Raw genomic sequence first — 72,089 nt, forward strand, 5'->3', positions numbered from 1 at the left:
TCTTCTTTTGCAGTTTAGTACAAATAATATGCAGAGTTTTTATATTTGTAGATCAATTTTAACAAGATGAATATTTTTTTATTGGTAAACAATGTTTCGAAAATAAAAATCGAATTGCAAATAATAGAAGTTTTGTACCAATATAACTCTGATAATGGTGAGATTACAATATAATGAGATAATTTTACAAACTAGAATTTAATTATTTTGAGCTTCTGTTTTCCTGTTTGATTTATTTCAATCGAAGCCGACAAATGAACTTCGTGCTACAAACATTTGCTACCTACATTTATATTTTGTGGAAATATTCTGAGCGATTTTTAAATCCGGCCACAAAAAAAACATATCTCTAGAGCATGGGTGGCCAACAATTTTAACAGGTGGTTCAAATTTTAGAAATGAGATTGGCTGGCGGGCCACAAAAACAAATTGTTCTGGAGTTTAAAAAAAAATTATAACAGATTTTTGACAACGCTATAGACAAAACATTTGCCTACGTCACATCGAGTATAGATTAATTTTAACAAGTCATTTTTGTTACTTGCAAATTTTTACAAATTTCGCTCCATTTGAAAAAAAAAATGATAGATCATTTTCCAAAGTTTTCAAGTTCACCGCTCTCCTTAGAAAAAATTGATAGACAATTTAGGAAAATTTGCAGAATGGTTTTGTTGAAAAACAAGTAGCATTCACGAGCTTTTGACATTTAAAAGAATAATTATTTCAACGAACTTATTTAGTTACCGTCAACTGGGGAAACATGCAACACTTTTCAATTTCAATGGCTTCTAAAATCTTAATGCCTACAGATAATCATACCTCTTGTACATTAAAAGTTTTAAGGTTGATGGGATACCAAATTGATGTAGTAAGAAAAATTATTGGTTTTACCAGTTATTTTTAAATTTAAAAAAAACACGCGATTTTCACTTACTAAGAAAAAGGGGTAAGCTGCACTGCAACAAACTCTGTTATTAATGAAAAATCACATGAAAAAGTTTGAAAATTTATAGTTTTTGATACGTTTGTGATGTCATAACGCATAAAGCACCGATTGGAGTAATGTTTGGTTTGCTTCGAATTAAATTTTACATTTTTCTATCAAAAATGTTTTTAAGGGAAAAGTGTAAACTTGCTGCATACATTTAGGGGTAAAAATAATACTACAAATATTCTATTAGGTTAAATCATGAAGGAAAAACCTAGAATGGATGAAATTTGAATATTAACAAACGCATAATGCAAAACCATCATATCCCAGCATATGGAATCAAGATTTATAAGGTTTAGTTCTGATTTTGATTTTGATGCATTTTGCCCCAGACAGGCACGTGAATTATAGAAATATTTATTTTAAAAAAAATTGGTGACTGTCCGAAAAATATTTTCACACCAACAGTGTATCATTAAGCCAATCCTTCATACTGGGTAGAGTTTTCTACGGCATCGAAAAAAATAAAAATTTGGACATCTGTTGCTCGATTTTTAATTTTTTTTTTATGAGAATAAAAAACTTTTAAAAACTCTTTCACGATGTTAAAACTACGTCATCATCAATTTGTTATCATTCAATGATTACTTTATTACAGTATATTGAAATAAAAATATCTCGATTTGGCAAGTGTTTTATGATCATTGCACCATCTTTAAGTAAATATTTTGCCTAAAAAAAGTTGTTCTTCTAAGAGATTTGTCTGTCAAACCAGTTCTAGTTTAATTTTACTACCCAACTGTAAAATCTGTCTAGTTTTGATGGTTGATGTACACAATTACAAAGCACGTTGCCAATTAAAATATATTTGGATTTGGTTTAATTTAAAAAATATACCCTTTCCTGGAAAGCTGATCAAAAATTAAAAAAATGGAAAAAATTACGGAACAAACTTTGGATATGTAACACAATTTGCAAAAGTTATTAAATTTTTATGGATAAACAAAGGTTTTGGAATAGAATTGAAGTTACGAATGGTTGAAGTTGTTGTGAAAGTATAATTTCAATTGAAATTTGAACTTGAAACTTTGAAAAATGTGTGACAGAATTTAAAGATAATGTGTCAAATACCGTACAATTTTGATAAATTAAAAGTTGTAATTGAAATCGTTCTTTTTTCTCAGTGACCATAACCTAAGCTTGCCAGATTGCCCGGTTTTATCCGGGTTTGCCCGGATATTTGATGCAAAATTTTGAGAAAGTCCGGTCCGGCCCGGTTGCCCGGATATAGTGAAAAAAGTCCGGATATTGCCCGGATTTTTTCACAATTTTCTCAAAGAAACCAAAAAAAAAAATCAAAGTTTTTGATTAAGTTCAGCAAAATCAATTAACGGTATGGACATTTTCAACGGTTGTTTGAATTAATTTAGCTGATTTACTTTATAAACCTTTAAATATTTAAGTGTTCCAAAAAGTTTTTGGAAGTCTGCAATAACATTAATAAAATATTTATTTAATTTTTTTTGCATTTTTTCTTTGCTTCTATATACAATAACACCTAAATTTTTCCCGGTTTTTGCCAGGTTTTTGGATTTAAAAAATTGAAATCCATGCCCGGATTTTGCCAGGTTTTTTTGAAAAAATGCCCGGAATTGCTAGGCCCGGATGGGAGTGGAAAAAATTCTGGCAACCTTACCATAACCTTTTTTGAAAAATTATATTGGACCCTTAGAGCCAAAAGTTATCGATTATGACTACTTAAATAATGTCATGTCATGTTTCATATTATGTTTGGTGATTTTTAAATTCTAATGGGATTCTTTTACATTCGACAGAAAATTGCAAATGTTCGAAAAATGTATGGAAAATGGCCAAACATAACTATTTAAAAGCGTGATTTCACGAAATTAGTTTTAATACACTTTTATTCCTTTGGTGTTTATCATTTCAAAGAAATTTTCAGTTCTTTGTTTTGAATTTAGCTAGTGTTGATTGAGATATATTTATCCAAATGATATATGAAAAATAGGAAAAAACGTTCAGTTCTTAGAACATGACTTACCCAAAATGAGATTCTCGGGCCACATGTGGCCCGAGGGCCATGGTTTGGCCACCCACGCTTTAGAGGGTTAATTTCCCCTGTGGTAATGCAACTTTTGAAAAAAAAATTGCTGGAAAATATTTCCTAACGAAGAATTTTCCGTAGAACAAAAGTTGTTTGTAATCCTAAAAATAAACTTTTGTGAATTTTTCTAGCGGAAAAATACAATTTTCCCTAAATGTTATTGTTTTGCCGAAAAAAATCAAAGGTTACTAAATGGGTAGAGGCCATAATTTTGCAATTATTGAAATTTTACATGGTTGAATTATCTTTTATGTAAAACTTTTTCCATTGAAAATTATCCCAAACTGGCCTTGTCTATAAATCTAGCGCGTAGTTAACCTTCCTGTCCTGTTGTTGTCAATTCATGACCCGAAACGCACATTCAAATCATCTCAATCATCATTCAAGTATACTGAGAACTGAGATTTTTGAGAGACCAAGTATGTTCTATGGAAATGCTTATTCAACTAACATAAAATCTAAAATTTGAGTATAAAAAATTGGTTCATTGAGTAATATGTTATAGCAAAGAAAAGTTAAAATTGGATGTCAATTTTTCAAGCAAGATTTTTTTTCTTCCAGAAAATCCGGAATAACGGTCAAAACTGTCATGGGACCCCCACATATTGCTTAGATTTATTCTAGACAGTTCCAAGAATCAATAAAACACTTAAATAAAGCCAAGCTGTCAGAAATTATAAATAATTTGAACATACATTTCTTTTGACTTTAAACGAATAATTTGTGAACAACTTTGGAGGATTAAGAAATAAGCGTGGTAAAAAGACATACAATTTCTGGCTTTATATTTAAAGATCTAATTAGCCCAACATTGCAATGCTTTAAAACGCCATGAACTTGATTTCGAGATAATGGAGTTGAAAGTTTACAGCGCTACCAATTGGTACCATTTCTAAGATATCTTATTTGATCATTTTATCAATAAATTTAGACTCTGTTCAAGGCATTGAGGCTATGCTGGTTGTTTAATGATACTTTGTTTAGAAGCAAATTGGATTTTAATAACGATATGTTTGCACTCAGTTCCCTCTGGTCGAACCAAAATATTGAATAATCTGCCGTGCTATATAGGTATTATTTGACAGGACATTTTTTTCTTAACTTAGTAGCCTACTGATAGGCGCCTTATAGGCAGCACCCAACAAGTATGACTACCTACCTACCTACCTAAGGGTCCAGCGCCGATTGACCGGCGCATAGGGCTGAGATAAAAGATCTCCACTGCTGGCGATCCGGAGCCAGCGTCTTCACTTGCTGCCAGCCAAGGTTCTCGTCAACTGTGCGGATTTCAGCGGCTAGACTTCGCCGCCACGAGCTTTTGGGCCTGCCTCTTCTTCGATGCCCATCTGGATTCCAGTCAAGCGCCTCTCTGCAAATCTCGTTTTCATCTCTTCGCAGCGTGTGCCCAATCCATCTCCACTTACGTTCCCGAATCTCGATTTCTAGCGCCTTTTGATGACACCGGCGATGAAGTTCAACGTTTGAGATCCAGTTGCCAGGCCACCAAGCGCGGATGATGTTCCGCAGGCACCGATTCACAAAAACTTGCAGTTTTCGCGTCGTCACCGCATATGTGCACCAAGTCTCACACCCGTACAGCAATACGGATTTGACGTTTGAGTTGAAGATTCGGATCTTAGTTCGTAGAGAGATCTGGCGTGACCGCCAGATGTTTCGGAGACTCGCAAACGCAAATCGGGCTTTTCTGATCCGGGTTTCGATGTCCTTCTTGGTACCACCATCAGGCGTAATCTGGCTACCAAGATACTGGAAGCACTCCACTGTCTCAACCTGTTGTCCAGCTACCACGAAATTGGAACGATTTTCTGTATTGATTTCCATCGACTTGGTCTTTCCGACATTGATTTTGAGACCTGCTGCCTTGGAGCTTTCGGTGAGGTCGTCGAGTTTGCTCTGCATGTCTTGTTGTGTTTGGGCGAGCAAAACAATATCGTCTGCCAGGTCAAGGTCGTTCAGTTGCTCCATGGTTGAAGGATTCCACGGCAATCCTCGGTTTGGTCTACAGTCAATCGATCCAGTCAAGATCTCATCCATTACGATGAGAAAAAGCAGCGGTGACAAAATACATCCTTGTCTCACTCCAGCAGTTACCGGGATTGGTTCTGACAAGACACCGTCGTGTAAGACCTTGCACGAAAATGCCTCGTACTGTGCTTCGATGAGATGGACTAGTTTCTCTGGGACCCCTCGTCGTCTAAGAGCAGCCCAGATGTTTTCGTGGTTCAGTCGGTCAAATGCTTTTTCGAAATCAACGAACACCAGCAGAAGAGAGTCCTGGAATTCGTTGATTTGTTCCAGTATTATTCGTAGCGTTGTGATGTGGTCCACACATGATCGTCCGGATCGGAATCCAGCTTGTTGCCGTCGGAGTGTAGCGTCGATTTTCTCCTGGATCCTGTTCAGGATCACTTTGCAGAGTACTTTAAGGGTTGTACAGATCAAAGTTATGCCACGCCAGTTACCGCACTCTGTTAGGTCTCCTTTCTTTGGGACCTTTACGAGGATACCCTGCATCCAGTCGGCCGGGAATGTTGCAGTATCCCAAATGTCAGCGAAAAGACGGTGCAACATTTGTGCTGACAAGGCAGGGTCGGCTTTGAGCATTTCAGCAGGAATGCAATCGATTCCAGGCGCTTTGTTGGATTTCATGTCCTTGATTGCCGCTTCTATTTCAGCCAGCGTGGGCGCTTCCGAGTTGACGCCATTAATGCGACTTACTGTGGGCGCCTCGAGCTGCGGGTTCTGTTGGCCATTGCTATTTGTAACTCGGAAAAGTTGATCAAAATGCTCAGTCCAACGCTTGAGCTGATCTGTTCGATCTGTCAGCAGCTGACCTGCTCGGTTTTTCAGCGGCATTCTTGCATTAGTCCTTGCACCACTAAGGCGGCGAGAAATATCATATAATAATCGGATATCTCCAATGGCGGCGGCTCTTTCTCCCTCTTCGGCTAGGGAGTTTGTCCAGGCTCTCTTGTCTCGTCTACAAGCTCGTTTAACTGCCTTTTCCAGCTCCGCATATCGTAAGCGGGCGGCTGCTTTGGCTGACCCGGTACATGCCTGCTCAATTCCGACTTTCGCCTTTCTCCGATCATCGATCATCCTCCAGGTTTCATCCGACATCCATTCACTTCGTCTTCCACAAACTTTACCGAGAGTACCATGGCTCGTCGTGATAAAGGCATTCTTGATTCCACACCACTGTTCTTCGACTGTTCCGTCTGTCGGCAGTTCCGAGGCTCGGGATTCTAGTATGACTGATGCTCGAAAAATTGCATTTTTCGTTGAGCCAGAGTAAACCGAGCCATACAAATTTTTCACTTTCTAAATGAGAAACATTTTTGATTTTAACATACCGGTTGTGTTCTTAACGATGGTAGGCAATGAAAATAAGCTCGTTTTTATCATTAAAAGTAAAAAATCCACCAATCCATTAGGAGAAATGGAAAATAATATTCAAAAGGCTCAGTTCAGTCTGGCTGGCTGAACGAAAGTTTATACAAATGCTGACGATCCGCAACATGAAGTTTTTAGCAACGAGAGCGTAATTAATTATTTAAATAATCAGTTTTCAGTTCTCACCGAGCCGAAGAACAGTTTTGAATCGGAAAACTGAACAAACTGCACATTAGTCCGTAAAAACATTATTCTTGAGCAAAACGTGCTCCTAATTTTCACCTTTAAGGTGGCTCTCAGTTCACTTTGGCGCAACGCATTTTAGCCATTCCAACTGCCTGCAACATTGATTTTTTTTTCTCAATAAAATCTTTAAAAATTGGAAAAAAGTCCTGATCTTCATAAAGGAGGTAGTTTAACATGTTTTGCATCCGCTGCAACTCATTGGGTCTTTATAACTTTTTTTCATAATTTCACCTGTTTTGCAGGCATCAGTTTCTTTAAATTGGATTGTTTATTGAACTAGGTTGGTATGTTGCACTTCTGATTTATCCAGATATCCTTCTTATCTTATCTTAGTTCGGAGAAAAAGGTTAAGCCTTTGATTATGTACAAAGAGTGTAGCGAATGAACTCTAGCAGCTTAGCGCAACTAATGAAAGTATTACAATAACTGAACTCAACTTACTCCCTAACAGATTGAAGCGATTCCGAACAGAATATATAACATTAAAGAACACAAAAAGACACAACAAAATAACACAAATTGAGTGTGACATTTTTTTTTCTCATCGGAAAAAAGTGAATGATGGCACGAACATATAGATATGGGGTTTGATGGTGAGTAAAAAAAAGCCTAGTGAAAAAAAAGATACAACTGAGATGAACGAAAACAAGCGATTGACGTGAGTAACGTAAAGTAATATGTATAATTTGACAGAATTTTGGCGTATCACAGCTAGCTTCCCAATAGATAAAAACCAATCACGACACGGCACAATAGAAGGTTTGTTCATTGAAGGTTGGCAGCGACAGGTAAGATTTTTTTTAAACAGCTTTACACACAGGACGTTTGCAAAGTGAGTGTCGGTGAGGAAAGAGCGAGCGTCATAGTACAGTTTGTTGAGGTTTTTTTTTGTTTTTTGCTAAAAATAACACTACTCTCTTAAAAATAACGGTGTCAAAATAACAGGACGTGGCAACGGAACGTAGAACACTGCACCTGCAATTATCATCATGCAGATAGTGAATACCTTCTCGTTGTCCGTCTCGGCGGCCACATTGCCGAACCCAACCTAGAACGAGAGAAGGGTGAGAAAGAGAAGAAGGAAAAACCGTTTAATATTTGAAGGATTTGCTATTGTAGGTATCTGAACTGTTAATCAAATCTGGGAAGAGCCCCGACAGAAAAAAGTCATAACATAACTCAGTTCAAATTTAAATATGTTTCCGCATGGTGTATTACACTCGTTATGTGCTCTTGAACCTTCACCCACCCCATTCCCTTTGTTCCTACAGCCATCCTTCTCAGGTTGACTTTCGAGCTATCAATCAAATTTAATCAAATCTTAGTTTGAAAATCAATTCAATATTGCAACGTTTAAATATCAAACTCATAATGTTTTCACAATAAAACGGAATGGGTGCTTATGAAAGAGCACATTTTCGCGTAGATCGACATTGACGATGGTAAGCGCGATTTTTAACTGGAGAGAACCTCCTCGAGGGTACATTTTAGCCTGCGCTTCGAAGCACGTGACCCAACAATCGTTCTTGATTACGACTGTGATTAATGTGTGACATTCTTTCAAATAAAACGTATGTTCTCAAGCTGTTTTAAAAACAGTTGGCAAATTGCGCGAATGGAAGTTGATGCTAAGTTACACAATCATTAACTTAATTAAATTTTCATACAAGCAAAAAAAACAATACTGCAATACTAAAAAAATGCGTTTTCAATTTTTCCTTTAAATAAAAATCACCAGTTGGGAGCTCTGACGTACACATTGCAACATATGATTTACGAGGTGTAACGACCAGATGGACCACCTCGCCCAGCTTGACAGATGCTTTAAAGTTTAAAATTTAATTTGGATCCCATGTTACTGAGCATCCTCTCCGGTGAATTGATAACTCGTTTAGGAACGTGTTGAGTGGTCGGGCTCAATTTTGAAAGCGGCATCTCCGCTCCCCCTTTTCTCAGGATTATCGCCATGCAGCGGGGGCGGATAGAGAAAATTGGATCAATATTTTAATTAGCTTACCGATGTCATACATGTCATCGTGAAGTAGAGTGCCGTAACGTACATCGTTTTACGGGACGGTCCATTGACCAATTCAGGTGCATTTGATTCGTTGGACCAGACGTACGAATACGGACTTTGGGTTACATTCGCCAGTTTCCACAACCAGCTATATTGTACCTGGAGAGAAGGAAAGGACGAGAAAGAAACAGAAAAACCATTAAGTACATTTAGTGAATTAAAATTTGATACAAATCAATTTCGGCCGCATGAATGAGCAATAGGGTGGTCCTTATTTCCCGAAGTCATTGAAACTCAGCTCCCATCCCCCAATGTTGATCCAATCAATGATTTCAGAATTCTGGAATAGTTCTAGCTCATTTGAATAAGTCTAAGGCGAACTGAAAAGACTTTCAAACTTGTATGGAAATTGGATCGAATTTGTATGAAAGATAAAAGAAAATGTAGTTATCTTGATAAAAAGAACAATATATATTAGGGGGTGGGATTCACTGCTCCTCTTGGTTTCTTAAATCTTCCATGTAGCTAAGGGCCACCCTAACGACCAATCCAAACTGCATGCTTCTATACCCCATTGTCTGCGTCGCTTCGGCCGATCGAGTACCAGATGCAGGCCAACCAGTGGGCCACCAGCATGTAGAAGCACAGCAACAGAATCAACATTGCCGCTCCGTACTCCAGGTATCGATCCAATTTCCGCACGACTCGGCCAAGTCGAAGTAATCGCACCACTTTCAGTGCACTAAAAAGTGATCCGATGCCCTGAATAATACAAAAAAAGATATATTTTTTAATCTTCCTTTGATAAGAATCCAGGAATCAAGATTGATGATGGTGAAGTTTGGAATGCAGAATATGATCATGTTGTTGTATACTACTGTTGTATAAAGGGTGATACGGTCAAAATTTGGTCTAGGGAAAACGCGTGTTAATCGGTGAAATCTTTTATTTAAAAAATCAAATTAAACTTCTTTTTCAATTAGTATAAAATTCAGGAAAAATATGCATTTAGGCTTCCGCTTTTCCAAATCCGAATTGCCGGGCCTTACGCTCCACCTTCTTCGCCGCAGAACGCCAGTTTGCCTTGAACTGCTGCTCGTCCTTGGCAGTTTTTTTGTCTTCTTTAGGCGTTGTTGGCGGCGTTCCACTCCATGGCCTGTTTACCGTAATGGCAAGATGCCAAATCCGGCCAACCGTGTTTCTTCAGGAAAGGCAGCAGACGTTTATTCAAACTTTCACGTAAATTTCTTGGTTGACAGTCCCGGAAGCTATGAAACAGCTGCTTTTCAAGTCACAGGTACAGATGGCTTGCCAAACCAGACATTTCTTCGCGAACATTGACAGTTTCCCCTTCCTTTTGCCGTATAAAACTCCTGTCCCGGAAGCTGCTTGTAGTCGGCTTTGGCGTAGGTTTCGTCGTCCATTACCACGCAGTCAAACTTCGGCAGCATCGTCGTGTACAGCCTTCGGGATCGCGCTTTGGCCGTCGTACTTTGTTTATCATCGCGATTTGGAGTCACTACCTTCTTGTAAGTCGATAGTCCGGCTCGTTTTATGGCTCGATGCACGGTTGTAGACGATACACCCAGCTACCCCTTGATGTAGTATCATATGGTGAAACCAAGGGGCACATCTGGCACACGAAGCCCAAGATGGTTTTAGTGGGACGAACCCACTCACGGCAGCAAACACCCGGCTGTTATGGTTTGAAGTCAAATTTCCATCTTGTAAAAAAAAAACACCCAGCTTATTTGCGGCATCTCGGAGAGAGAGGTTAGGGTTTCGCTTGAAACTATCGGCAACTCTCTTTGTCGTCTCAGCGGCTTCCGGTTTTCGATTTCCCCCCGATCCAGACTTCCTGGCTGTCGACAAACGTTCCCCAAACACTTTAATTACATTTGTAACGGTTGATTTGGCCACTTGGACGGCATATTGACAACTGAAGAGTGAATTCCAAAATCAAAATATTTATATATAAAATAAATATTAATCACACACACACACACACACACACACACACACACACACACACACACACACACACACACACACACACACACACACACACACACACACACACACACACACACACACACACACACACACACACACACACACACACACACACACACACACACACACACACACACACACACACACACACACACACACACACACACACACACACACACACACACACACACACACACACACACACACACACACACCTTCAAAATGAGGGGTGTTCAGGTTTTTTAAATGCAAAATTGAAAGAAATACGCCGAGTTGATATTGACCTAATTTTGACCGTATCACCCTTTACTAAATTTTAAAAAGATAAAAAAAACACAGCATAAGACGTCAAGAATCCAATTAAAAAAAACTGTGTAGATACAGTTTAAACTAATTTTTTTTTAATAGATACGTTTAACATCGATTTATCGATGGGATGAAGAGATACTTGAAATCGAAATCTCAATTGGTGAATCAATAAAAAGACAAACATGTAAACTTATTATTCAGACAAAAAACCGAAACAATTTTGTTATGGGCCAATTCAAATAAGTAGCTGAAAGAGTTACAAACATTCTGGTTTGTTTTTTGAGAAATAAAAGATTCTAAGTTAGGTAGAAGTGTTGAAGTCCAGTCCATAGGCGGGGTTGGGAAAAACGACCTCAAATCGACAATTTTTACAATATGTAACTGTATGAATATAGCTATGAAGCAGTCTTAATACGCTTGTACAAACGTAGGATTCCGATATTAGTGTCCCACAAATTGGCTCCAAAAAGGCTATCGAATTCCGGGTAAGCAGCAGACAACTTCGGTCATCAACCACCAGCGATGGCAGGGCAGAACGAAGGCCAGACACTTAGCGATATTGCTTGAACGGAAACACATTCATTCACGCGAATAGGTTTTAAAAAGTGTTTTTATTGTTGCAAATGAATATTTAACATGTAATTTAAATTATAGCGTTTCACATCACGCAACGCCTTTTCGTCAGGATTTTTCTCACCAATTATTCTATATTTTGAATGTACAGTAGACCGCTGCAACTTTTGTATGGAAATTTGAAGTTTATAAATTTTTGCACCACCCATGACTTTTATTGGTTGTTTTGACTGCTGAAAATAGCAATTTTAATTATAGCGGATATTTCGTGTTTAAATACATTTTTTTCTATCGTCATCAATGAATTGAAGTTTTAATCTTATTAAACGCATTGAAAAATATATGGAAAGTCGGTCAAAGTGGCCTTAAGACACTTTAACTTCTTTGACTTTAAAAGACATATTTTTATCAGATTTACGGGCTGACCCGGTTTGCTTTGCAACACCTGTTAAAAAGTGAAATTTTTATCAGTAGGTACCTCAAATTAAAATTTTAAAATTGTTTTTTTAAATTGTTTTTCAAAATGGAAGCTGCAGTTTCAGCTTCGAACTGTAATACTAAGAAGATGAATTCTAATTTTCGTGTATGATTTTTTTTATGTTGTAAAAATCTTTTCTTAAGTATGTTTTTCAAATCATTGATTAAATTCTCAAATTAGTACTCTGCCTTTATTTGCTTCAACAGAACTTAAGTTATGCAAAAATGTGTGTTTCTCGTGTATGGAATCATCCTCCTCTTCCCCGTCCGATATAAAGCAGGTTTTAAATTAACATAGAAACGTTTTTTGTAAATACATAGCATCACAAGCATAATTTTGAATTATTTGCTTCATTGGCTTTCAAGTTCTGCAAACAAATATGTTGTCTATTAGCGTTATTCTTAATGTTGATTGTATTTGGTAGAATATGGGAGGAATCTGTCGCAGCCCGTGGCATAGAGGAGAGCCTTCAAGTCTTCTAAGCCAACGGTCATGAGATTGAATCCCTGTCACGGTATACATTCTACACAATCTGTGGGTTGGTGGTTTTAGCATTTGTATGATGCCTATCCATCATATCCTCGAAAGATGTACACTTCGAGGAAACATCAAGTTTAATTGAGATTCTGCATGTGTTTGTATTCGTTAAAAAAAGTAATTTTTAAATAAAATAAAATCTTTATTACAAAAATACAATAAATTATCTGATCAAATGAGAAAGAAGTCGAAGGAGTCTTTCAATAAAGTAGTTGCTCCACTAAGAAAAAAAAGGTAACAAACTTTAAAAAAGACACAAACAAATTTGTTTTTGTTGATAGCATGTATGTTACATTACACCACTGCAAAAAATTACTTTTTGATCCCATATTTTGTATGGAACTTTGTATGGAAGAAGAATTTTCAAATAGAATCAAATAGACTTGAAATGATGTTGGTCTTTGATTTTCGGTTTTGACTATTTTTAAGCTTCATTTTTTGCTAATGTGACAACAGCTAAACATTTCATGAAAAAAGTTATAACCTTTTAAAAATAAAAAAAATCAGAATCCATGGGAAAGTAATTAAAAATGGCAGACTTTGCTTGCTAGAGCTTTTAATAGTTTCATGAAACGTTTTTGCAAAGATTATATAAATCAATAAGTTCCCTAGCTATGCAAAGCAATTTTTTAAGATTTTGTATTCTCATCCTACGGTTTCACAGCTTTCAAATAAGCAGTTAAAAATGCTAAAATTAAAAAAATATATGAAAACAAAAATTTTATATATCATTGAATATCTTTTATGGGGTACAAGTTAGATAAGTGCTTTGTTCACATGAAATGTACTGCAAAAATCAAAGAATATTTTTCAACCAAAGGTATATTTTTTGAAAAAAAAAATTGTTTTTCCATACAAATTTCCATACAAAATTAAAACTCGTTGCGCTAAATAATTCAGGACTGGATGAATCGATTCCAAAACTTTTATTGCTATTTCTGGCAGCAAAAACAACCAAGAAAAGTTATGGGAGGTGTTAAAATTGCTTACAGCTTGCAGCGGTCTGATGTTACAATTATATAATATGAGAGCTCTTTTTAATTGAAATGGGTAGAGTCTTTCAATACAACGTATCATTTAATTTCAGCAAAACGTGTTTTGTTTGCCATATCAATAAATCATCTCATGAGAACAAAACGCTTATGTTTATTATTTTTTATTATCATTTTTATCAAAAACTGTTCGAATTTATCATATTTCAATTTATTTTGTAAAGGTGCCCCCTGAATAAAAACGATTAGATAATACTTTAAATAATTTCATGACACAAAAAAATTACATTTTGAGCAAAATTTGATCGGAATCGTTTGAAAATCTTTCGAGTTCTGTAACATTTTATAATGAATTTGTAAAGCACCCCCCGCCTTTTTCCAACAAAGAGATATTTCAATACAATTTCTGCCAAGATGCCAAGTTTCACGATGATCGGTTCAGTAGTTTCCGAGTCTTTAGGGAACAGACAGACAGACAAACATTCATTTTTATATATGTATATATAGAACTGAAGTCTCCGACCATTAACTCAATATTTTATGCAAAGAATCTAAAGATTTTTCAGCAAAACCACTGCATTGCTTCCAAATTTTCCAGATGATTTGTTGCATCTTCACGACGATTCCTGAAGAACTGTATTTCAGCAGATTTGAATTTCTGAGAACATTTCACATAAGATATGCAGTATTTCAGGACCTTTAAACTGCAGCTTCGATTTTTTTGGAGCTTAGTGTCCAAATCTTTCCACTATGCAATGTTTTGACAGTATTTTCATCAAAATCGAGGGGTTGATATTGATGAAAATATTGTCAAATCATCATAGTAAGAAAATTAGGAACCAAAATCCCAAAACAAAAAAATAAAAGCCGCAGGTTCTAAGACCTGAAATACCATAGGGGAGAATGAGGATACTTGATCCCTGGGGATACTTGATTCCTTAGCTATATCTCGAAACTGGAATGTCTTACAAAGATCAAATGTTCTAGAACAATGTGCCAAAATGAGCAAAATAACAATACTTGTAGTTTAAAAAATTTTAACAAAATAATTGTAATTGTGTAATTGAACTTTGTTTGAAAAATTTCACAAAATGTATCTTGAAGATCTTTTTTCATCACTTTAAAATGTTCCTTACATGGGAAAATTATGAAAAGAATATTTGTTCCAATGTATCAATCGTTCGAGCGTAAAATGAACTTCAGAATGCCATATTTTCAAAGCAATGGAAAACTCTCAATTTTTTTTCAGAAAAAGTTTTCTAAAATATTGATTATGGGTACAATTGATCCTCTAGAGTTGGGTACAATTGATCCCCCTTCCAAACGGCATATTCTTCTTCTGAATTGATCGTTATGATTGCTGATTACGAAATTACTAATATTTATCCAAAAACTAATATTTATCAAACAAATGCCTGAAGAAAAGAGCAAAAAAAAATTAATTTTCTCTTAATTATAAAAAATAGCGCCTTTAAGTATGCAATGTTATTAGCGTTGAGACAAAGTTATAGAATTTTCTTCTTGTGTCTGCTATAAATTGTTAAATGAGAACAAACATGACCAAAATAGTCAATGAACATTCTATCTTGGGGTTTTGTTTGATTTTTATACAAGGATTAGGGCTTCCTGAATAAAAGATCAAGTCTCCTTCAATAGGGGATCAAGTCTCCCCTAACTTCAGAAAAATCGCAATTTTTTTACTCCCACGAAAATGCTTCTAGTTCATCAACGGGTTCAAGTATTGTTCTAATTTTTGGAGCATAGAAAATTGAAGTTACAAGCTGTCAGAAAATGTCAAAGACGGCGAGTTGCTAAATTTTTCCAAAAAGATATGATGAAAATAAGAAAAGGGGATCAATTATCCCCACTCTCCCCTATATTTTATGTGAAATTTTCCCAGAAATTCAAATCTGCTGAGGTGTTAAACCTGAGAATTCTGAGGGAAGTGTTCATTTTATATCATTATTTCGTGAAGCTTAATTTAATCAAAAAAAAATTATTCAGCAGAAAATTTGTTCGGAAACATTTCGATGTGATGTGATTGTTTCATGAAGATTGATGAAATGCTACAGTAATTACATTCATTACAAATCCGATCTTCATGAAAAATATATTTTAATCAATTAACTTTCAGAAAGGATAAATTCTTTTACAAAACTGCAAATCTTGAACGGCCTGAATCTTTGGGCATTGTAGAGTGCATTCTTTGACTTCAAATTAACATTCATTATATTATGTGAAAATTTACCAACAACATCCAAGTGAGACATAGAGCAATTATTTTATAAAACGACATCTTCTTCATAAGCGTCAAGGGGGGGCAAAAAAGATCACATCCTATTATCTTTTCATCCGTAAATAGTTCTTTCAAAAGTATACAAAGCGTTAAAGAATCCTTTAGTTCGTTTTATGGATTTTCATTGAATTAAAATTTTATGTTGCTAGGATATATAAAGAAAGAAAGTTATAACTGAGTAAATTAGGTCAAATCCGACGGCACATTTGAATTTCGGAGAAAGTTTCACGCAAGATATGTTTAATATTATTATAAGGCTCTCAAACCGGCGATTTTTTTGGTATTTTGGGTCAACATTTTCCCATAGTGGAATCGTTTGAAAATCGTTCGAGTTCTGTAACATTTTACAGTGAATTTGCAAAGCAGAAGTTTTCATAATAAGCTGTCGTTCCACATATCAACTCCCTAGACCACATTGTGGCTGAGCCTTTGGAAGGCTTTTAAGATGTACAACCATTGGGAAAAAATTTTTATTACAAATTTAGGCACGACATCAAATTTGCCTATTTGGCACAGACAACCTATTTTAAATGATTTTTTAAATTTTTATGTCACTTTTTTTAGACATGAACTAAACCTGACCAATCCTGTAAAAGTACAATCGATAACAAAAATCGAGCGAATTTGGTTCAAATGACTAAAATACTGCATTAAAACCAAAATCATGTGCTTTGCTGTGCGACGATTGGCAAATCACCCTACCAGCATTTCAATGGACTAAATGAAATTGGAAAAGATTATGAGAACTGAAGATATCGCCAATAACTATATCACATAATGTGAACTCGTCTTGAATACATCTGTAAAATTGTTAAAATCATTCCAATTTTGTTATAGTGTGTTTGGGTTTTGTTTGAATCCTTTGACGTTTACGCTATTTTGGGGTTGTGTAAGAGTAAGTTTTGGTTGTTACGCAGGGTTTTGGGTGTCGTATCAACTTCCAGATTGAATTTTGAAGTGTAGGTCCGTTACTTGGTAAGTGGGGTGCATTATTGAATGTTGATCGGGTGGTTTTTGACTGTAAGCCTCCTTGAATTGAGTCTCTAGACGGGACAGAAACAAGCATCGACAGGGTCTCCGGTTTCTGAAAATGGCGCTTAAGCTAGGCTTGCCAGATACTTTCAGAAAAAAGCGGGACATTTCTCGAAAAAAAGCGGGACACAGCCGAAAAAAGCGGGACATTTTAGAAAATCTTGAAAAAGCTAAATTGTGTAGCCCAACTTATACGTTAAGTATCAGCCAAAGTTGTTCATAGAAAGTACACTAAGGTTTTATTTAACGCAGAATGATTTTGCTCAGTTTTTCTTACATGACTTCTATTTACACGGTTCTTTGCTATATGCACCGTTATTTTCCACAGCAAATTAACACGTTATTTGAGAGAAAATATTTCAAGCGTACATGTGAACTTCGGATTTGATACCGCGTAAAAATCTTATGTGTAAATTGAATAAAAATGAGTTTGTTTGGTAGTTTGTTTGAAAATTTGAAAGAAACTTCCATATTTCTATACTTTGGACAATTGGGTCGAAAAAGGTGGTGGCATCACATGTATATAAGGCAATAGAGTATTTCCTGAGACAGATTGTGGTAGGGTAACGTTTTGTTTTTGTTTTGAAAAATGTAAACATCAACTGGTCGCCATTTTGATCTTTGAAGATAAGCACTGTTCAATGCGTTCTTTCAAAAACTTTTTTAATTAAAATCATCAACATACCTTCATTTCTCAACTTGTTATGAATTTACAATTAATTAAATAATGAATTTATATTCTCACCAAGGTGCGCTTGCAAAATCACTTCAATTGCATTGCTTATTTTATTTCGTTACTATCTGGTCATTGAACATGCGTAATGTTGTTGTTATTTTTACCCTACCACGATATGCCGAGAAAATGTAAACATGAGAAATCAGCTGTTCGCTTGACAAGTGGGGAAATAGCTTATTTAACTAAGATTCCGGCAAAAAAAATAATCGTTATAATTCTATCATCTATATATATTTGGAGTCAACCTAAACAATTTTTTTTTTCATAGATTGGTTGAAAGTGCTCAAAGAACACTTAACTGAATCAGAATCTTACTGTAATGCTAAGAGCTTCAGATTTATTCAGTATTGTCTTATATAAACTATGAAAATGCTGCTTATTTTGAAGAAAAGACTATTTGAAATATTTTCTATTCGTCACAGAATTCAAATTGAAGCTGAAGTTTTTTTTCCAGAGTTAGTCAGTTAACTTTGTAAAAGTTTTCCAAGTAAAAAAAGCGGGACATTTTGAGGAAAAAGCGGGACAGCGGGACATTCAACAAAAAAGCGGGACATGTCCCGCTTTTGCGGGACGGATAGCAACCCTAGCTTAAGCTGTTGACAGCTCGGGCTCTATTGTAATTAGTGGTGTGCTTATTCGCTCAGATGTTTGAATCTTCTGTACATCGGAAAAGATTTGAATGCATGTACAAAAACTGCATTCATTACAGGAAGTTGTTGTCAAAATCATTAAACACTAAAACTGATAAAACCAATAAAACCAATAATAATAAAATAAAACTATATTTTAAAAGTTAATTTTGTTTTTTAACCATCAATTTTTTAATAGAGGCAAAATAAAGAATAAAATCCAATTTATACTCACATCTTCATCATGATCGAACGCATTGAAGACGTCGTAGGGCAGACAGCTGAGCAGATCGATGATGAACCAGGATTTGAGATAGTTCATCCGGATAACTTTCGGATCGCTGACAACCTCACCACCAGGACCGACAAACGTGGTGTGGAAATTTAATACTGCAATTAGAAAGAAAGCGAACAACAAGAAGAGAATCAGCGCCATTTATGAGTAATCAGTTTTCCACAACAACGACCGACGCGACGGTGCCTGTTCAGGAAAAAGCGCGTTTCGACGCCCGCCACCGGAACCACACGACGACGACGACGCCGACCCGACTTTGATGGACAGGAGGAAATTTGTAATTCTGATCGCCGCATGAAACATTCCTGCCATCAACAACGGGCATTATTTCGAACGGAAGGAATGTTGAAGCGTGGGCTGAGCATAAAAACAGCGGTGGCGAGGGGAAAACTTTGCTATATCTCGTTAAATAATTTTCTCCAGGCCAGGAATGGAAAGCGGAATGGAATTCAAAAATTCAAAACTCCTGGTCCACTCGTGAAGGTCACGTGGGATGGCTATCAACTGACAAGAGCGTTCAACTTTCATCGCTGCGAGTGCCTGCTCCCGTCAAATTATATTCATAACAATAACGTGCAATAACAAACATGGAAATGCCTTCACCGTCCTATTCGAACGCTCATTGTTGTGGACTGTTTGTTTCTAATGATTGTTAAATTATTCATACAGATTATACAAGTTTGTTCAAGCAACTGATTCGAGCTTACTCAATCAGAGAATCAGGCAATAAAAAAGCTTCTGAAATATGTAAACTCTCATTGATCAATAATCCCGTGTACTTACCAATATCTATGAAAAATATAACATCTACAATCGAGTCAACCACTAATAGTGACACATCCTCAGATGTTTTATTCTTGAAGGCTACATTGTATGGTACCTGTGCCGGAAGCAAAAAAAAAACATATTAAATTATTATTTGGTTGGAAAAGATTGTTTGATATAGGTGAATATTTAATTCAAATTTTGTTTTGTCGAAATGTGAGGAATTTTTTACGGAATGATTTTCAATCAACAACATTTTTTTTTCTGTAGGGGAGAATGAGGATACTTGATTCCTTCGCTTTATCTCGAAACAGCAATGTCTCACAAATATCAAATGTTCTAGAAACATGTGTCAAATAGAACAAAAAAAACAATGCTGTTATCTCAACAAATTTTAAAAATGTTTTTTTTTGAGTTTTTTAACTTTGCTTAAAAAATTTTTACAAAATATGATTTAAAGATCAATTACATGAAAATGTTTCTCTAATGAAAAAATTATAATTAAAAATACTTATTCCAATGTGTTAATCGACAATGCAATATTTTCAAGGCAAAAATGAACACTACAAATTTTTTAAGAAGAAGTTTTCCAAAATGTATGTTATGGGTATAATTGATCCCTAGAATCCGAAAAGACATATTTTTTCTGGACGGATCGTGATCATTGGTTATCATGAAATTACTTATATCTGTCTAATAACTAATGTTTATCCAGTAATTATCTGTTGAAAAGGACTCAAAATACTGTATTTAAGAAAAAAAAACCCAGAAAATTGCGCCATTAAGTATGCAATGACTTTAGGGTAGTAAACAAACTTTTAGAATTCTCTTTGTCTTTCTGTTACAAACGGTGAAATGAGAACTAAAATGGCAAAAAATAGTAAACGGACCTTTTATATCTGGATTTTAATTGTTTTTTGCATAGAGTCAGGGAACTCAAAATTAAGGATCAAGTCTCCATTAGTGAAGGATCAAGTCTTCTGTAAATTAAAAAAACATCACAATTTTTTAAGTCTCACGAAAATGTTTCTAGTTCATCTACGAGTTCACGTATCGTTCTAGCTTTTGGAGCATACAAACTTGAAATTACACGATGCAAATGCTTGCTGTGGGGTAGCGGCATCAGAATACTACACCGGGGTCACTGACCCATGCCGTAAGAGGCGACTAAATTCAGCAATGCTCCTCCCACTAATTGACCTACGCAAACGAACTCGGACTATGGACTCGGAATAGATTGGAACCATCCCCCCTTCTAATGATAACACATGCAACGGAAATGGACTATGAAAACGGAACTGAAACCCATCTTATAAAGACAAATGCAATGGATATGGACTACGTAAACGGAACTGACGGAACCCCTCTTTAGATGAAGAAATACGCAATGAACTCGGACTTTTCTATTGAAACTTATTGGATACAACGACCCAAGGTTGCCCAAGTGTGCCGCTCATGGGAGTGTGAAAACGTCTCTATGCGAAAGACCGTGCTGATGAGGTGGAAGGATGGCGGGTCGAAAATGTGTCAGTCGCAAACAGTAACCTGTGGGGCACCAGGACGCACCCCACAGTAATGAAGTCCTTACTGCGCTAAAGCAGGGCACTGGCGCAGTGGACCGTATATTTCCCTAGCTACTCGTGGGACTAAACATGAACCAAAACAACAACAACACCAAAAACAGAAGGAATTTCGAGATAACTGACGCTAGCTCGGACGAAGGAGGAGAAGGTAGAAGAACGCAGACAGAGGTCTTTGCAAAGAGAGGACTCCTTAGGTCTCCTCTACTAAGCAAAGTAGTAAAAAAGCTAGGAAAGGAGATTGGCAGGGAGGTTGTCAAGGAAGCGGGGAGAAGTCCGGCCGCAGATGGGTCCACTGAAAACCTCAGTAGTTCCCAGCAAGAGGAGTAGGTCCCAGTCGCAGGAAGAGGTGCACCAAGGAGCATCAAAAAATGTGGCCTTTTGGAGGCAGCCGACATGGTCGACAAGATGCAGGAGTTTGTGCGAAGTGCCAACAACGTGCACACGCACATCAAGACCTGGGTGTCGAAATTGGTGGTGCTTCTGCAGAGCCATCAAGGAACGAACAGAGCTGGTGCGGAAAGCCGAGGCTGCGGAGAATGGATTGGAGGAAGTAAAATTAGTTGCTTCTCAGGATCTTCGAAGGAGTCCAAGCCGAGAAGAACCGCGAAAAGAGATCGCGACTCCCCCGTCGTAAACGATTCCTCCAAAAAAAAAAGGATGGGTGCAGACGGAGAAAGTAGTGCGAAGGCTGGCGAATGGTTCGTAATAGGAAGGAGAGCACAAAAAGAAAGGTCGTCATGAAGCCACCCCCAAAACCAAAACCTCAACGGGTGTTGTCCAGGGGTGATGCCCTTATCGTGGAAGCGAAAGAAGGCACAACGTACCTGGTATGAGCAACGAATCAGTAGCTACAAAACTGAGAAAGACGTATGGTGGAATGCAGATTGCGACGATTCGTCTCTCGCCAACAGCGGCCAACATTCTACTAACGGCAGGGAGTGAAGAAGTTGGATGGTCAGTGGGGCACTTTAGAACCGCATGGACGATCGGGGAGTTCAACACAATGTTGGATGAACTCACTCACGAACTGACAGGAAGGGCCCCTGTAGTGATAGCAGGAGACTTCAACGCTTGGGCGGTTAACTGGGGTAGTAGGGGCAACAATCTTAGGGGCACAGTCTGCTAGATTCCTTCGCGAGACTGGAGGTTGAGCTTTGCAACACTGAATCTACCAGCACCTATCGCAAGCATGGAATGCCAGATATCATCTTTGCGAGCCCATCACTAAAAACTGACATAAATTGGACAGCGACCACCAGGCGATACGTTATAGCGTAGGAGACCGAAATCCGGTGTCAGTAAGGCAACTGCCAATCCATGAGCGGAGATGGAAGACCAAAGTTTTCGATAAGGAAGTGTGCACCGAAGGTATCAACATTCAGGAAGCATCGCAGGTCCGTAATGCTGAGCAGCTGACGAAAATGATGGTAGCGGTGTGCGACATGACCATTAGACTGAGTCGATTTGGGGTCATTTTTGAATTTCTCAAACCCTGGGGTCTAAAAGCTTCGTCTTGATCTAAAACTCATCCATGATTTTTTGCAGAATTTTTAAGTAACGTTTACATGAGTAAGATTAAGCTTTTAGGTTTGTATGGGAAAATTTAATATTTTGTACTGAAAAATCAACATCATTTTTGTTTCTTCTATGGAACCGAGCCAGCTGATGGTTTTTGTGCCAATTTATAAATTTCCTAAAGGAAATTTCCCGCTGAACAACTTTGAAGAACACCGTAACTTCGTATCTTATTAGACAAAAAAGTTATTAGCTGTTTGACAGAGGTATGTCTTTTTGCATTGATAAACAATAAATTCAATTGACATCACTGCTGGAGCCTCGCGAAGTATTGCAAGAAAAGTAGTCATGATAGGCCTCGCTAGGCACCCTGCAGGATGTCAATTGAATTTATTGTTTATCAATGCGAAAAGACATACCCCTATTAAACAGCTAATAACTTTTTTGCCTAATAAGATAGGAAGTTAGTGTCTCCAACAAAGTTGTTCAGCGGGAAATTTCCTTTAGGAAATTTATAAATTGGCACAAAAACCATCAGCTGGCTCGGTTCCAAAGAAGAAACAAAAATAATGTTGATTTTTCAGTACAAAATATTAAATTTGCCCATACAAACCTAAAAGTTCAAATTTACTCATGAACACGTTACTTAAAAATTCTGCAAAAAATCATGGATGAGTTTTAGATCAAGACGAAGCTTTTTAGACCTCAGGGTTTGAGAAATTCAAGAATGACCCCAAATCGACTCAGTCTAATGACCATGCCCAGAAGGAATACACCGAAGTGGTGGCGACGACCAGCTTACTGGTGGACCTCAGAAAAAACTGAGCTTCGTACTAGCTGTCTAAAAGCCAGGCGACGAGCTCAACGGGCGAGAAACGAAGCCGATAGAGAAACGAGAGGTGCCGTTTACCGATCTGCCAGGGTGGAACTTAAGCGAGCTATTAAAACAAGCAAAGAAAACTGCTACAGACCCGATCAGGAGAGCATATCAAAATAATAACTCAAACGTATCTCACCAAGATATTTACATCTGATTCAGTTATAATTAAGTACACCAAATTTTCGATTTTAAGTTTCTGGGGTTGGGCTCATATTCAATGATCAAGATTTTTTTTCGGATTGTCCTAAAATAAAATGATTATATCGTATTTTGATATACGTACAGCTTTTTCTGAAACACGGACATCGAAGTCAACGGCTCAAACCTTACATTAACGAGTTTCGCTCAACAGATTTATAAATTTGAATCAAATTTTTGGGAAACTAAAAATGGGGCATGGTTTTATCAAATAATGTAATTTATTGACCTTCCACTAGAAAGTTTTCTCGAAGCACTCATATCTTGATAAGTAATAATTTTTAAAGGTTTTGTTCTGTCCAATATCAAACTATGCTATCTGAACCAGATATAATCTTGATAGGAGCATATCAAAAACTGATATAATTTAACTATGATCGTATAGATTTTTTGATATAATTTGAGATATTTTAACATCCTACGAGTACTGAATTATAACTCATTTAGATAGAAAAAAATAAGTATCAAAATATCTCATTTTGATATAATTTTGTTTTTCCCTCCTGATCGGGGAGCGTTATGCCAGAGCGTAGATGATAACCCATGGGGCCAAGCCTATAGAGTTGCACTGGCGAGATTCGGTGGCCCAAGGTCGCCGACCGAAAAGTGTCCTGAAAAACTGAGAGAGATCGTTGCACATCTTTTCCCGCCGCATGGCCCGACGCAGTGGCCACTTACCCCGTACGACGCGGGTGCCCACGACATCGAGCCAGTAACGAACGAAGAACTTGTGGCTATCGCTAAGAAACTTCCGGTGAATAAGGCCCCTGGTCCGGACGGAATCCCAAATGCAGTGCTGAAGGTGGCGGTACAGACCAAAGTGGTGCTACAAAAGGGTCTCAACGAGGGATCTTTTCCCAATTCGTGGAAAACGGCGAAGTTGGTGCTACTACTGAAACCTGGGAAACCCCCAGGGCATCCATCATCATATAGACCCATTTGTCTGCTGGACACCCTTGGTAAGCTACTTGAGAGGATAATATTAAACAGACTTATTATCTACACAGAAGGCGTAAGTGGACTGTCGGACAGACAGTTCGGTTTTCGGAAAGGGAGATCTACGGTGGACGCCATCCGTATGGTGACAGAGTACGCGAAGCGCGCATATAAAAAGAAGCGGACAGGTGTTCGTCACTGCGCCATTGTGACGATCGACATTAAGAATGCCTTCAACAATGCCAGCTGGGAAGCGATTGCCAAAGCGCTTCACAGGATGCTTGTTCCCAATACTCTCTGCAGGATAATAGGAAGCTTCTTCGAAAATCGAATCCTTACGTACGAAACCGAAACTGGGTTACGATCTACTGCTCTAACAGCGGGTGTTCCACAGGGTTCCAAACTCGGACCTGTGCTTTGGAATGCCATGTACAATGAGGTGTTAACCCTGAAACTACCAGCAGGCGTGCAGATAGTCAGATTTGCTGACGATATCGTGCTCATGATCACTGACGAAACAATTGAGGAGGTAGAAGACCTTGCAACGGTGTCCGTAGAAAGGGTTGGCATCTGGATGGAGGGAGTTAAGCTTCAGATAGCTCACCATAAAACTGAAGTTCTGCTCGTGACCAACAAAAGAGTTTTTCCGCACATGGAGATTACAGTTGAAGGGCACACGACATCTTCGGAACAGCAGCATACCTTGGAGTAATAGTCGACCATCGCTTAAGTTTTCGTGCGCATGTGAAATACTGTTGTGAAAGTGCTTCGAAAGTCATAGATTCATTGGCCTGATTATGCCGAACTGCCATGGTTCAATGAGTAGCAAGAGACGTCTCCTTGCGAGCGTAGCACTGTCGAAACTACGATACGGAGGAGCGGCCTGGAGCTCCGCGATAGAGGTAAAGCGCAACAGATCCAAATTACGGAGCACACATCGGTTGATAGCCATGCGAGTTTCCTATGCGTACAGGACCATATCAGCAGATGCAGCTTTTGTCATCGCGGGCATGATTCCCATCGACATAATTCTGGCGGAGGATATGGAATGTTACAAAGCAAGAGCTGTTAGAGGAGTGCGTAAAATTCAACGAACAGCGTCAATGCTCAAGTGGCAGGAGCAATGGGACGCATCGAACAACGCAAGATGGACGCATTGGCTAATCCCGAGACTTTCAGACTGGGTAAATCGGAAGTATAGAGATGTCAACTTCTACCTAACGCAGTTTCTTTCGGGTCATGGGTGCTTTAAGCAATACCTTCATCGGTTTAAGCTTATCAGCTCGTCTTATTGCCCGGAATGCGTAGAGACGGAGGAATCGGCAGAACATGCTATCTTTGTCTGCCCCAGGTTCAATTCAAGGCGTCAACAACTTCAGAATTTGAACGCTGAACACATAGTGAGTGAAATGTGTCGGGACGAACAGCCGTGGCGTGCTATAGTCGACGAAATCTCGCAAATCATGCGCGATCTGATAAGAATCAGGAAAGATGATGAACGGAGAGAGCGAGATAGTCAACCAAATTTGACAAGCTAATGACACTTTAATTCAAAAGCAACGCGATCTTAGGGCGCGGTATAACCCTAATCTGGACTCATACGTGTGGTGGGACTTAAAAGGTCTCACGTACTCAGCTACGATCTTTCCTGCAGCAAAAGGAAGCGGAGATACCATTCGGGGTGGTCGTGTCGGGATTCTAGCTTGGTAGTTTCTCAATCGGCCATGCCTTAGTGGTTAGAAATCCTGCGGAAGTGGTTGCTGTGACGGGCACGAGTTACTTTGAAAGCGTTACCTTACCGACACACGTTTCGAGGTTCCCGGGATAGTGGATGCTGTGACGGGCGTGAGCTATTATGAAAACGTTACCTAACCGGCACACGTTTCGGGGTCTTCCGTGAAGTTGGCGATAGAGGAAAAGGAGAAGGAGAAAAAGGATTGAGCAGAACGATGATCAAGGAGAAATTGAGGAAAAATTGAGAAAGAGGAAAAGGGTGAGATGTATAAGTGCATGAGCACAGCCTACCCCTTGATGTAGTATCATAGGATGAAACCAAGGGGCACATCTGGCACACGAAGCCCAAGGTGGTTTTAGTGGTACGAACCCACTCACGGCAGCAAACACCCGGCTGTTATGGTTTGAGGTCAAATTTCCATCTTGTAAAAAAAACACGATACAAATGCTGTCAGAAAAAGCAAGTTGCTAAATTTCTCAAAAAGATATGTTGAAAACAAAAAAAAGGGTATCAAGTATCCTCATTCTCCCCTACCTATTTTTAAACTTAAATTTGGAACACTGATTTGTGGATTGCTTAACATATAAACAACCACAATGTTTTGATCGTGAGAGTCAAACAGAAAGTGAAACGAAACCTGAATTTACGAAAGCTTATTTTTTGTATTCTAACGGATTTGAATGGTAGATTGCATAATTGAAGGCGTATTTTTTACTTACCATAATTGCTGTATAAAATGTTAAACACAATATCACCCAATCCCAGATTGCTTTAAATGCACAATAATGCAATAGTATATGCGGCGGTGTTTTTGGCGCTTCTTGACGATATTGTGGCATAACATCGGCACTTAATGACATCATCTGTAGTGAGTTCAAGTCGTCCGGGTTGAGATGTTTCCATGTGAGGCGTAGCGAGCAGCATGAAGTTATGTTAGGTTTCCCGGATTTTCGATCCGTGGTAAGGCGGAGAACCAAGTAGAACGTAAAACAAGAATTAGTTACATGGTAGGAGAAGGAAAATAAAAGAAAATAAGGATCATAAACGGGGACGAGAGGGTGTCGGAGGATAAAATGTTATTCAAAATTCAAACCGGGATGTACGACGACGACTATAATAACAGCTGAATAATAGATGCTGGTTGAAGGGCTTTTAACATCATTGGTGAAAATCTCCGGGCCAGAGAGCGCCAAAATAAATGTATGGGACCAGCTTGGCCCACTGCTCGACAAAACTTTCATTAGAGGAGAAGCTTGATGAGGGCATTAATTTAGATGAGATGTTTATACCGATTTAAGCTTCCTTTAAATTTAACACTTTTTGCAAGGAGAGTATCAGAGCACATTATTCAACAATGTTAAACTAGTTACAGGTTTGGTGTACGAACTGGTTAAAAGTTAAAAACAAAACAAAATTAAACTTTGTTGCCAAAAGGTAGGGGGGCGGGCAGTTTTATGACATTTTTAATATCTTGCTCATGAAACTAGCAACGTATTTCAAAAAATAAATTCTGATAAAAGATTTATTAAACTTGTACTTACATGAGCTAGATTTGATTGCTTTGTAGGATCTTTAAGCGCAGGCAGATGAGCGCTGAATTGACGGCTTCTGGTTACGGATCGGGCCAGCTTGGCAAATTTCGACAGACCTTTACCATCGATGATGGGCAACGACAAAAGAATAAAAATGGAGAAGAACCGGAAAAGAAAATGACGATTAGAATCTTAAAGGCACCCGAAAAGGCAAAAAGAACGTTGGAATTCAAAATAAAGTTGAAGCATTTTACAAATGGCTAGGATTATCTTTGTGTTGTTTTCTTTACTTAAATCTACAAGCAAGCACGAATGGTGGCGATGATAATTAAAATGGTCCCAGCAGTTACCGCGATAAAAGACTTCTGAAGGAAATTTGCTCGACCGTTCCAGAATTTTGGACCGGAATTGTTTGCAATTTCCTCCTGACGGGACTACGTACTATTACCTACACTTTTGATAGACAATTTCGAATGTTATTCCCAACCCGCCAATCATGAGAAAATCTGTAAAATTGATTTGAAAACTCCTTAAAATACCAAGCAAGCTGAACATATTTAGATCGATATCTTAAATCCTCTACCCGGAATTATCCGCACTACATTTCTTTAAACAGATGATTCTCATCATTTGGGTTAGGAAGAATCATGACCGGCCAGTGACCCGCCATGAACCAATTTTATTGCTCCCGCCCAGATGACGGCAACATTAAAGATTCATCATCGATGCTCGCCCATAAAACCCCGGTAGTCATCATGTTATCCTACTGTTCATCGAAAGATGCAGCACGACATTTGGTGCGATCTATTTACAGTTGAAAGGTTAGTTTTCCGATAAATTGGAATTCAATTATTTCAGTCCATCTGGGAAAACCATTTCGCAACTTCGAGAACAAAAACATCGTCATGGCTCTGGGGACTTGCAACATTGATTTGATCGTTGAAAGTAGGTAGGTATTTGTGGAAAATTTCTACCGCCTTTAGCAGTTTAATCTGAATAAACTGTTTTTCAAAATCTTGCGACCCACAAACGAGATATTTTGTTTGACTGATATGTTTCACGTTGCCTTTTTCATCAAAATGATTTTATTCTGAAGATACGATAAATTATGGCTTCAATATAACAGTAGGGGAGAATGAGGATACTTGATCCCTGGGGATACTTGATTTCTTAGCTATATCTCGAAACTGGAATGTCTTACAAACATCAAATGTTCTGGAAAAATGTGCCAAAAAGAGCAAAATAACAATGCTTGCAAAATAATTGAACTATATTTGAAAAATTTCACAAAATGTAACTTGAAGATCTCTTTTCATCACTTTAAAATGTTGCTTACATAGTGAAATTATATTTGTTCCAATTGATCGAGCATAATATAAACTTCATAATGCCATACATTCAAAGCAATGGAAAACTCTCAACTTTTTTTCAGAAAAAGGTTTTCTAAAATGTTGATTATGAGTCCAATTGATTCCTAGAGTTAAAAACGGCATATTCTTCTTCTGAATTGATAGTTATCATTGCTGATTACGAGATTACTAATATTTCTCCAAAAACTAATATTTATCCAACAGCTGTCTGGAGAAAAGGGCTAAAATAATTAATTTTCTCTTAATTATAAAAAATAGCGCCTTTAAGTATGCAATGTCATTTGCGTTGAGACAAAGTTATAGAATTTTCTTCTTCTGTCAGCTATGAATTGTGAAATGAGAACAAAAATGACCAAAATAGTCAATTAACATCCTATCTTGGGGTTTTGTTTGATTTTTATACAAGGATTAGGGTTTCCTGAACGAAATATCAAATCTTTTTTAATAGGGGATCAAGTTTCCCCTAACTTCAGAATAACCGCAATTTTTTTACTCCCACGAAAATGCTTCTAGTTCATCTACGGGTTCAGGGGTCGGGGAACTTTTTGAATCATTACCCCAAAACATTTTTATTTGTGTTGATATTACCCCATGACGAAGAACAAAAAAAACGAAATTCTATTTTTCATCTTCATATTATGCCCTCCATAACCCCCCATATGCACTTTTCACTCTCAAAATATTCACGGTTACCCCCAAGAATTTAACTTTTACCCCATTTGGGGTAATTTACCACGGTTCCGACCGCTGGGTTAAACAATCGTTTTAATTTTTGGAGCATAGAAACTTGAAGTTACAAGCTGTCAGAAAATGTTAAAAACGGCGAGTTGCTAAATTTTTCCAGAAAGATATGGTAAAAATAAGAAAAGGGGATCAAGTATCCCCACTCTCCCCTAAAAGCGGGTGGGGTGGGAGGTGATGAATGAGGATTCTTGATTCCTTCTCTATATCTCGAAACCGGATTTTCTTACAAATGTCAAATGTTCTAAAAAATGTACCAAACAGAACAAAAAAACAAAGTTGTAATCTTTACAAATTTTAGAAATTTTTGTTTTCGAGTTATTGAACTTTGTTTGAAAATTTATACAAAATGTGATATGAAGATCTTTTTTATCACTTTTGAATGTTTTTCACATGAAAAAATTATAATTAAAAACATTTATTCCAATATGTCAATCATTAGAGTATAATATGATCTTCATAATGCCATATTTTCAAACAATAGTAAACTCTCAATTTTTTTAAGAAGAAGTCTTCCAAAATGTATGTAATGGGTATAATTGATCCCTAGAGTCCAAAAAGATGAATTTTTCATCTGAATTCATCGTAATCATTGGTTATCATGAAATTACTAATGTATGACCAAGTTAATGTTTATCGAATAATTATCTGTTAAAAAGGGCAAAGAATACTGTATTTATCTAAAAACTAGAAAATTGCGCCTGAGAGTATGCAGTTACTCTAGGGTAGAAGACAAAGTTTTATAATTCTCTTTGTCCGATACTTACAAACTGTGAAATTAAAACTAATGTGGCAAGAAATAGTCAACGGACCCTTTATCTTCGAAATTTATTAGATTTTTGTCTAGGCACAGGGCATTCTGTATAACGGATCAAGTTTCCGTTAGTGAAGGATCAAGTCCCCTGTAACTTTAAAAATATCATAATTTTTTCATTCCCACGGAAATGCTTCGAGCTCATGTACGAATTCATATTTTGGAGCATATTAACTTGAAATTACAAGCTGTCAGAAAATGCAAAAGACGGCGAGTTGCTAAATTTTCTCAAAAATATATGATGAAAATAAGAAAAGGGGATCAAGTATCCTCATACTCCCCTACACATTCGTCCTGTAAATTTACGGTAAATGTTCTGCTCCTTTTTTTACAGGATATTTGCCGTAATTTTACACCTTTTATTTGTTGCTGTGTATGGTTTTTGCTTACCCGACTCTTCCCTAATTAAAAGTATTTTCAATGAACTATTATAATTGAAATTACGGAAGGTTTAAGCTTTTTACTGTATGCAAAATCACTTCAAGATTTTAGGAAAGAATAATTTGGAATTAATACTTAACTTGGTAACTTTGAGCAGAAAATGAAAAATTAAGGGTTCAAAAAAAAATTTTAAAGAATTTTCTGGATACATTTCAATTTTTTATAACTTCCCCGAAACATCATACATTAATTTTGGTAACGCAGCGTTCCAAATCTGGGATGTACATACGTACAGAGCTAGTCAATTCCTGGAACACAAACCACTCATGAGCATAATGCTCTACTTAAGTCAATATAATTTGCACAAATTGATAAGGACAGAATTGCGGCTGAAAATCATCATTAAATAATCAGCACATTTCAACACGTCGGGAAAACAAACCGTTTTCAGCACGAGATGACAGGGAAAAAAAACTACAAATCAAACAAAAAAGCGGAAGCAGTTTGCATGCTCCGTGACAAACATGGTCGATATTGAGTGGAACGGAACGAAAGCCATCATCAGACAGCCTGCAGGAGCAACAGATAGGGAAGATTCAAACATCAACACGGGAAATGGCAAGCGGCTTCTGCTTCATTCATCCGCTCTCTATAGAGCCTTGTTTTGTGTTATATGTATAAACAAATATCCACAAGCATCGTACGGACGAATTTACTATTTTGCGCTACCCGAAACTCAACCCGAATTTCTCCCTCCACATCCTAGGGCTTCTGAATTGGGGAACCCGAAACCGATCCAGTTTGGGAGCTCGTGGAAGCAGCTGCTTCAAGTCTAGCCTAGGGTTACCATATACCGCGACACCAAAAAGAGTACATTGAGATCATTTATCCAGAAGTCAGGAGAAACGTTGAACAGTAGAACCCCGTTCAGCCGAACTCCAGTTTTCTGAGCTCCCGCGTTATCCCAGCCATCAGGTTGACACAAGATCCATATATTCACCGAGCTGTGCACTCGGATGGTATGCAAAAGGTTTTACAGTGGAACCTCGCTTACCCCAAGGAATATTTAAAGGAGGTAGTGCCGAGGCAGCCTTGCTTTAGTATTAGTACCGCCTGTGACGTCACTGTTGCCAGTAATCTGTTGATTTATATGGAAAGTTTTCCTTTTTTGTTAGCAATTGAAAAAATTTGAAGATTTTTTCAACTTTGAAGGCACACAATTCTAGAAATATTATTGTTCTTCAAGACTGATACTAAAAAAGTTGAATGTAGTAGTTGTTTTGCTTTAATTCAGACGATTGAAGTTGCTGTGGTATCCTAACTCCAATTGACAAAACTTGATAATTAGTTCAAAATTTTGCTTATAAATGTTGAAATCAGTTAGGATTGAATCGTTGGTAAAATAAAATAACCAAAATTAGTATTTTTCGAATCCAACCACAATCTTTTATTGGAATTTAGTAAACCAAGGTTGCAATGGTTTTATTGGGGTTAATTGTTCTATATTAGAAATTCATATGGTACACCATGTTAGATTCAAATCATGACGATGAGGTGCACTGCCATAAACTACCAATAAGACCTTTTGAAAGGGGAAAATTATTATTTTTGCTTGTTTCACATAGAGCATGACTGTGCATTCAATTACAAATTCAAGAATAATACACACTGCAGTCTATTAAACACAAAGAAACCTCATAGCACAATCAACTATTGGCCTTACAACATAATCCGAATCAAATTGGATTTTAATTTAGTTCTTTAATGTGTTTAACTTTGAAATTTGAGTTTTACCAGTATAAACCTTCGACAGCTTGGCAACAGTGACGTCACGAAAAAAATCCAATATGGCTCTCGGCACTACCTTCTTTCAATATTCCTTGGCTTACCCGAGGTAATGAGGGGAGGGACCATCCCGGATAAGTGAAACCTCGGATTAAACGAAATACATTGATAAACCCAATCCTTTTGCTCTTGTTTTGCATATCATTCAGGCGCATAGCTCGGTTCTTAAATATGTACATAGATTTTATTTTATTATTTTCCTGGCGTTTCTGGCAAGTTCAGATTTTAAACTGGCCTAAAATGTCAATTTTACCGTTCAAACCGTTTTTTTAAGGAATTTAACCCATTAAGAAAATTATTCCTCAAAATTTAATACTTTAACAATATATCACGATGATAAAACACATTTTTACATGGATTTTGAATGAACATAATAGCTCGGATAAGCAGGGTTCTACGGTATGTATTTCGTGCTATCAGAGGCATCGAGACATTTCAATTCAATCAAAATTGTTAATGTCTTGGAAGTGATGTGACTTACATGACAATTATATATTTTCTTTTAAAATATTCCTGTACTATACCTAAATTTTGTGCATATTGATTACTGCTTGCATACTCAAAGGCGCTTATTGCGCTCACTGTTTATAACGACTTAAAATGCATGATTAATTATTAGAACAAAATGTTAAAGTAATTTGCTGTAAGCTGTATTGGTTTCGTAGTTTTTGAATCAGTTGTAAAACACCTTCATAAAATGGAAGAAAAACGTCGGTTTTTCTGATCAAATGTCTTTCAACAAAAAAAGAGTACATTTGGTAAAATTTCACAAAAAGAAGAGTACGCCCATTTTTCGATCGAAAAAGAGTACATGTACTCTTAAAAGAGTACGTATGGTAACCCTAGTCTAGCCACCACCGGAATGAATAGACAGGTGGGTAAGTAGCCATATTGAGGCCTTCCCAAAATCTTTATCAACGTACGGGCTCTGCTCTACTTACGTTACGATTTTTCCGATGTGCATGTTTTTTATCTGTTGAAGGTACATATACATAAATATATCTTCTACCTGTGCCTAAACGACGACGTCAAACAGAAGCAACACTTGTTGCGTTTCTATTTTATAACCTACAATCGACGCTTTCGTCATTCAACCAGGAACAATTTGTTGACATTAGTCCAAAAACTTTCAGGAAGGAAACTTTTAAAACGCACCTCTTAAGTTGAAAATAAAGATTGAAGAATTTTGTGGTGAATGCTTCTTTAAACAGCAAAAGAATTGTAAAAGTATACGGAATCTAGAACACGAGTGATCTATTTTCTCACAAGTGTAATTTATAAGAGATCAAATTTTCCACTCCTTTTGATGTAATTTTAGTCTTTTTTTTTTTTCAAAAAGCGAAAAGAAATAAATCTTTTTTCTGTTTGATGCAAAAATCTAAAGACCCCTGAAATTTATATCACAAACAGTGTATCTGTTTGATTTAAAATTAAACGAAATTGTTTGAATGGGGCCATTTACTGCCAGTCGAGTCAATGTTCGGAAACCGAATATCTTCGTTCCAAGACGCAGCTCCAGCATCTTAATAGTTTTCTAAAGTAAAATTGAAACCTAAACGAGTTAAATATGTTTTTAAAATTGATTAATTTTTTTTACGATTAGGGTAAAATACCTATATTTCGACAGTTTTTGCTTGTTTTGTCAGAAAAACCATGTCAATATATTAATTGACTCAAGTTTTTCATCTCAAATATGATTAGTTCTATGAATCAGACTTTTTTCTTCATTCTCTACCATTTTTATTGATCGAAAGTTTAAAGAAAAAGTTTTTATTATCCTTTTACTAAAACCTTTCGATGATCTAGTTTTCGACATTCAATTTTAGTTTTCGACACAAAAGTTTTAGTTTTCGACAAGAACATTTTCACCTCCTTAGTTAGCACAGGAATACGAAATTTTGCATATTGGATTGCTTGTCTACTTCACGGCGTTTTTTCACACCATGGAAACAGTATAAACATACCCAGGTAGATGGGTGTCGAAAAATGGATTATTAGGTGAATTTTCTGTGCTAGTTTTCGACAGCTCAAAAAACAGTTGAAATTTCTTAAAATGTTAGCAAAAATATGAAATAAATTACCAAGAAGATTGATTTCAGAACCTTATCTATCTATTGATTCATTTTATGTTGCTTTCATTCGAATAAAAGGGGAGTTTTTTCATGATTTAAAACAATCTTATTTGGTCGATAGCATTGAATTTCACAGGTGTTTTAGATTGTTACTTTTCAATTATTGATTTACTACTATTAAACAGCTTATTTATAATAATTTTTATATTCAACGTATACTAAACTGGGAGAACAAAAATAAAAAAAAATATGTACATAGATAGCTTGAGCCACCAAATAGAAAGATAAGCCTTTCATTAAAAATTTGTCGAAAACTAGCTCCTGTCGAAATCTAGAGTATCTACCTACCCTACAACGAAGGCAGATTTATGCAATGACTTGTGGATCCGGACAATGATAGTTCGAAACGGAACGGAATTTCCTTTGGTCCCCTTGTTATGGTGACTGTAGTAAATGAGGTAAAGAATAGTAATGAACAACTTAGTCAAATGTAACTTTACCGGTGAATAACATTAGAAATAGAAGAGAACTTTATTTAGTGTTTTAGCGCAAACGCTTCGGAAACTGTTAGAATGAAATGGTATATTGTCGAGAATTGAGAATTAATAAAGAGTAAAAGAGAGGCGAATATATAAATCGGTTGGATGAGGGTGCCGAAAATATACGAGAGCATTCTATCTGTGATTGTTGCTAGAGGTAGACGTGCAGAAATTGAAGATTTTAAACGCGATAAAATTCGTCACGACACAGGATACGACAATGGCGTAGCAGCTTCCGCAACCGCTCGGTAAATTGATGGTTATAGTGAAATCAGTGAAACGGGAGTTTTCACAGTGCTTTTAAGTTTCCTAAGATCAAGAAAACAAATATTTAAGCAAGGCCACGCGGTTAAAGAAACTAATAAATTTATGAGAAAAGAACAGAGCGAGAGCACTCTGAGATAGAGCGAGAGAACTCTATACAAGAAATAATGGGAGTTTTCTCTGATTGAAATTCTCGGTTTGAAGCCTGAGGAAAGTAAGTCACTTGCAGAAAACAGTAAAACAGAGCGAGAGTACTCTGAGTCAGAGCGAGAGATCTCTGTTTGAAAAAATGAATAAATAAAATGTTAGAGCGAGAGACTCTGGTATGTCAAATGATCCGATTATTGGCCATGCTATCTATTTGTTCCTTCTTTTTCTTATAATTCAAAAATCTCGGTTTGAAGCCTGAGATTGGAAAAAAATACATTGCTAAAGTATGAAAATTCTTCGGTTTATGACCTGAAGCAATTTTTTTTATCTTTTAGCAAACGATAATGGGCAAATGGAACAAAACAAACTAAAATTGGGTTCGGATTGTGCAGGTGAAAAAAAAAGTTTTTGATGATCAGAATCGTAAAATTGTTTGAAAACAGTACAGAGCGAGAGATCTCTGTGTCATAAGCAAAACAATGTTATGAGCGAGTGACTTTTTTAATGACTAAAAATAGAACGTATTAAAGGCAATGAGGCGAGTTTATCGATGTCAACATATCAAAATATCTAGGTTCTTGGTTGAAATCCTAAGATTCCAAGATGTGGAGATAAAACAATACAAAAGAATAGAAAATCTGTTGATCCTAAGGACAAGGTCAAAGATTTCTGAGATACTTAAAATACGATTGTTCAAAGGTTAAGAGTAGGAAATTCATTTGATAATGTCGAAAAGTTGGAATAAAAAAAAAAAATCATGAAAGGTTATGTATTTTATGTTTTTGTTGATTCTGCAATTTGGAATTATCTGAATGTTTCAGATTTTCAGTAAAAAAAAAAAAAGATTTTCTATCAAAATTGTTTCTTGAAAATCTAAGCATTTCCGGCAAGCTTTCAAAAGTTAAAATTGTTCGTTAATAATATGCAAAAATCAGCTATGAAGAGAATGATTAGACCGATGTCCATTTTGCATAAATACTCCAAACTAGAGCGAGGAAACTCAATAGGGTTTCTTAAATGGCTTTTTGATGTGTCTTATAGTTGAAAGAGGATATGCTTGCATGAGTGCGAGAAGGATGCAGCAAAAATCTCCCCAACATTTTGGACAGATCTCAAGGGATTTTTTTTCTTCAAGAGAGAAAGAATTACTTTTTGCTCCCATTGTGCGGGCATGTTATTTCATTGGACTGATGCTTTTCCATGTGCGCGAGTAAAGGCTGCCACACAATACAGCGTCGATCGTCGCGTCGCGTTGACATTTAATTTTGAGGATGCCATTTTCCGTTTGAGTCGCCACAATGGTGCGTCGCGTCAGCGAAGGCATTGTACTAAAACGCAAAACTTGTTCTAAACGGCAGCGTTTTCGAGCGTCGACGTTTTGGTTTTGAAAAATATCAAAATTTAAGCGCGTCAGCATGGGTTTGAACTAATCGTATTTGATATTTTTCGTCAAAGATTGACACAAACAGATTCAAAAATCATATCATCGTCATTTTATCTCTTCGATGATACACATTTGTTGAAAAACGTCATTGAAATTTATTTTTAACATTATAATGATAATGATGAAATGATGAAATTACATATAAAGCGTTTTTTAGAAATATTAACTTGATTTGTAGGTTTCCGTTTTTTTTTAAATAAAAATAAATGAAACATTTTGCGTTGGAGTTTGCGAGTTTTCTCTCAATATTTCCCTGTCAGCCCTCCCAGCAAACATAACATCGCATTAGAAATGTCAGCTCAACTCGTTAACAATGTTAATGCGAATCGTAATTCTTACCAAACCAAGTAAATGATCGTAAAAATGGTTAGTTAAAGTCTACCGACTCGTATATGACAAAATTGCGCCATGTTTGCAAATTTGTCTCCCGCGTGTGGGATTCAAGTGAGAAAACAACCTTGTTGTTCTCTCTGCGATTAGCAGTGCAACCAGATTTCTAAAAATCAGAGGGTCCGTTTGGTTAAACTGTCCAATGAGAGAAGCAGCAAATATTGTCGCTGGCAACGGTTTGCATGCATTGAGAGCAAAACTTGCGCTCTCTCGCATGCTGTCAGGATGTACGGTAAAAGGTGTTGTATATCGTCCAATTTTTGCAACACTTATCGCATAAGCCAGAAGTTAAAAATATTTATGTATATTGCCTCCACTTTAGTACGTAAATGCTGTTTTTTCGAGTTATATAAGATGATTTTATAATGTATATGAAGCGTATAGCAAAGTTGGTTGAGAAATGTACCTACAAAAATGTTTGCTGGGCTGTCAGTGGACGCTATATTGTGGTGCGAAAATTGTAGAGTGCGTCGCGTCAGCGTTTTAGTACACAACGACGGCGTTGACAGCTGACGTGACGCGACGGACGACGCGGTATTGTGTGGCTGCCTTAAGATCTAGCAAAAATAGGCGTGTTCAAGAGTGCTGCATATTAATTTTATGCCTATTTTCACCTGATATGTAACAACTGTTTACTCATTTCTATTTTGAAAAGAAATAAAGGTTTACATTTCCTTGACGTGCTGTGAAATGTGTCATATCTGAGAAGGCAGTATTAAACTATGAAAATTTTTCTCGATTAAAGTATGTGAATAAATAATCGTTTCCAATTCGCACGTAATAAGATTCAAGGAATTAGATCAAGGAGACTACGAAATTGATTTTGAAGTTATAAAAAAAAAAATAAATAAAATAACAGCATGTGGTAAAAAGTCTGCTCATTTTTTTCAAGAGTACTTACAAATCGGAAAAAGTGCTTTGAATAAAAAAAAAAGTTTTTGTTTTGAGCTATGTCAATTTATAAGCTCTCTGCAATATTACTCAATTGATATTTCAGTTTAGTAAGTTAAAGGAAATATCATAGCATGATAAAATCAAGCATTTCTTTGATATTAATTTTAAATCAAGAGAATTTAATTGTTGAGTAGCAATGATACCGATTATTATAAGATTTTTGTTTATCAATTCAATAAACATTTTAAGAATGAGTTTTGTGAGTTTCATAGATAAATTTTTAGAAATGTTCATGATTTTTGAATACTACTGTATAAATTTATATATTGAGTAAATAAAATTTTGAATAAAATCAGAATAGAGAAGAAGGATAATGTAGTAAATGATCCTACCGACTGCGCCATTGTCGTATCCTGTGTCGTGACGAATTTTATCGCGTTTAAAATCTTCAATTTCTGCACGTCTACCTCTAGCAACAATCACAGATAGAATGCTCTCGTATATTTTCGGCACCCTCATCCAACCGATTTATATATTCGCCTCTCTTTTACACTTTATTAATTCTCAATTCTCGACAATATACCATTTCATTCTAACAGTTTCCGAAGCGTTTGCGCTAAAACACTAAATAAAGTTCTCTTCTATTTCTAATGTTATTCACCGGTAAAGTTACATTTGACTAAGTTGTTCATTACTATTCTTTACCTCATTTACTACAGTGACCACTTTGGGTATCATCGGAATGCGATATCTTCATGTTCAAAAGTTTCCCAGTCTGGCGATGCTCGTAAATTTTTTCTTTACTTTTGGTGTTTGTTTTGAAAATAAATATATTGTAATAGTGACTATAGTTTGTTTTTTTATTCTTTTCGAAAGACTCATAATATCTGTATCCTGAATATTCTTCTAATACCTGTTTTTAATTCTGTTCCCTTTTCGTGCATCGTTTTTGGTCTAAGTTTACTTGCCACGTTGTAACGATTATGTAATTTTAAATAAAAAACGAAGACAAGAATGGAAATTGACTTATTAAAACGCCTGCATTTATACTTCTGAATTCATCTCATCGTTTTTTAATAGAAATCGCGCAGAATAGCGCACAAACTTTCAAATTTGACAGACTGTCGTTTCTTTCAAAATTGATGTTTTTGAATTGAAACTTGTACTCTTAAACTAAAAAAGTGAAAAAAAACAAAATAAATTAAAAAATAAAATAAAAATATTTTTATTATTACCAAACAATATTATCAACAATGCTTGTTATCAACAAATAGTCGTTGATATTTTTAGTGCAGATAAACTGTTTTATTTTTGAATTATTATGAATTCATCTCTTTTTCTTACACAGGTCCTATTAACTAAATTCGGTTGACAAGAAATAAGATGGGTCTAATCAACACTACTTGATGGTAGTTTTTAGGAACTCAATTAGTATCAGTCAGTGTTGTTTATTTCATAAAACATTCATTTTATAAAGAATTTGAGCAAAATGGTTGTGCTATTTTTTCTTGGTTACTAAGTTTTATCGCTGACTGTATGTTTAATATTAATGTTTTAACGTTCTCTAGTTCGCAGATGGACTTTTTTCACTCTCAACATGCTTTCAATTTATATAAATTTTAATTTTATGATGTTCTAAGATGAAATTGATAGTAAAGCTTTTGTAGTTTTTTCTATCTATGGATGTATGGAATCATACATTCGTTTATACCAGTGGTTTTCAAAGTGGTCCCTACCGCCCCCTTGGGGGCGTTGAGAGCTTCCAGGGGGGCGGTGAGCTCAATTTTGAAATTTGGGGGGCATTGAAAGGGCTCAGGGGGGCGTTGAGATCATAATTCACATTTTCACAAATTACGACACAACGTAGATTAGAAATAATAACGAATAAGTTCGATGCAAAACAATGAAATTACGTTACAGAACTAAAAGGTTCAAGATTCAAATAAATTTTCTCTAAAAATGTATCTAAAAGATTTTTTCTTAAATTGTCTCGGATTTTTCTCTATATGTTGATCTTGTTTTGTAAGATTATTTTGGTATATACTCAAAAAGATTAAATTGCTTGATAATCTTTCAAATGTATTATCTCAAAAAATCCGCAAAAAAAATTCGAAAAAATCTGTGTAAAAAGGCGTTATTTGTGATTAAGTGGTAGATTTTTTGAAAAGAAAATATGAAAGATTTTTTTTGCTGCATAATTTTTAACAGGACTCAAATTCAGATATCAAGAAAAAATACTATTTTTTTCGTTATTTCCCCGACTTGATAATAAGTTAGTATTAAATAATGCTAATAAATTGGTGAAGGACTTGGTAGGCTGTGGCCGAGTGAGGAGGACGCTTTTTTCTGTCATCGAAAAATTGAAGAGAATATCAAAGTCCAGAAAATTGAACTAACCAATCAAGCAATGGAAACGGAATTTTCGGAAAAACCCACCTATTTCCCCCAAAGATTGGAGCAGCTGTTTTGGCGGACCACGGACTCCTCTACATCTATAGATTCTATAGGATTGAAAATTGATTTAGCATTTTTGGTGAGCCCGTTCCTTTATTTTACCTCATTTATATTTTATACTTTTTATATATACTTTAGTCATAGCTTTGCCGTGTAGATCCGATTGAGTATTTTTTCTATTTTACTTTTTTTTTGCGGTCGTTATTAAAAATACAAATACATACCTGCTGATGTGAACTTTTTGGCAAAAACTTGACGTAACTTTTTTAAACGTTTGATTACATGTCATGAAAATGAGGCTGCTTTTAAAAAACGACGATGGCTGTTATTTATCTTAAATGTCTTAACAAACGATAGATTATCCTCTAGATTCAATGCAGGTTCAATGTGGCCAGCGTATAGGGACTAAAATACTAGAAATCTTTTGTCATACGGTGGCAACCTTGAATGTTTTTTATGTTATGCTCAAGTGATCGATAATCACAATTTTGGTTGTTGTTTGTAACCGGATTGAGCTAGGAATTTTTTTTTATAGATAATCTTTGAGTGGTGCTTCAGGAAAGCTTTAAATTTCATAAAATATTTCAAATTGTTGCGGTGAAGTTTCTTTATGACTTAAAATAGTAGCGGACTTGAAAAAACGATAAAGTAATGTAATGTGAAAGTTAGCCATAGGTTGAAAACAGTTCCCTCTGTTACATTAAAAAAACAAAATTTTTGTACAAATGTTGAAAATTTCATTTATCTTTAAAGTGCTCCAAAATGTTGAAGATAATAGCGATGAGTTCTTATATTCAAACGATGCGTTCAAATCTTTTCTAAGTTAATTTGTTAGAAGTGATTTTAGTTGTAGGTAAAGTATAAAGAAAATGAGTTTATAGCTTGCAATTTACACAAGCAGTAGGAGTGCAGGAAAATATATGGCTTATTCATTAAGATCACAACACAGTCAAAAGTGTCACCAGATCATATCCTGTTCCCCAATCTCCTTAACTAAATTATTTGCTAGGATGCAGAGGTGACCTCGGTCCTAAAGCGCAAATTTATGTCTTTCATCCCTTTCTCTTTTTTCCTAACTATCCATTGACGTGGCCGGCGCCGTTATTGATGTTCAAAGAGAGAGCATCAGTTTTGGACATTGAGAATGGGCTAATTCCAAGTACCATTCTTTTGACCCTTGTACAAAATTGATGGCCTCGGTCAATCACGGAGTAGCAACAATTGGCGATGTGGAATTCGTTCTACTGAGCCACACCAGCGATCGTGGATTTCAAAATGCTATATATAATTTATTGTTCTTTGAATATTACCGTTTTGCCTTAATTGAAAACTCAACTCAACTAAACATGTAAAGTTTCAACAAATCTAAAGTTTATTTTCTCATACAAACATCTTTATAGTAGAACAGCATTTCGGATTTTACGATTTAAGGTGGATGTGAGTAGTCAATCAAGCTAAGCTAAGCTAAGCTAATAATGCTAATAAATTGGTGAAAATAGAATTTTGTTTACCAAAATTCAAGATATATATTTTTATATCAAAACAAAGCTTATGTAATTGTCCAGGAAACTTTACATAGAATTGAGTTATAACTGGATGTTATGCAATAATAAGCACAGATGAAGTATAAGTGCAAAAACGCTAATTTTAAGAAAACAAGCATTCTAGTTGTTATGTTTGGTCATTTTTTCAAAAAAAAAACTTTTTCTTCCGAAAGAAATAGTATGTAAATAAAATCTGAAAAATTTCGGGATAAAGTTTGAAATATAAAGAATCGTTCGACATTATTAAATCAAAATCGACCATTTTTACACTTATAATACTCCTACTCAGCTCTGAGGGCTTCAAATAAATTTCAATGAATTTTGAATTAGTCTTACAACAAAACAAAGCCAAAAGCTAATGGATTTTAACGATCCAGATTATCATTTTTTTTAAGATTTTCTAAAAATTTGCCCAGGGGGGCGTTGACCTCGAGTATTTTACAAAAGGGGGCGGTTAGTGGAAAAAGTTTGAAAACCACTGGTTTATACGAATGAAATCATCTGTTACCCCGAAATCAACCTTACATTCAAACCGTTTCAATTTGTGATCGCGTTAATCGATTTTGACAAAATTAGTCCAGATACTAAAATCTATTTTTTTTCATTAGCTCATCAAATTTTGATATGAAAACGTGAAATTCGACAAAGTTACAGCTTGTTTTGTGAGTAAAGTTCAATTTTCCCTATTTATAAAGCTTTGATCATATAGAATCCGGGCACTTTATTTCAGTAATAGCTACGTTATTAGCGTTAATTTAGCAGCTTTGTGTTGGTTATAAAAAGCACTGTCTTTCCTATTTTTTCAGATTTTTAAATTACGTGTTTCTGATATATTTCCGATGTATAAAGACATGATAAAAATAATTCTGCACAATCGCCTTTGAAATTCTTGATTTAAAAACTCATGAACTGATCATTTTTTCTGAAATTTTTCTTGGCTTAAATGGTTTAGAAGTATAAGAAGCCACTCTAGGATGCTCACGAAGTTCATTGTAGTAGAACCGTTGATCTTATCTATGGTAAAAAGTCTATATTTATTGGGGAAAACTTAATGCAGACCCCTTAAATATGCAGTAAATCCGCTTCCGACAGGCAAAAAGTGTTGCCTGTCTAGTAGACACCAAGCAAATAACTTAAAATGAATAGTTCTATGGATCGCAATCTGTGCAACCGGTTTTTACGCAATGTGACAGATGTGTTCTGAAGGGCCAGGAAATTTATGTTAAAACCGAATTTAAGCGGTCAAATTCTTCGAGATGCCTACTCATAAATAGGTTCCAACCAGATTTCAATTGGTTTTTATAGGTGAATTTGTGAAAAATATCATGATTTTGTGGTAAAAATAATAGATCAATACATGACTGAAAAAAGTGTGCAAAGATAAAAAAAGAGATTTTATGATAAAGTAAGAGTATTTCTTGAAATCAATAGAAAATTATTTTTTTATATTTTTAGTTCAAATATCATATCAACACCTTTATTTCCTCCATAAAAAGTTTTTCGATAAAATGAATAGTTTTTAAAATACACACGTTTGTAACTGCCAGGATTCTAAATGATCATAGCCTTACTAAAATTTTGTGCGCTGCTCTGCACGATTTCAATCTTTCAAATGTGATCAAAGTTTCCCAAATCATTTGGATTCGAAAAAAGGAAATAATGAACTTATAGAATCAACCTAAAACATAATAAAAATTGAACTTTGATGAGTCCAAATTAAAACTTAGTGCTTACTTTTCGGCCACAGACTCCTGCTAAAGAATAGTCAGGCGTTTCACAATTATGTATTTATGTAATAAAATAATTTTTATGTGAGATTGACATAGAAGAAGTACTAAGCTCTGTTTATTTATAAGAGAAGGATAATTTTGTCTGCCGTGAACAACTAGCTTATGATTTTTATTTATCATAAGCTAGTTCTCATTTAAATCTTTCGAATAAATTTATAAATATAAATTAATTTCCTACATGATCTAAAGTTATACATATGATTTATTGGAAATGATTGTGAATAAACTACTGTAAATTTTCAAATAAAATGAATTATCGAATTTTATTACAAGCAGAATGTGATTATCATCTTACAAAATTAAAACTTGTCTTTGAAAGTCGAACGAAAAAGATTCAAAAATTGAAACAAGCGGAAAAATTGTAAGGAAGCCAACTCTAGAGAAGTGATTAGTAAAGTTTAGAGTGAGTGAAAGAAAATAAATAATATTTGAAATAGACTCGAGGCGGTAAAGAAACTCGTCCCTTTGGCCACTTACCAAGAACTGTAAAGGATTAGAAGTTAGAATATAGTGAAGCCAAGCAGCGAAAAGTAGATTGACAAAATTAAAAAACAAGTAAAACGATATTCTGTGGGATAAAAATGTCTCCATAATAGGATGGCTTCAATTAGCCGTTAGTCTAATACGATTTGCATAGTTATTACCCCTGGGAGGCTGAGGGAAGTTATGCAGATGCGAATTAACAACTCATATTTGAGGATGTGCCTTCAGCACGAGACGACGCGCTTTCTGCAAAACTAATGCACTGCACGGATTCTGCGAAATGAGATTCGCCAACCCACCCCCACCTCTCCCTAGCGGAAAACTCTTACCTCCCTTCGTATCCTCGCTGTCAATCGGCTGCTTGAGCGCTGTGATGTCTCGGAACGTGAGCAAAAATAGCACAACCAAATCTCGCTCATTTCGAATGGGCGCCACTTGAAGCAAAAGCCACAATGGCGTTTCTGAAAAACAAGAAGAATAGAAAAAAAACGAAAGAAACAGTATCCATTAGGAAACGTTGGCATGTTGTTGATTCTTTTCATCTGTGTGGTGCCTGTTGACTGGTTGATAAAATTATTGATCCATTAAATATTTAGCTGAGCGTGTTTTCTGTTGCCAAAAGCTTTCCTCGAAATTTGATGGGACGGTTATGGTCTTTTCCCTACATACATGCAAACAAAACGTTCATACACACTCACATACACATACAAACATACACTTGAACGTCCATGATTTTGGTTAATAAAACGGGCTGACGTTTTATTAATGACACTTTGATAAACTTTCCCGCCGAACATTGCCACCAGCAGCATCATCATGTAGATACATATTTGCATGTATGATATGATGGGTATCAACATCATCAGCATTGGGAAGCAAGAAATCCCTTTTCAATCCTTTATGCTCTCTCCATCACGTAAGAGCACCAGCAGCATCAGGATATTTATTAGATGTCGGTGTCAGCTGGATCCCTTACCAACAAAGGTGTGCTGCATCACCCGTGCCAAAGGCCGAGAGATCACAATCATTCACTCGTCCCTGAGCTGCCAGAATAAGGCTCAAGAAGTGAAAAGCGACGTTAATGCTATAGAAGATACATCCAACGTCGACTAACAGACTAACACTAAACACGTGTGGAATAAAAATCTGGGAAAGATTTCTCAAGAAAATACCATCAAGAGATCAACCCGTCCTACAACAACATGGACTTTTGAAAACCAACTCACCTCTTGGTGCTGTTTTAAGAGATTATACCTCCTGTAATACTTAAATCCAAAGCATCAATGCAACGTTGTGGGCAGCTCAATCGGATAATTTAAATTGTGATGATTAAGTAGGTAAAATCAAATTTGTTGTTTGTAGGTCATAAATTTTTACATAGTCTAGGATTATTTGAAAAGCTTACGTTTAAATTACAAATAGCTAAATTTAGCTCATGAGTTTCCATCAATCAAATTCCTCTGTTCGAATTATTGACGAGGATAATCCCGAAACTTTCGTTAATGGTAATTCCTCAGAGTACCTGTCACAGGGATCTGTAAATTGTAGCGATCAAACGAAACACTTGTTAACCAAGCAATTACCGAAACATTTCACATGTGATTATCTGCTGGTAGTTCATTAGAGATCAGGCAATTTAAAACGCCTTTGAGTATGCAACTCAAGATTGTGGATTTCACAAGGCAAATAAAATTCACAGTCACAAGTTGCAAAAAAAAATCAGAGCTAACATTGAATAATTTAAGGGCGCTGATTACAAATATGTAATATTGGTTTTTTAATATCAGCTCTATTTCTGGAAATAAGTTATGAAAATACTTTATATTTAAAAAAAAGAAGGTTTGCAGAACCTCTTGGCTGAGTGGAACTATGATTTCAAAGATAGTCGGTTGATTCTTTTGAATTCAGCTACAGCCCAAGAAAAATGAAAATTGATAAAAATTCATTTGTAAAAGTGTGCACATTTTTGGCAAAACTATATAACATTACAAAGATGTTGAAAAAAAATGTTCAATTCAATGATCAACTTTCCCAAAAACTGTGAGTTATTTTGAATACTGAGATAAAGAAAAGAATAGAGTTTCCGTCCATTTTCCGGCCATTTTTACGGTCCCGGTATTTGGGAAATCTGATCATCCTGTTCCCGGGAACTCCCAGGATCCCGGGAAAAATAGAAATAGGAGATTATAACCCCTTCCTACTGCATATGTACGAAATCATAGAAAATAATATGTGGTATTCTGTACATACCTACTTTTTTAGCCTTATTCTGTATTGTAAAATATATAAAACTATTTAAATATCTCAAAAATTCAATAAGCAATTATTGAACAAAAAAAAACAATTTTTACAAAATTGTTACTATTTATTTAACTTTAAACTTTATTCATCAAATAAAACTGTTTTAAAGAGTTTCGTCTTCGTTTGCATAAATTTCTTAGTAAGAGGTGAACAAAGTAATTTCCACCAACTAAAACATTGTTTTACTTCTGTCATAATTCATGCAGCAGACGGTTAAAACAATAATGATTTTATATAAATCACTATGAAATGAATTTGCGACTTTATCGGTGAGGGTTAAAGAGTTGAAAATGAAAGACGGATAGAAGATCAGAAGAAAATTCTAAGGTGGTGAAAAGAGCGAAGAGCATTTGAAATAGAAGCTTGACCACAAATGCTCTTCGCTCTTTTCACCACCTTAGAATTTTCTTCTGATCTTCTATCCGTCTTTCATTTTCAACTTTTTAACCTTCACCGATAAAGCCGCAAATTCATTTCATAAAACAAATTCACGGTGATTTCTCCTCTTAAATAATAAATCACTATTTTCGAAAAAACTTCATGAAATGAATCAAAATATTTGCATAAAATTAATTTCTTGGCAAAATTATGGTAGTTTTAAGCAATAAAATAAAGCATAATTTTTTGTACATGTTTTAAATTGATTTTGATTCATTTAAAATTTATAAATTAAAATTAATAAAAAGTGATAAAATTTTTTTTTTTCAATGTTGCCAAAAACGGATTCGCATGAACAGTCGTATAAAACTTCGATTGGCGAAATTGCAGTCGTTCGGAATTGTAACATCTTCTCTTTCGGGATTGTGGTGCTTCCTGACTTATATTTTCAAAAAAAAATTAGTTCTCCCAACGACTCTGACTACGAAATCTCTTAAATATTATAATGAATATAACGAATTATTATGTGTTCCAAATTTCAAAGAGCTAAATATTGAAAAAGATTCAAAGAATCTTTTTTTCAAAGTTGGGATTTAATAAGGAGTTTACTATTTTGTAAGTATAATTCTCATTTTATAACATTGAAGTTGATCCAAGCTTCGCGGGCCACAAATTAGCGTTCACGGGCCAAATGATATCAGTGTTAAACAGAAGACATTTACAAAATAGTGGTAGTGGTTTAGACAACTTTTGTATGAGCAAATTGTAAACGTAGTCTACAACTGATTGACGAAATAAATAAATAAACAAATGTGGCCCGCGGGCCTCGCTTTTGCCATCCATGCTGTAGATTATCTGGTCGCGATTCGACCAGACCGAACTGAACGCCAATTTGAAAAAAAAATGAGTTATCTATTGCAGCGGATGAGAAACATGATAAACTACCTATCCAATGAAAATCAGAACATTTTCCCTATTTTTACTGATTTCATAAGAAAATTTCAATGTTGCAGACAGTGGAAATGGCAAAAATGCGTTGCGCCAAAGTGAACTGAGAGCCAGCTTTGAGGTGAAGATGAAAAGCATGTTTTGGTCCTGAAACTGATTTTGTGCGAAATAAGCTTATATGTGATGGTTTTTTCAATTCAAACCAGTTCTTCGGCTTGTCAAGAACTAATATCTAATAAATTAAATGATAAGAAACGTTCCCGTGGCTAAAAACTTTATGTTGCGGATTGTTAACATTTATTAAAATCTCGTTCAGCCAGACTGAACCGAATCCCTTGATTTTTGTTTTCCAATTTACTTAAGGGAATGTTAGGATTTTTGACATTTAACGATAACAGATGCTTTATTTTATTGCTTACTGTCGTTCAGAATGCAACCGGTAAGTTAAAACCACAGATATTCCGCTTTACAAAAGTGCGAAATTTGTATGGCTCGGTTCACTCTGGCTCAACGAAAAAAACCATTTTTTAAGCATCAGCCATACTCGTTGGGTGCTGCTCGTAAAGCGCCTATGAGTAGGCTCCTACGTTTAGAACAAATTGCCCAGTCAAATCATAGTGCATGACAATTTTTTAAACATTTTTGTTCGACCAGAGTGAACTGGGTGCAAACATAATGCTATTAAAGTTCAGTTTTCTGCTTAATGTGTAATCAGAAATCGACCAGTATAACCTCGATGGCTTTGTAAGAGTCTAAATGTGATGGTAAAATGATTAAATAAGATATCTGATGAAATGGTATCAATTGGTAGGGCTGTGAACTTCGAACTCGATTTTCTCGAAATAAAGTTTATGGCGTTCAGTTCGGTCTGGTCGAATCACGACCAACGGAATGCTAATGTTTTTTACATATCAAGTGTCCAAGAAAGCTGATGTTAGAAGCTATACGTCGTAAAAAAGGATACATTTCTTGGAAATTTTTTACGATCAAGACCACAAGAAATGTAAAAAAGTGGTGTAAACCCGTACTTTTCAATCAATAAATCGTCAACATTGTTTAAGTCATCCCAGATAAATTTTGAAAAAAGGATTGGAAAGTTGACGTAATTTTGCACATCTTCGCATCTTTAGATTTTCAAAATACGAAACACATAGTTTTTGACGAATCATCTAAGTTTTTTTTTTGCAAGTGTTTTGATTTTCAAGTAGGTATTTAAAAAGAAGAACTTGATAAATAAAATAAAAAATATCCTAAATTGTGATTTTCAATAAGGATGGAACGATAAATAGCTGTTCACACCATGATACAAACAACATACTTTGTTCAGCAAAGATTAAGTGCACAAAAATCCGCATATTTTGATGGCATTGATATTGAAAAATCCAACGATAGGTACACATTTTGCTCAGTTGTTCTCAGTTTTTTCTGGAAAATAACTTGCTGATTTTTAATTTTGATACAAATTTGTTTCATTTTTTATTTCTTACGTGTAGTATTCAATTAAAACAAAATTTTAAAAAATATAAAATATATAAATTTTGTAAAAATATTTGGACCCAGAATGATGAACATATTTTTGGTTAGTTGGCCCCATACAAAAGTTTGTTCTTTATATTCCAATCTACCATTTGAAGCGTGAGCCCCCAGATTCCCAGACATTATGCAACTTTGGGGAACCCTAGTAATTATATTAACGCAGCGATGCTTTACAAAAATATGAAAAATAAAAATGTGAAATTCATAAGTTAGTAGGTTCGTATCAGTTGAGTATTTTGGCGTTGAACTTGCCTACACTCATTTCTATCTGCGCCAAAAAACACTGAACCTTCCTAACTTTGTCTAATTTCGATACCTTGACGGGTAAGCGAAAACAGACAAAAACGCAAGCGTCCGCATAAATTTTCGGGATTTACTTTTGATTTTTTATCATTTGTGTAAAATGTTGCAGTGCTAATGTTATTACACCACCAGAATCGGTATCAAGTTTCTGGTCAATATAAATGGCGAAAATCTTGCGTGATTATACTCAAAATCCAGTGCAAAGTTGAATTTGAGTGCAAGAAAATCTGAGAAATGGCAAATTAACAAAAAGTTAAAAAAAAACAGCTACCGTCAAACTGTAATAAAGTTATCATCGAATGATAACAAATTGATGATGACATAGTTTTTAACATCGTGAAAGAGTTTTTAAAAGTTTTTGATGCTCATACAAAATTTAAAAAATCGAGCAATAGATGTTCAAATTTTTACATTTTTTGATGCCTTAAAAAACTTTTCCTAGTATGACGGATTGGCTTAATGATATCACCTACAAACTTCATATTGCTTTCATCATCCTAAACCAACACTTATGGTATGTATGTATGTAGATTATCCACCATGGGTGCACGGATTCACCGCAGTTTCGCCAACGTATGCGCCAAATTGCATTCTTTAGATTATAAGTTCGGCCAGTCTTCAATGCAAATTACCACATACCCGACACCATGGCTTCGTGTGAACTGTCATGTAATGAATGTATCTCGTGTATGTGTATGTCTTATTTGTAGAACGAGCAACCAGTTTCGCAACCGTATAAAATTCATAACATTCTCAGTGTTATGAATCTACGACAGGTATTCCGCATGCGTGTAGATACCTGCCCAGCTGGCAACTGATTGAACGTTCTCATATAATATAATCAATAAATGAAATAGTTTAACAACATAATAGCCTTACCTTTATACCCAACTTACCTCAAGGCACACTAAGCTTACCTTTAGCTGTAACCGACCTTATTCTGTATCATAAACATATTGTCTATTTTCGATTTAAAATAACTTACTTTTTGTATAATTTCCACACTTCAAAAAAATCCATCAAATATCAACCCCACCCACAGCCAAACACTCGCGGCTCGCACAAGTCTTATTTCCATCGGATCCATCTGCAGATAATGGAACTTATACCCAAAATCTATTACCTATACCTAATCCAAACGCAATCTGCCAGATTGTTCTTCTTTCTTTTTCTTTTTATTTTCATTACTTTCTCAATTTGAAACGATTTTCTTTGACACAACCCACACATAACACACTTATGCGCTTTTTGCTCTACAATTTTTTTATCACAACTTTCACTAAGTCGCTCAGTCTTAATTATCACCCAATGTGTTCTTTTATTTTATCGCTGAATGAAAATGAACAACCACCTAAACCACACGAACATCGGAATGCTGCTCTTCCATATTTTAATTTTGAATTTTAACTCTCCCCTTTTTATTCACTTAAGCCTAATTTGATTCTTCGACCTTTGTAGTTATAACATATTTTCTTCTTTCTGTAATGTCAGCCACTTTTTCATTGTACCAAATCTGCTAGGTTCTAGTTGTTTCATCATCGCCTCAGAATTATCGATATTCCCTTTTCACGAGCCCATCGAAGCAAGCGATGACTTTTCCTCGACATACAACCTAAACCGTTGCCCTAGCAACCTGTGCGCGCTCGCGTCACCGTACTAGCCGTCTGTTTCAGACGCCATAAACCCACGCTTGCGTTCTGAACTTCGCGTAATGGCCGTATCCATAAACTTCCTTCCCCAAGCTATTTCACCTCACGAGTCCCATCACCGTATTAGACACCCCTGCATTAGACACTACAGCAGAAAATGAAACTACCATCCTCGTGGGTCGTGTTGAATTTTCTTCACTCGTTCAATTGCGCTTCATACATTCCGAGATGCATGCAACTCTTTCGGAGTTTATCGGAATGCATCTCTTTAAGTATCTTCAGCATCTCACCGGCTCACCGACATCAAACCCACAGACCACGTTTCCAAGCAGCTATTCACCACTGAACAAATCAAATCCTTCGGAATTTCAAAGTTTTTACCTCCTAAACCAACACTTATGGTGTATAAATATTTTTCGGACAATCACCAATTTTTTTTTTAAATAAATATTTGAATAATTCATTTACCTGTCTGAGGCAAAATGCACCAAAATGCAAATCAGAACTAAATCTCATAAACCGCGTTTTTATATGCTGGGATATGATTGTTTTGCATTATGCGTTTGTTAACATTGAAATGTCATCCATCCTAAGATTTATTTACATGATTTAAGATAATAGAATATCTTGCAGTGTTTTTTACCCCTAAATGTATGCAGCAGATTAACATTTTTTTTCTTAAAAACATTTTTGATAGAAAAAATGTAAAATTCATTTCGAACAAAACCAAAAATTACTGCAGTTGGTGCTTTATGCGTCATGACATCACAAATGTATCAAAAACTATAAATTTTCAAACGTTTTCATTTGAATTTTCATTATTTACAGAGTTTGTTGTAACTTACCCCTTTTTCTTAGTAGGGTGAAAATCGCATGTTTTTGTAAATTTAAAAATAACTGGTAAACCCATAATTTTTATGACTACGACAATTTGGTGTCCCATCAACCTTAAAACTTTTGATGTACAGGAGGTATGATTATCTGTAAGCATTAAGATTTTAGAAGCCATTGAAGTTGAAAATTGTTGCATGTTGCCCCAGTTGACGGTACCTTTGAAAATTCATCCACAATTTTTTGTTTCGTATTTTGAAAATCTAAAGATGCGAAAATGTTCCAAGTTAAAGGGTGATATGGTCAAAATTTGGTCAAGGGAAAACGCATGTAAATCGGTGAAATCGGTGAAATCAAATTAAATTTCTTTTTCAAGTTTAATTAGTATAAAATTCAGGAAGAATATTCAGTTAGGCTTCCGCTTTTTCCAAATCCGAATTGCCGGGCCTTACGCTTAACCCCTGCCATCAGATTTTGTACAGCCACCTTGTCCAACTTTTTCGCCGCAGAAAGCCAGTTTGCCTTGAACTGCTGCTCGTCCTTAGCAGTTTTTTTTTGTCTTTTTTAGGTTCCGCTTGACAATAGCCCAGTATTTCTCAATTGGACGGAGCTCTGGCGTGTTGGGAGGGTTCTTGTCCTTGGGAACCACCTGCACGTTGTTGGCGGCGTACCACTCCATGGCCTTTTTACCGTAATGGCAAGATGCCAAATTCGGCCAAAACAGTACGGAACAACCGTGTTTCTTCAGGAAAGGCAGCAGACGTTTATTCAAACACTCTTTCACGTAAATTTCTTGGTTGACAGTCCCGGAAGCTATGAAATTGCTACTTTTCAAGCCACAGGTACAGATTGCTTGCCAAACCAGATATTTCTTCGCGAACTTCGACAATTTCATGTGCTTGAAAAAACTCCTGTCCCGTAAGCTGCTTGTAGTCGGCTTTGACGTAGGTTTCGTCGTCCATTACCACGCAGTCAAACTTCGTCAGCATCGTCGTGTACAGCCTCCGGGATCGCGCTTTGGCCGTCGTATTTTGTTTATCATCGCGATTTTGGGTCACTACCTTCTTGTAAGTCGATAGTCCGGCTCGTTTTTTGGCTCAATGCACGGTTGTAGACGATACACCCAGCTTATTTGCGGCATCTCGGAGAGAGAGAGGTTAGGGTTTCGCTGGAAACTACCGGCAACTCTCAGCGGTTGATATTGACCAAATTTTCACCGTATCACCCTTTATGTCCACTTTTCAATTCTTTTTTCAAAATTTATCTGCTGTGTCTTAAACAATGTTGACGGTTCTTTGATTGAGAAATACGGTTTTAACACCACTTTTTGTGGTCAAGATCTTAAATTTTTTTTTAATATATCCTCATGTGCAACGTGAAGCTTCTAACATCAGCTTTCTAGGAAACTAAGTGCATATTTTTTAGCGTTCCTTTTTTTCCCAAAGTATGTTTTTTCGGGTTTTTTTCTTAGACTTTGAATAACGAAAAAATGAAGTGTGTAGGTGAATAATGTCTGAGTAACACATTTGTATTAGATCAAGTAGTCAAGAAGACTGTCAAATTGACACTGATTAGTTTTTTTCTTGGGCTTTCAGGGTGCAACCATAAAAAAGGAATGATTAAATATTTACGATTTCAAGAATTCACTGAGGGTCCCCGATTTCTTTTTTTTGTTTAGATGCACCTGATAAAAGTTACAAGCCGCCGAACTTCCAATAGTGTCGAATAACACTCAAGAGCGGATCAGGGCTAAAGTGTTTTATTTTCGAAACTAGAATAGTAAAAAGATTCAAAATCAGTTTTTTGTTTCTTGTAGGAATATTATAGTTAATCAGTTATCAAAGTTCGATTTTAACCAAAACTAATCAATAATAAAATTTTCAAACATCATATCATCAAAACTAGAAATGATAGCCTAAATCTGATGAATGATTTCAATTCAGGACACCAAAATCTTTCAAAATCAGTTATTAAAACATTGGCATAAAAAACTTTCTCCTTGAGTTATTGTTGCAAATTTCTTAAAAAAAAACAGATTTTGATTATTTTCTATACTGATAAAATTTAAAATTTGCAAGCTACAAATAAGCTGCCTTGAAATTCAAAAACCCAATTATCTAAGGAAAATTGACACAAAGAGGTTCATAAAACATGTTTACGTTTGACAGAGAGCTCAAATTTTGATCATGAACATAGTAATAAGCTGATAAATTACTTAAAAATAGAATATAATACAACTTATAGCCAATAACTTTGTGTCGGTGCAACAATAAATCGGGTATAAATAAACGACAAGTTTTAACGAATAAGAAGTTGAAAAAAAGTAATTTTTCTTCAACACTGGGGAAATTCATTCCATTGTGTTTTTGTTAAAATGGTAGATTTCTCCGAATATCCCTCCTCTATCCCATCACGTTATTACTTCTCCTCATCATCAATCACTGTGCAATAGAAAGAAATACACTCCGGGGAAATTTTGCTTCAGACAACAACACCACATCAGCTAAAAACAAATGGTCAGCGGCATAAATTAGTTTGATAAATTCGATCTACTTACTGTTCTTTTTGTAGAGCAGAACTTCGAACTGGTCATGCTGCTGGTGCTCCAGTGCGTACTCAACCCGGGCCACGGTTTCTTTCTCCGTCAGCTCGCCATACATGAAGCCGCATCTGCTTAAGGGATATAAGTTTCATTAGGAGCGTTAGCGCCTCGCTTCGATGGCAGAACTAAGCTCACCTGCATGACTTTTGCATAACCTCGGCGCGATTATAGCCGCTAATTTTACAAAAGGCCTCATTGCAGTAAACAATTGGAAAATCAACGATTTGAGCATTAGCTAGTAAGAATGAACTGTCCGCTGGAAAGAGAAGAAAGCAAAAAAAAAAAATGAATTAGTATATAACTGGTGAAACCAATAATTTTTCTGACTACGTCAATTCGATATTCCATAAACCTTAAAACTTTTGATGTAAAAGAAGTAGGTATGATTTTGTCGACATTAAGTTTTTAGAAGTCATTGCAGCTGAAAATTGTTACATGATGCCCCAGTTGACGGTATGAATAAAAGTCCAATGCTACGTTTGCAAACGTTTTGCGTTTTTTTAAAAGAAGGTATGCCTCAAACACACGAAAAGACTTGCCTGATTGGCAATTTTTATCGGGATTCACTATTTTACTATCCCCACTCTGCTTAAGCATATTTTTGCATATAACATTTGTGTAAATGTATCTGTAAAATGTGTAAATTTTCTCAAGTGCTCCCGGTTGGAAACCTGACGAAAAAAATTAAGCAGTTAAATGTGAAAATAGCACATTTGAAATCACCCCAATAGTTTTGTTTTACGACTATTCATCGAAACGATCGGCTTTTATAGTAAGAGTGAATAACTTCACAACTCGAATGACCTCATTTATACTTCGATTTTGTCCTCATTTTTAATTTATGATACCAACCTACAGCTCAATTTATTTTTTATTCACTGTGCGGTTTGGCCCAGCTATCTGTGCATGTAGCTTTCTCCCAAAGACAAGCGAAACGGCAAAAAGATTCAGCAGCAAACAAGCTTAGCAAGGAAAACTGCTGTCCCAGAACAAATTTTCAGTTTTCCATAGAGCCCTGATCCTCAGGCTTGCCATCAAAAGAAGGTCTCGGTTTTGACACTATAAAGTCGCTGGTCACATCATTTGAGAACGTAAACTCATTTTCGCGCAACGATGGCAGCTGAAAAGCGCACACAGCAGGCTCTGATGGAGTCCAAAAAGTATATGCTTATAATGCTCCAAACTCTAAAAATAGAGCGCCCAAAAAGTTTATGCATGCATAAACATAAAAAAATCTCTAGTATTCGTTCCTATGGGAGAGAGGGTGGCAACAGTTGTAAAACCTTTATAATTTTGCTGATTTCCACTCTCCTTCCATGTCAAAGTCAAACAAAGGCACCCCAACCTATACAGAACACACAAAGACTATGTGTGCGTATTTATACATTATAGAGTGAAGGGAGCTGCGGAAACAAAATGATATGCATTTAATAATGAACATTGTTTACTTTGCAAGCGAATGTTTAGGGTGTCCGCTTTCGAGCTTACGATTTATTTACGGAAGTCGATACGATTTTAGTCTGGAAATTGATCAGTTTGCATTTCGTCCTTAACCTTTGTACATACATACATACATACATACATATAGTGAGTAGAGTGTTATACATTATGTCACCTTAAAAGATTAGAAGTCGTTTTTAAATTTTCGATTGCTTGTACTCGCATAGGTAATCTAGGATGGTGTAACAAACTTATTACTTCAAATAAGGCTCGACATCAATTTTCGAGAGCAGTGTTTATTACAGCAGCTTCAAAGCTAAAGCATAGATTAGTTTAGTACAAAGTTTGAGGTTAAATTCGATCACACTTACATTTTAGTGCGAGAAAGTTGCCTACGCTAAGCTACTCGTCATTCGATTCCGGATCTATCCAGTCCGGATCAGGATATCACTAAATATAAACGTGAAATAAGGCTATAATGATTCGAATTGTTTCTAGTTAAACAACATTAAGCACTTATGTTTACCGAAATACAACGAAGCTATCAGACAAGTATCGATTGTCTACATTTCAAGTAGGGTAGAAGCACTAGTTATTGAACAGGTACCTGATATTGAACACTAGTAAAACTAACACTAACCAATTAAAACTATAAAATACTGTAGAAACAATAATTAAAAATCGTTGTGTAACTGTTGAAGCATTTTCTACCTCTGTTCAAATTTTTATCATGAATTTCGGACTCTTAATCAGGCTTCCGAAAAGTACAGCTTTGCTATGACAGCTTTTTTCTTGCCAAACAAACTGTCTCGGTTTTCCTTACCACTCGGTTCGCTGCTGTACCGACGGTAACGAATCGTAATGCTTCGGCTACATCGCACACGTGCGAGAACCCAGGCTGTATCTGAACAATCTGCTCAAAGCAGGGATTGAAATGCTCTTGCTCAAGCGGCTGAGCATCACAGCTCTTGAAGCTCGAGAGCGAAGAAAGCTGGAGCCAATTCTAGCCCACCAATAAATGCTCAAATTAAGCTCATACCTCTTCTGGCTCTAGGAGACAAGGTTTTGCATTTTGCTTTGAGTTAGTTAGCTCAAGGAGCCGAATTTTCTTGAGCTTGCTGGCTCAGCAAAATTGTAACACTTGAGCCAAATGATGTGTATTGACTTTGCTATTGTGGTGCTGTGTGAGCCAACGACTTTTTTATGCACCAGGCACTGTGGAAGGGCTTGTTGGGATTAATAAAATGAATGTTAAAGATTTCTTGTAACTGGAAAAAGTTACCAGCACTAGTAACTATGAAATAGTAAAAATTACGATTTTTCGGGAAAAACGACAAATGAAAGGGCTTGTTGTGAGGATTTTTAAAATCAATGTTAGAGAGTTCTAGTAACTAGTAAAAGTTACCAGCACTAGTAACTATGAAATAGTAAAATTTACAATTTTTCGGGAAAAACGCCAAAAGAAAGGGCTTGTTGTGAGGATTTTTAAAATCAATGTTAGAGAGTTCTAGTAACTAGTAAAAGTTACCAGCACTAGTAACTATGAAATAGTAAAATTTACAATTTTTCGAGAAAAACGCCAAAAGAAAGGGCTTGTTGTGAGGATTATTAAAATCAATGTTAGAGAGTTCTAGTAACTAGTAAAAGTTACCAGCACTAGTAACTATGAAATAGTAAAATTTACAATTTTTCGGGAAAAACGACAAATGAAAGGGCTTGTTGTGAGGATTTTTAAAATCAATGTTAGAGAGTTCTAGTAACTAGTAAAATTTACCAGCACTAGTAACTATGAAATATGTAGTGAAATTTACAATTTTTCGGGAAAAACGCCAAATGAAAGGGCTTTTTATGAGGATTATTAAAATCAATGTTAGAGAGTTCTAGTAACTAGTAAAAGTTACCAGCACTAGTAACTATGAAATAGTAAAAAGTACAATTTTTCGGGAAAAACGCCAAATGAAAGGGCTTTTTGTGAGGATTATTAAAATCAATGTTAGAGAGTTCTAGTAACTAGTAAAAGTTACCAGCACTAGTAACTATGAAATAGTAAAATTTACAATTTTTCGGGAAAAACGCCAAATGAAAGGGCTTTTTGCAAGGATTATTAAAATCAATGTTAGAGAGTTCTAGTTACTAGTATAAGTTACCAGCACTAGTAACTATGAAATAGTAAAAATTACAATTTTTCGGGAAAAACGCCAAAAGAAAGGGCTTGTTGTGAGGTTTTTTAAAATCAATGTAAGAGAGTTCTAGTAACTAGTAAAAGTTACCAGCACTAGTAACTATGAAATAGTAAAATTTACAATATTTCGAGAAAAACGCCAAAAGAAAGGGCTTGTTGTGAGGATTATTAAAATCAATGTAAGAGAGTCCTAGTAACTAGTAAAACTTACCAGCACTAGTAACTATGAAATAGTAAAATTTACAATTTTTCGGAAAAACGCCAACTGAAAGGGCTTGTTTCAGTTATTATCAGTGATTATTAAAATCAATGTTATAGAGTTTCAGTCACTAGAAAAAGTTACTAGCACTAGTTACTATGAAATAGTAAAATTTCGAAATTTTCAGGAAAACGCCAAATGAAAGGACTTGTTGCGAGTATTATTAAAATCAATGTTAGAAATTACTAGTTACTGGTAAAAGTTACCAGCACTGGTAACTATGAAATAGTCAAATTTCGAAGTTTTCGGGAAAAACGCCAAATGAGAGGGCTTGTTGCGAGGATTATTGGAATCAATGTTTATGTATTAAAAATTTGTAAGTTTTACTATTTCATAGTTACTAGTGCTGGTAACTTTCACTAGTTACTAGAACTCTCTAACATTGATTTTAATAATCCTCGCAAAAAGCTCTTTCATTTGGCGTTTTTCCCGAATAATTGTAAATTTTACTATTTCATAGTTACTAGTGCTGGTAACTTTTACTAGTTACTAGAACTCTCTAACATTGATTTTAATAATCCTCGCAAAAGGTTCTTTCATTTGGCGTTTTTCACGAAAAATTGTAAATTTTACTATTTCATAGTTACTAGTGCTGGTAACTTTTACTAGTAACTAGAACTCTCTAACATTGATTTTAATAATCCTCGCAAAAAGCTCTTTCATTTGGCGTTTTTCCCGAAAAATTGTAAATTTTACTATTTCATACATTGTTACTAGTGCTGGTAACTTTTACTAGTTACTAGAACTCTCTAACATTGATTTTAATAATTCTCGCAAAAAGCTCTTCCATTTGGCGTTTTCCCGAAAAATTGTAAATTTTACTATATCAAAATTACTAGTGCTGGTAACTTTAACTAGTAACTAGAACTTTCACTAGTTACTAGAACTCTCTAACATTGATTTTAATAATCCTCGCAAAAAGCTCTTTCATTTGGCGTTTTTCCCGAATAATTGTAAATTTTACTATTTCATAGTTACTAGTGCTGGTAACTTTTACTAGTTACTAGAACTCTCTAACATTGATTTTAATAATCCTCGCAAAAGGTTCTTTCATTTGGCGTTTTTCACGAAATATTGTAAATTTTACTATTTCATAGTTACTAGTGCTGGTAACTTTTACTAGTAACTAGAACTCTCTAACATTGATTTTAATAATCCTCGCAAAAAGCTCTTTCATTTGGCGTTTTTCCCGAAAAATTGTAAATTTTACTATTTCATACATTGTTACTAGTGCTGGTAACTTTTACTAGTTACTAGAACTCTCTAACATTGATTTTAATAATCCTCGCAAAAAGCTCTTTCATTTGGCGTTTTTCCCGAAAAATTGTAAATTTTACTATTTCATACATTGTTACTAGTGCTGGTAACTTTTACTAGTAACTAGAACTCTCTAACATTGATTTTAATAATCCTCGCAAAAAGCTCTTTCATTTGGCGTTTTTTCCCGAAAAATTGTAAATTTTACTATTTCATAGTTACTAGTGCTGGTAACTTTCACTAGTTACTAGAACTCTCTAACATTGATTTTAATAATCCTCGCAAAAAGCTCTTTCATTTGGCGTTTTTCACGAAAAATTGTAAATTTTACTATTTCTAGAGTTTGTTTTGATTAGGTCGTCATATTGGTCATAAACCAATATAAACAAAACTGAGTTATTTGCTGCAAACGATTGATAAGCATGTATTTTATCATTGGTAAAAAATTGGTTTCATTTTATCATTAAATAACTTTTCCACAATGATTTGAATTTAGGACGTATGATGACTTTCTCATTTTTCAGTGCAATTTGGTTTTTGCGTCATTTTGCATTGCAGTGTACTTGCCGGGGTGCAAAAGGTCGCTTAAAAACAATTTGTCAGGTTGGTTTTTACGACGTTATGCTTCGTCGCGTAAAGTTTTTTGGCAACTTATGAAAATTCGTGTAAATTCAAAAGAAAACTGTGTCCAGGAGTGATCTTAGCTGTCCTAATAAAATAAATGGCTCCAAATTTGTATTGGGTGAGTACCATCAGCTTCTTTTTCCACTGTGTGAATAGTTAGTATTGTTTTTTTCATTACAGAGGCAAACGAAATAATCAAAACAGATGTGCGATGCTTTTTTACACTCCTTTAACGGCCAGTAGCGCCAATGGTAGGGGTCGAAAATGTCCGGGCGGACTCCCAACGGCAAGTCCTACAATGCAATAATTACAAAGGCCATCGCTCAGTCATTTCCACGTACTAATTGGATAGGATTGTCACTTTAAACGTTTCATCAAACAACTCCGAATGAATAACTGAGGATTTGGGCCAATCAAATCAGTTTTGGTAACCAGATTTATCAATTGATCAAAAGGACGTTTGCGCCAGAAGAGAAATGCAGTATGTCGTAAGTACCACTTCATTCATAAGGACTGAATTAATACAAGTTTCAAGTACATCATCATGTTCTGCGTTCAGTTTAAGATTAAATTTCGAATTTGCAGACGAATTTGACCAGTAACAACAAAGTAAGAATTAAGAAGGTGTTTCGGGACTTTAACATCGATTTTCTCAGAACATGCCAAGTGGTTCTTACGACCTAATCAAAACAAACTCTAGATTTCATAGTTACTAGTGCTGATAACTTTTACTAGTTACTAGAACTCTCTAACATTGATTTTAATAATCCTCGCAAAAGGTTCTTTCATTTGGCGTTTTTCACGAAAAATTGTAAATTTTACTATTTCATAGTTACTAGTGCTGGTAACTTTTACTAGTTACTAGAACTCTCTAACATTGATTTTAATAATCCTCGCAAAAAGCTCTTTCATTTGGCGTTTTTCCCGAAAAATTGTAAATTTTACTATTTCATAGTTACTAGTGCTGGTAACTTTTACTAGTAACTAGAACTCTCTAACATTGATTTTAATAATCCTCGCAAAAAGCTCTTCCATTTGGCGTTTTCCCGAAAAATTGTAAATTTTACTATATCATAGTTACTAGTGCTGGTAACTTTAACTAGTAACTAGAACTCTCTAACATTGATTTTAATAATCCTCGCAAAAAGCTCTTTCATTTGGCGTTTTTCCCGAAAAATTGTAAATTTTACTATATCATAATTACTAGTGCTGGTAACTTTAAATAGTAACTAGAACTCTCTAACATTGATTTCAATGATCCTCACAAAAAGCCCTTTCATTTGGCGTTTTTCCCGAAAAATTGTAAATTTTACTATTTCATAGTTACTAGTGCTGGTAACTTTTACTAGTTACTAAAACCCTCTAACATTTATTTTAAAAATCCATGCAACAAGCCCTTTTTTTAGTTACTTCACTTGTGCACAAAAAAGCAGGCGTTGGCTCGAACAGCAGCAGTGAAAACAAGCTCAACGAATTTGAATCGGTTGAGCCAACAAGCTCAAGCTTCTCTGGAGGCATGAGCTAACGGGCTCACGAGGCAAAAAAAGAGCTAAGGTTTCTTCCAAATAAGAGCTTAGCAATGCGAAGCTCCGGAGACAAAAACGATAGGAGCTTCGTCGATTGCTTTGTAAGCGGAGCTATGGAAATAAAGAGCTATGAAGCTCGCTCAAATGAGCTGAATTTTCAATCCCTGGCTCAAAGCATGCGTTGCCGAAAGTGTTGTGCTTTAAGCTGTAGCGAACCCAACCGACAGTTCGGTTTTCATCCCTTCATGCCTTCTGTTTTGAAAATAATTTCATCCTAACTGTCGGCTGCAGGACGTGACAGTTTGGGCAGGACTGTCACGGGTGACTGTCGTGCCCATACCGTACCCATGCCTGATCGTATGCGCTGCTGCTCGGTTACGAATTACGAATAGATCGAACGAGCCATCTATTCGCACCGAGCAGCAGCATACGATCGGCGCGTAACGCGATATGTGGTACCGGTGCAGGTTAAGCGAAAAGGGGAGGGAAGGGGAGGGTGATTGGGGTGATCACCACCCGCAGTAGCTTCAAGCAAATGGAAAATACGTTCGTTCGAAATCAACACAGCCCGAGCGAATCTCGGCTACAGTCGGACGGAGTAAGCAGTACTGTCATGCGAAATTCAACGCATTGAAAACTGTCACGAAGATTTTCCCAAAACTGTCACGAAGCTTAAAAAAATTTCATACCCACGAACAAACTCTCGCATGAGGTAAAATAAGCCATCGCTGTACATCGCACGACCGCTCCTTTTAAAACTGTCGGGGAAGAAATATTCGGGAAGCTTTCATCGAGGTGCATGTGCGACATTCGCAAGAATACTGTCGTTCGCCAGTACTTTTCGGAAGCCTGCTCTTAAGGCCACAATCCCCGAAACTAGAATATGTGTTCAAATTTCGGCTTGGTTTCTTGACTGTATGAAGAAAAAAGCCTTTTTTTGATTGGGAGAAAAATTGGATTAGAGACAAGTAAACGTCTTAGCTAATAATATGAGTGTTTTTAACTTAGTCTTTTTAGATGATTTCTGGAAGAGTGGCAGCCTTTATTATCCCTATTTTATTAAAATTTAACAAATTAAAGTATTCAATCATTGGATCACAGAAAACGTCAATGTTTCAATTATTGAACGTTCAATCTTGCAATACTCGTTTCTAAAAGAAATGCATGTAACAGTTGTTGAACAAACAACGGTTGGTATTTGAAAATATAAACAAACTGTTTCTTGGTTGCTAGCTCAACCTTAATCGCCCCTGCAAAGCATACTATCTAGTGAAATACCCCTAAATATATACAATGATATTCAATGTTTACGTGTTCAATAACACTAGTTTACAGCATTTTTGAACTCAGTAAACTGAAGGTCATTTCCAATGTAAAATCGGGCGCTGAATCCGAAAATGAAATTCAAAAAAATCTCAGTAGAACCAATTTTGAGTTATGCTCCAAATATGAAATTTCGAAAAAATTAAAAAAGTTCTTGTACTTAGATTAAAATATCTCGGACGGCATAACAGTAATTTGAAATCCCTCTTTTGCATATTGAAGGTGAATAAATTTTCTATCGATCATTTGAACACTGTTTTTGCGTTTGACCAACAGTAATGTTGATATTAGTGACTTTATGAGATTTTTTTAGAGAAAATTTTGTTTCAACGAAAGTTTTATACTTGATGATAGCATTTAAAAAATCTGGTTTCTTTTGCGCTTGAATGTCAATTTAAAACAAAGATTTCAAGTGGTTATTTATCAAAATCGGTTGAAAATTGAAGAAGTTATGGCTACTTTACCATAACTGAAATTTTTGGAGTTTTTAATAATTTAACTAACCGCAGTACACTTATCATAGTATAGGAAGAATGAAACATGATAAATCTCACTCGCTCCAAGTCAAAATTATTTATTAGCTTATCAGAAGGTCACATGCCAAGTTTCAGGAAGATCTGACCATAGGGAGGGGTTGCTTAAGTATCAAACGTGAATAAAATTTTGAGGTATTTTGCCCGAAAGGAACGAAAAATACTGGTTTTTCATCAATTACTTTTTTCATCACTAGCTGATTGTTTTTCATGGTTGATTTTCTTAAAGCCTAAGTTGAGACAAATATTTCACCCGAAGACTGTAACTCGATTGGATTTAAAACAGAAAAGTTATTGCGGTTCAAAGATTGTATTTTGGTCGAAAATTGTCGTATAAAACGCAATGCGTAAAAAGTACTCATTGCGTGTTGGACAAAATTTGCGGCCTTTGAACCGCAATAACTTTTCTGTTTCAAATCCAATCGAGTTACAGTCTTCGGGTGAAATATTTGTCTCAATTTAGGCTTTAAGAAAATTAACCATAAAAACAATCGGCTAGTGATGAAAAAAGTTATTGTTGAAAAACCAGTATTTTTTGTTCCTCCCGGGCAGAAAACCTTAAAATTTTAATCAGGTTTGAGACTCAAGCAACCCCTCCCTATGGTCAGATCTTCCTGAAACTTGGCATGTGACCTTCTGGTAAGCTAATAAATAATTTTGACTTGGAGCGAGTGAGATTTATCATGTTTCATTCTTCCTATACTATGATAAGTGTACTGCGGTTAGTTAAATTATTAAAAACTCCAAAAATTTCAGTTATGGTAAAGTAGCCATAACTTCTTCAATTTTCAACCGATAAATAACCACTTGAAATTTTTGTTTTAAATTGACATTTAAGCGCAAAAGAAAACCAGATTTTTTAAATGCTATCATCGAGTCTAAAACTTTCGTTGAAACAAAATTTTCTCTAAAAAAATGCGTTTTTTATAATTTTTTTTCTCATAAAGTCACTAATATCAACATTACTGTTGGTCAAACGCAAAAACAGTGTTCAGATGATCAATAGAAATTTATTCACCTTCAATATGCAAAAAAGGGATTTCAAATTACTGTTATGCCGTCCGAGATATTCTAATCTAAGTACAAGAACTTTTTTAATTTTTTCGAAATTTCATATTTGGAGCATAACTCAAAATCGGTTCTACTGAGATTTTTTTGAATTTCATTTTCAGATTCAGCGCTCGTTTTTACATTTAAAATGTTGGTCAGTTAATCAAGTTCACGATTTTTTTTAAAATTTTGTAAACTAGTGTAATTAGAACATTGCCTGTTCAATATTTGAATCATTGTGTTCAATCATTGGGACAAAAGTAATTTTGAATAAAAAGGCTTAAATGATAATTTCAAAACAAATTTCCGCGAAAAAAATATATCGATTCGAAGCTGAGAAACAAGCTTAAGCTACACAATCAAAATTTTATCAGAAAAACCTTTCGTTATTTTTTTTTTGGCCACAAATGCGTTAAATCCCAAAGATGGTGTTCAATATATAGTGTTCTTACCCTAGTATCGGAATAGTGGGGTCACTGTACGAACAAACAGTAGTACATTAACGTGATTCAATCCTAATAATACAGATAAAACGACTTATGGTTGGTGGACTACACAGATGGGTTAAACTTTTCTGCGGGAAATCACGGAAATAAATACAAATTCGCGGCAAACTTTCTTTCCACTTCTTAACTTGCTCAACTAGACGCTACAATGTGGGGAAAATCAAATCAAGGTGTTTACAGACTAGAAAAAAGGAAGTCTCACACGGTGCTGCTTGTTGCCATTCTGAGCAGTGCTGCTAGTTGTGCCGACAAAATTATTAGAAAGTTTTTGAACAAAGAGAAAATATTCTTTTGCGATAAAAAAAACTTGGTTCCTGTGTTTTTTTTATTGAGTTTTACGGACTTCAATGATTCGTTCCACAAAAATCGAATAGGTCAGTTTAACAGAAATCAACCTGTCTTCTGATTTCTTGTTCATTGCTCCTTTAATGTATAATGGAGAATGAGAATACTTGATTCTGGGGCTGAATTGATTCCTTAGCTATATCTTGAAAACGTTCTAGAAAAATGTGCCAAATTGAACAATACAACAGAGCTGTTATCATAAAAAAGAATAGAAAGGCTGAATTGACTTGAAGATCGTTTTCAAACATAATTTAGAAGCAAACGCTTTACAAAGAGAGCTGCAATTGAAGTTTCGAATTTCAGTATATTAGATTATTTAATATTTTTCCCTTAAAATTGATCTCTCAATTTGTTTTTAAAGATCTGAAACTTTATCGAGATTCGGGAACGTAAGTGGAGATGGATTGGGCATACGCTGCGAAAAGATGAAAACGAGATTTGCAGAGAGGCGCTAGATTGGAATCCATAAGGTCATCGAAGAAGAGGCAGACCCAGAAACTCGTGGTGGCGAAGCCTAGCCGCTGAAATCCGAACTGTCGACGAGAATCTTTACTGGAACCAGGTGAAGGTGCTGGCCCCGGATCGTCAACAGTGTAGGTCTTTTACCACGGCCCTATGCACCGGAGGATCGGCGCGGGATCATTAAGTAAGTAAGTAAGTAAGTAAGAAACTTTTACTCTGCATTTAAAGGCTTCATAAAGTTTATAATGTTGTCAAAATGTATGTTGTAATGATATGGACTTCCAGCTTTTTCCCTCTTCCAATGCAAAAATGCTCACGAACTACTATAAAATCCTTATTAGTACCTAAATGACGTAACATTTCGCATTATTTGTCTGATAATTTTCAAATTATGCCAAATATAATATGAATAAAGACTCCTTCTTTCCGACTCCATCCAGAAATAAGGGCGGGTTTCAAATTATTTGCACGTGAAAAACTTCACTGTTTTTGCTCGATAAATCATCGATTTATTTCAACAAATTTGTATGGAAGTCCTTGATAAGTTTTCAAGCTATACAACGCAATTCATATGGAACTCCCTTTGTCCCTCTCTTCTTCACACTGCAATGCAGAAAAGTTAGTAACAATCATAGAAACATATCTCGTACCCAAATACCTTTCCATGTTAAAATCATGTTGATATTTTTTTCGCCATATACTAAACTTGTAGACATGACACATTACAACTTGAACTGATGCCAAACAGCGCTTGTCATTGTATGAAATCTGGCGACTTTTTATACTGCAAATTAGGTCTTAAAAACGAACACCAACATATACAGGATCTCAATGAAACTTGATGTTTCCTCGAAGAGATGCCTTTTTCTTAACTCTTAGCGTATATTTTTCGAGGATATGAAGGCTAGCATCTTACAAATGCTAAAACCACCAACCCATAGAAAGTTTACTGTGTGTGCCGTGACCGGGATTCGGTCTCATGCCCCCTGGCTTAGAAGACCTGAAGGCTATCCTCTACGCCACGGGCTGCGGCTACTATGTTTTAAATTGTTAAAGCAAAAAGTGCTAATTAAATTCATATGGTTAACCTGTAACCCAATGAATCAAGGAAAAAAATGCTTTTAAAGGAGAAAAATAATTTAATTTTGTTGATCGTCTGAATCACAGCAATTTTCTTTTTTGTTTGTGCTGAGGGTCTTTTTTGAGACGATTCAAGATTTAACTTACTGACCATTTTTGTTCAATAACAATTGATTGAAAGGCAGATTTTCAAAAAATTAATGGATCGAAAAAAAAACTGTTCATAATTCAACGGTGGTATGAAAATTTTCTAAAAATATTTATGTTAACGTCAGACAAAACCCTAAAATGGTGATTTTTGCATAGAGAAGGGTAACAGTCAGCAAAGTTGATGATGTGATCCGTTGAGATGTAACCAAATAAACAAATAAACTAGAGAATTAATCATCAATAGGTGATTGATAAATTAAATCAATTGATGCGACCATTTCTAGTAATGTTTATACTAATTAATGTTTCATTTAAACGTTTAGATGGTTAAAAATTTATGTCAACTCAAGTTATTGTTTCTAACCGTGTAAATATTAACTTCTAGTTACGTGAAAACGAATGTGCGTGTGTAATTTCGTGATGCTGGGAATTGTCATTCTCTTAACGATGTTTGGGAATAGTAGATCCAATAGTCGGTCGCGCATTTAAAAAAAAATCGAACGCGAAAGAAAAACAATTGTTTGAGCGTTACCACGCGTACTCTGCCCCTATTCGCATAACAGTCCCATATTGTTAGCGTTTCCTATCCATATGGGACTGTTATGCGAATAGGGGTAGTACTTCAATTGTGTGTAACAAGCAGTACAGTGTATTCCGGTGAATAGTTTAAAAAAAAAAGTTGAGTTTATTTAGTCAGATTGTTTATTTGGGCCGAACAATTTATAGATGATGAAATAATTTATACATTTTTTGTACATTTTGCACATGCTCTAGTGTACCTTCTTAATGGAAAATTCTTCTGGAAAATGCATATCTTCACTTTTTGTTACGAAAAAGTGGCTGATAATTTTCAGTTATGCTAGCAAAAATCAAAAAGTTCTCTGCATTTGGCCTTTGAAAACATCAATCCTATATAATCTATTTTAAAGGACAGGCTCTTGTTCAGTTTATGTGTCGGTTCATTTTAAACGGATTTTGTAGTTGTTCTTAAAATGTGAAGGCACTTGATAGTATCAAGTTGATATATCTTCAGTTAGGTACATTTGTACATGTTCAAAAAAGTTTTAGATCTATTTCTGTCGAAAGTTGTTCCTTGATTATTATCTTTACGTCACAAAGTTTGTTTTGTTTCGCAGTATTGCTAGAAGTAGTTAAGCTTTTTTTGGAGAATTTTCTCTTTTTTATAGAAAATTCGTTACTAATTTGAAGGTCTTTGAGAGTCACTTTAGAGTTATCCGGATGAGCTAGAACTTTGCCAGTACTGTTTAATCATTGTGGGACTTTTATTCCTTCTTAAATTAAGGTTGCCAGAACCGGACCGGAAAAATCCCGACAAATTTTTATCTAAAAACCTGACAAATTTCAAATTTTGTACCATAAATTAGGGCAATATCCAGGCAAATTTGGACGAATCCACAGAGTTATTCAATAAAAATTGTTTTTTTTTATCATGATATATCAGCAGATTTCAAATCTTGTTTTAGACTTTCCAAAAACCGGTCATGATTATTCAAATATCACTTGCCCCAAAAATATCATTTTTGAACACAAAACCAAATATATGAAAACAAATATACCTCACTGCCAGCCTTCTCCATACATCTCATCAAGGACACGCATGTCAGCACCACCTACTGACGAAAGTTCCTACTAAACCCACTGATCGTGCCGCCATCACCACCTCTAGCAGCAACAGCGCGACCTACAAGTCAAAAATCTACCAAAAGTAGTGCAGATCGTCAATGTTTATACATGGTAGTTAGAACTTTCTCCATAGGATGGCGTGCTTGATGTGTCACCTTGTTTTTTGAAGAGTGAGGTATATTGGTTTTACTATATTTGGCAAAACTCAAAATTAATCATTTTTAGTTTTTTATTAGATATTGCAAAAAAAATGAATAAATCCGTGCAGCCGGGCTGGACTTTACTTTTCCTAAACTTCGATCAAGTCCGGGTAAAACCGGATAATAAAGTCTGTTTCAAATAGAATCTGGTCGCATCTTTTCATTTACTGCAGCGCCCCTAGTTGTCACATCGCGAATCTATTGACAGTGTTTTGATCCGGAAGGTTTGTTTACTTTGGGGTGAAAATTTCATCAAGATTGAAGCAGTCAGTCAAATGTTATCGACGATGGAACGCGAAAGGCGAGAGAAAATTTTGCACACTCACGTAGAGAAACCGACGTGGTCAGGGGTTAAGATCGCGAAATTCCTGAAATATCCAAAATCGACTGTAAATTCGGTGCTGCAACGTTACCGGGAGACCCTTCAGGTATCAGGTATCAGAATGGGGGTAGGTTTAATAGCGGCACGTTATCCAAACATACGGGAAAATTGTGCCTAGCCTTTTTTTTTATCCAAGATTTCATCATTTACCTGAGAAACCTGATAAACCTATAAAAGGAAGAAATAAATTCAATCTATTTAAGATGGCATAAAGCCTTTCCACTAGGGATTATTAGCATTAAAGCTCTTTTCTACATTCGGTAAGGAATGATAGAATGTTTTTTAAGTTTAATTTCTTAAACTCAGATTCGCTTAAAGCGTAAGATCCCAGAGTACGAAAACGTAGTCTGGCAAATGAGGGACAGTTACATATAAGATGGAAGGGATCTTCCACATCTGATTCACAACTACCACATACTGGAGATTCAGCACGCTGAATGTTGTGCATGTGATAGTTGAGTTTACAATGACCGGAGAGTGCTCTGATCAAGATGCTGCAATGAGATTTATTTAAAGTTAATAAGTAACTCGATATGATTGGAAATGGTTTTTCTAAAAATAATTTAGTTTGACGACAAGTGTCCAATTCTTCCCAGTATCGTTCATGCTGGTTAGAGGACCAAGTTTGAATTTGGTTTCTGAACCAACATGGTGATATTGGGACAGCCGGCTCTGGTCCGTAAAATTCCTTTTCCGACCCAGCTCTAGCGAGTTCGTCGGCGCATTCGTTTCCAAAAATTCCCTTATGTCCGGGTACCCATAGAAGGTTTAATCCATTGCCTTCAGCAAGTTCTTCGATTGCTTTCCGACATGAGATAACCAGTTTTGATCTAGAACTGGAAGCACTGAGTGATTTGATAGCTGCTTGGCTATCTGAACAGAAATAAATTGTTCTGAACATAATCTTCTTTTGAAGTGCAATTTGCACTCCATACATAATAGCATATAGCTCAGCCTGAAAGACTGTACAATATTTTCCTAGAGGTTGAGCATATTCTATGTTCAACTCGTGACAGTAAATTCCTGCACCTGCACGGCCGTTTGATAATGAACCGTCAGTATAGAATACAATATGAGAGGACATTTGGTCCTCTACGAAACCTGATAACCATTCTTGAGGAGAAGGAAATTTGACTTTAAACCCCATGTAGGGAAAACTACTCGAGAGTGTTAAATCGTTTGGCGCTAGATTAAACTTGTTTAATCTAACTAATTCAGGCCACACATTTGTATGACTCGATGATCTTTCGATATTTCCTGACAGCCAGAGACCAACTGCCTGTAGACGAAAAGCACATGAGAAGGCTTCCTGTTTTAGGAACAAGTGTAGAGGTTTGATAGAAAACAGAGCCTCTAGTGCTGCAGTAGGAGTTGTAGTGAACGATCCGGACATCCCCAAAAGACACATTCTTTGAAGGTGATTTAGTTTAGTCCGAACTGTTGCAACTTCTCCTTTCTGCCACCACACTAGACACCCATAGGCCAGAATTGGTCTTACTATTGTGGAGTAAATCCAGTGAATATGTTTGGGTTTGAGTCCCCAGTTTTTTCCGATTGCACGTCGGCATTGTCCGAAGGCCATGCATGCTTTTTTGATTCTGAATTCGATGTGATCAGACCAGTTTAATTTGGAGTC

The 72,089-nt window shown here is 35.8% G+C and overlaps 1 protein-coding gene across 2 annotated transcripts; it reads right to left on the reverse strand.

The window, feature by feature from the left end:
• Nucleotides 1-7,338: 7,338 nt before the first annotated feature.
• On the reverse strand, nt 7,339-55,747 carry LOC129755746 (potassium voltage-gated channel protein eag). Of its 2 annotated transcripts, none has more exons than XM_055752374.1 (10): nt 55,626-55,747; nt 55,446-55,561; nt 45,272-45,403; nt 27,777-27,883; nt 26,955-27,098; nt 19,407-19,503; nt 18,564-18,718; nt 9,304-9,495; nt 8,734-8,892; nt 7,339-7,764 (listed from the first exon to the last, which is right to left on the reverse strand). In XM_055752374.1, exons 1-10 carry the CDS (start codon nt 55,640-55,642, stop codon nt 7,627-7,629), a joined length of 1,257 nt encoding a protein of 418 aa, XP_055608349.1. In that variant the 5' UTR covers nt 55,643-55,747; the 3' UTR covers nt 7,339-7,626. The 2 variants fall into 2 exon arrangements, with proteins under 2 accessions (XP_055608349.1, XP_055608350.1); XM_055752375.1 differs by having other exon boundaries at nt 55,446-55,558; nt 55,626-55,740.
• Nucleotides 55,748-72,089: the final 16,342 nt, after the last annotated feature.

This window comes from Uranotaenia lowii, chromosome 3 (assembly GCF_029784155.1).
Source record: "Uranotaenia lowii strain MFRU-FL chromosome 3, ASM2978415v1, whole genome shotgun sequence".
In the NCBI taxonomy this organism is placed as follows: domain Eukaryota; kingdom Metazoa; phylum Arthropoda; class Insecta; order Diptera; family Culicidae; genus Uranotaenia; species Uranotaenia lowii.

Excerpts from the sequence above, each read along its gene's own strand:
- LOC129755746 (XM_055752374.1), bottom strand. Across the intron at positions 19,504-26,954 it reads CATTTTATACAGCAATTATG|GTACCATACAATGTAGCCTT; the intron begins GTAAGTAAAAAA and ends CTTCCGGCACAG. Across the intron at positions 18,719-19,406 it reads TATATTTTTCATAGATATTG|TATTAAATTTCCACACCACG; the intron begins GTAAGTACACGG and ends TTCTAATTGCAG.